Source organism: Meleagris gallopavo, chromosome 22 (genome assembly GCF_905368555.1).
Source record: "Meleagris gallopavo chromosome 22, MGAL_WU_HG_1.1, whole genome shotgun sequence".
Lineage (NCBI taxonomy): Eukaryota > Metazoa > Chordata > Aves > Galliformes > Phasianidae > Meleagris > Meleagris gallopavo.
Genome location: NC_139425.1, coordinates 9,283,655 through 9,354,303, shown reverse-complemented (window position 1 = coordinate 9,354,303; position 70,649 = coordinate 9,283,655). Strand labels below are relative to the sequence as shown.

At 47.5% G+C, this 70,649-nt stretch overlaps 1 protein-coding gene across 1 annotated transcript; it reads left to right on the top strand.

Moving 5' to 3' along the window:
* The first annotated feature begins 33,078 nt into the window (after positions 1–33,078).
* Positions 33,079–64,373, top strand: MYT1 (myelin transcription factor 1). Its single transcript, XM_085241789.1, has 21 exons — positions 33,079–33,133; positions 34,918–34,948; positions 37,768–37,830; positions 38,361–38,608; positions 39,364–40,236; positions 40,830–40,967; positions 42,314–42,449; positions 43,250–43,363; positions 44,737–44,951; positions 47,452–47,657; positions 48,277–48,546; positions 48,951–49,105; positions 50,721–50,783; positions 51,003–51,071; positions 54,067–54,129; positions 54,705–54,788; positions 57,926–58,147; positions 58,919–59,010; positions 59,782–59,885; positions 59,966–60,109; positions 61,715–64,373. The coding sequence occupies exons 1-21, from the start codon at positions 33,079–33,081 to the stop codon at positions 61,853–61,855; spliced, it is 3,486 nt and encodes a 1,161-aa protein (XP_085097915.1). The 3' UTR covers positions 61,856–64,373.
* The last annotated feature ends 6,276 nt before the right edge of the window (positions 64,374–70,649 follow it).

The window sequence follows — 70,649 nt, the reverse complement described above, 5'->3', positions numbered from 1 at the left end:
TGATGGGCAAGGCAAGGTCACACCTGGGACAGTGGTGGGCACCAGGAATCCAGCTTGGTTCTGAGGCCCATCAGCTCACAATTTTGATGAAGAGTCAGAAAGAAGCAGGGCATTTGTCATTTTCAGACAAAATATGATAACGTACTGCTTGTGCTATGGGAGAGTCGGTTGTAAAGTGCAGGGAAATTTGGGGGAGATTATAGTTATAAACTCATATATGGTGTCTATTTCACACACGGCTTCACTTCCTCGCAAATTTCCTATTTTAATTTTCTTTAGTGGGTTTCTGCAGGGATATTTTTATGCCCGCTTCTCCTCAAATGCTCCATGTGTAGCAGCTGCTATGGCCACACTGTCAGCCCAGATCTCATGGGATGTGCACAGGGCTCGTGCCAGGACCCTGCTGGCCAACAAGGGGCTTTCAGCACGGCAGGGCATCACCAGGTGACATGATGCTGAGTCCAAAGGACTCCAATACACAATCTGGAGTCTTTAATCATAAAATCTTAACATCATAGATTCACAGAATCATAGCATCGTGGAATCACACAGTCACAGAGTGGTTGGGTTGGAAGGGACACCAGAGGCAGCTCGCTTGTGCTAATCAAAAGGGAGCCATCAGTTTGGAAATGTCCCTTCCTAATTTAATTCAGGGACTTCAAAATAAATTCCTTCAGATGCAGGTGCCTTGAGAACAGCCGTTTTTAACTCATTTGAAGTAGTGAATTCCTCTCACTGGACTTAATTAGGGACAGGTATTAAAACAAATCGAGGAAGATCTTAGAAGAAAAGTGGTTTTATTAGGAAAGAACCGTAGGGCTTTTTAATTAACACCAGAACAGCCATCCTTAAACTGTTTCTCTCTTATGAGCAGATTATCCCAGTGAAGGCTCAGAGGCCATGTGCAGCATGGAACAAGTTCTGCTCAGTGCTCCTTGTGCCTGCCTGCTGCCCTCAGCCAGCACTGAGCGTTCACATGGTGCTCCCTCAGATTGCAGCATCTTTCTGTTTTCCTACAATGTAGACTCATCCTGCTTGTTTCTGAGCGAATTGCTTTTTTGTTCGTGTTGCATATTCCCTAAACAGTCATATTAGTGGTGACAGCATGTCATCTTGATGGTGTTATGACAGTATGACGCCAAACTGGTATTAACATAACATTTCCTTCTAAATCTTGTCTGAAAACATATTGTTCTCCCTTGCCAGCACTTCTCTGTTTCTCTCACCCTTTACCATGGGTATGCTGGTTTGTTGTCTTTTTTGTTTCATCTCCCTTGTTGGATGGGGCTGATAAGCAGCCTCTGCAGAAGCATTTTGCTGATTGTTGAGGGGAGGAGGCTGAGGCAGAGAAGCACAAACCCAATCCCCCAACACCATCCAAAGCTTTGTGGAGAGGAAGCCCCAAGCCCACATTTCCTTGGCTGTCATCCTCCTTCCTCTTCTGCTTTGCCTTGCTCAGATTAATGAAGTTCAGATTTATGGAGCTTAGGTTGAAAGACGCACGTTGCTACCATGGAGTTATTTGTGTTTCTCCTACATTTTCTTTTACAACTTCAGTTTAAAGGTGGATGCTGATGTCCCCCAAATCACAGAACCATAGAATGATTAAGGTTGGAAAAGACCTCCAAGTACAACCATCAACACATTACCACTGCGTCCACTAAACCACGTCCTCCAAAATGGTGAAGCCAGTCCTGAATTCAGCAAGCTGTGAAGTGGGGAGAGCTGTAACTGGGGTCGAGGGGTTTCTGTGCAGGAAGGAGATGAGCACACGCTCCAGCTTGTTTGGCTGCACTGTCTGCCTGATGTCGTGCAGAGTTTGAGCAGGTTTGACATGCAGGTCAGAATTGTTTGCTAAATAAGGGACTTTTTTTTTTTTTTTAATGAAAAATAGATCTGGTTTGCCTAGGAAGAGATTTTTCAGCTAAAAGTGAGCAACAGGAGAGAAGGAATCACACAGCAAGATGGGAAAAGCCTTTCACCTCCCCAGTGGGACAAACACACTCCTGCCCAGGTTGGCTTAGGCTGTGCCTGGCTGCAGCATTTTCCTGCCAAATTCTTGCTCAGGTTTAAATTTTGCCTGTTTGTTTTCCCCTCCCTTCCTCCTCTCCCTGACCTGACAAGCGCATCTTTTAGCAGAGTATTAATTACCATCGCAGTGCTGGGACTTGTAATTATCCCTCCCTGGTGCTTTACAGACTTCCCAGCACAGCTCGCAATGAGGGCAGGGTGAAACGACTCAGCTGGGAAAGGGCTCCTGGTGGTAGTCCAGGGCTGTGGTAATTGTCCTGTGCCAGGGAGTGTGGAGAGGGGGGAAGAGGAAGGAGGAGACTGTCTCTTTGGAGTAGATGAGGGCTTGGAGAATATGGCTTGTGGCCTCTAAGCAAGGTGCTTTCTTCCCAGAGTTTATAAGGGAAATAGAAGTAACCTTAGGACATTGCCAGGAGATGGGGAAGCTCAGGGGGTCCATGAAGATGATGATGATGATGTTTGCTAGTGTTAGAAAACTCCTCTGTGTCATCTATATACATGAGAAGAATCCCAACGGAGGCACACAGAGGGAGATTTCGAGGCTGTGGCTGCACTGTATGTTCCTTTGTGCTGTATGGGGCAACACAGTGGGTTTGCTGCTGTAAGGGGGTCACCAACATTTCCTATCAGGGGTTGACCAGCTGTGGTTGAAGCAGCTTTCCTTTACTTATCTCACTGTGATTTGCTGCCTTATTTGGTCCTGAGTTCCAGGGTCTGTAAAAGTGATTCATACTCATTTAAAGCACTGCGTCTCGCCAAGCATTTTAAATGCAATACTCTGCATTTAGCCCTGCAGCCTCACAGCAGCAGGCACCTCCTGGTGTTGTAGCAAAACCTTGCTCTGCTTCTATGCCAGAAATGCACCGTGACTGCACAGCCAGGGCTGCTTCTTTGGGACCCTCATCCCACCTGTGCTGCCCATCTGATGTCACTTGGAGATCCAGCAATTCCCAGGGCCAACCCAGGGCAGAGGAACCGCAGGACACAGAGCCAAAGTGCAGCACTGCCAGCACTGCCAGAAACCCACAGCTTTTGGCCATGCTAAGGGAAAAGCAAAAAAAAAAAAAAAAAAAAAAAAAAAAAAACCAACCACAAAATACTCAAAATACTTGCAAAGAGGGGCAAGGGAGATAAAAATGAAATAGGCCGTGCTTTTCTTCCATTTATGTCCTCTTTGCAAACCTTTATGTTTTTTTTTGTTGTTATTTGTTTGCTTTGTTTTTTCCCTTTAGATCCCTCCAGCAATGAGAAATCTTATTACAATTTATTGTGCATTTGACTAGGAATTTAGGGATCTCAAATCACAGCCCAGTCTGGCAAGAAATGCTGATAGGTGTAGTAAGAGGCAGGGAATGCTCTGAGCAGATTTTACTCTAAATAGAATAGCCAAGTGACAGAAGGAAAGTGGGTGAGGAGACTTTCCCATGGTCACCCTCAGAAATCAGTGGCAAAAGTGGGAATCAAATCCAGATCTTTGCCTCCTAGGCCGTTGGACAACTGTCCTCCTGGGAAGGACAAGGAAGGACAAGGAGTAAATGTAGCAATGTGACTGTGATATTGAATTCCCAAACTGGAAGCCAGCACCCTGCCCTTCCTGTTGCTCTGCCTCGTGCCTGGAGCTCTGACAAACTGCATGTGGAGTTAGGCAGGGCTCATTTGGCCAGCACTAATGGGAGCAGTTCATAATATGCCCACCATGTTGGCCATCATCCCTGCCCTGAGAAACCTCATCCTCATGAACAGCAATGCATCTCTGCCTCTGCAACAAGGGAACTCAAGCATCCTCTTTGCTACAGTGGAGCCATCTGGGTTTTTGGGACTCTGGACTAAGGAACAGGATGACAGCTGTCAGCTCTGCCAGCAGCTGTGTGCAACATTGGCCAAATCATTTGGCACTTTGAGGAGGGTAGAAGAAGACCCTGTTTGGTAGTTTCCAAGTGTGAGTAACTCCAGCTCGCTCTGCTTGCAGGTGTAGAACAGCCACAGCACCAAAGCAACATGCTGGGAGCACCAGCTTTGGGGCAACCCTGGCTAACAGGCACTCTGCACTACATGATGCAGATACAGCCCCAAACCACCACGTGCCTCAGTTTCCCCATCTGTTCAATGAGGCTTATCATCCCATTTGTTCTGTGTGGTTGGCGTTGCACTGCCATGCAGAACTTGACAGAAAGTGGCTCAGCAGTTGGGTGAGCATCATTCCAGAGGTCAAGCAGTCCAATCCCAGTGGCTCTGCTTCTTTCAGGCACACACCTGCCCACCTCTGCACGCTGCAGCTGGGTTACAGACTGGCTCACCCACCCACCCACCATCTCATCCACAGGCAGATTGTTCACGGGTGCAGGAAATCTCCTGGAAAGAGTGAACCTTGTCAGCAAAAATGCAAATATTTGGAGACAAAGTGTTCATTACGGCAGAACTTGATTTCAGGGTCAACCCTTTTTGCAGCAAATTGTTAGCCAGCTAAAACGTTTATTGTCACCACACTCTGGCAGTTTTGACAGTAGCTATCAAGTTGAGCTTGACAATATCTGCATACCACAGCCATCAGTGAGGCAGTGGAGGCAGTGACTGCAGGCAGAAGGAAACAGTCACCAAACAACTGGAACAGTCCCCATCTTTGTGACAGTTTGGGGTTTTGTGGACTAGGGGAACAGTGCCCAGTGATGGAGGTGTGCAGCTCATGCTGTTGGTGATATGGGGATGGGGTGAATTGGCACTTTTTTTTTTTTCCAGATGCAAAACGACATACACAGAGCAATTAAATCCCCCCAGTCTGGCAGTGCATCAGCAGGAATCAGACCACAAAAGGACAGAATTTCTTTTGGTCTTTTTCCATGGGAGACACATGGCTTCCCTGGACGCACAGCAGGGAAACATTCAGGCGTTGGTAGAGTTTCTGTGATTTCTCCCTATTCCCATTTGTACTCTATATCTCCAGGGTTTAATTCTCCTCCTATTGAGGAGCACACCACTGGCAAGCCCAGAGGCAAATGGCTGAGCTCCTATTGCTTGGTGCTGGCTCAGAGGTCAGGGGATGGAGGGAGCTGGGGCCAGGCCTGCCTCTCTGGGAAGGGGAAGCAGAAAGGAGGCAGCAGATGGAGTTTGGGGGAATAAGGATGAGGATGAAGTGTCTGAAAACAAACAAACAAACAAACAAACAAAACCAACAGCAACCAAAACAACTAAAACAACAACAAAAGTGAGTCAAAAAGGCAGCTACAATCACAAGACCTGTGTATAATATTGTAGGGTTCCTCTGCTAGACAGAAGAGAGCATCTTCCAGCTCAGGGATGAACTAATGCTGCTGTGCTTTTCTGTCCTCTGAATCTCCACCTTTTCCCCCAGCTAATGCGTGGGGAAGGTGGGCTATTCTGGATTCACTGTGAATTGGTTTCATTTCCTTGCTTGCTGGAGCTGAGTAAGGGCTATTTCATCTCAACAGGCTTCTCCCAGCACACCTTCATTTGAGATCTCCTGCATGCAGGAAGCAATGGAGTTAAGTGATCTCGCTGAATCCCGACTGCTGCAGCTGCAGGAGAACAAGGAAGGAAAAGAAGAGAGGGGAGGAGGAAGAGGCACTTTGCAGTCTCCCATTAAAGCCCCAAGAGGCTGAAGATGAGAGAGTGAAAGTTTCAAATTGCCAGAATGTAATTCTGAAAGGCATTTTCCAAGCGCAGAGCTCTCTGCAATGTCACCTCTCATCTTCCAAGGTGGGGATAGAAGAAACAAAAAAGCACAGAATATTCTGCAAAGACAGAGCTGCTAATACAAAGACAGAAGAGGTGTCAGTCCCCACACAGGCTGTCTGGCACTGCCTTCTTCTGGGAGATCTGTGCAGCTCGGGTGCACCTGTACTGGGGAACCATCAACTCCTTTCCCAAGCTGTATCCAACCTGGGTAAGCGCTCTGGCTGAGCTGACTATGGCTTTTTCCAGCCCTTCTAAGAGTAAGAATATCAAAGAAGTCTGCATATTCAACAGTTACAGTTTACATTTGAATGAAACTCCTGACCTTCAATTCAATACAGTGATTATGTTAATGATTAATACTATTATTAATTTCTTAGCCTTCTCTAGCAAAAGACCATGATGGATGTGCAGGAGAAAAGGTGCACTTAGATATTCACCCCCCTCCGCCAAACCCAACAAAGCCATCCCTCCCCACTCCCCCTTCCAGCTCTTTGCCTTCAAAGAAATCTGAATTAAGGAGTGAGATGCATTCAACAAATTGTTCAGCCCAGGATTTCGTACCAAAGAGCGAATTAGCCTCTTGTTCTACATTCTTTGCTGACCTTTATTCCAGCTGCACCCCCTCTTATGTTTATAAAATAAAAAATTACCCAAATATACAGGCGTGCCCCGCTGAGATAGATTGCATTCAACACTCCTTCAGCTAATATCAGCTTTGTCCAGGGCTCCTTATTACTCGTGCCACCTGTCTCTCCAAGCACAGGCTTTTCCTCTTTCCCTTCCCCAAATTACTGGAGCTGAGGCTTGGGTGGGCTTGCCCTCTCCCTGCAAATGCACTTATTTACCCACACATGTCTGAGTGCTGAGTTTTCTTCCTGACAATCAGGCTTTTTGCCAGGCAATCCCTCCCCTCTCCCACTTTCAGAAATGGCACTTTCTCCTCTTAGCACACCAGGGCTGACCCACAGAAGGAGCTGGCCATGTTCTTATTGAGGGTGATGAGCAGAGTGCAGCAGGCCACTCCACCTACAGAAGGCACTTTGCCCTCTGAGGCAGCAGAGTAACAAAGTTCATTGCTGTCATCCATTGTAATCACAATCCCGGTTAATTTTCCTTTTATTATATTATTATTATTGGATAACTATATTTATGGTTGGGTTTTTTTTTTTTTTTTTTGGTTGTTTTGTGTGTGTGTGTGTTTTGTTTTTTTTTTTTTCCCATCAGGGATGTCAGTAAACGTTCCTGGCTGGCCTGTAGCCAATTTTCTCCAGCTGGGATCAGTTCAGTCCAATGTTGCCATCTGTCCTTGGAGGCAGAGGGGTGTCCTTTTCCATTTCGGATCTCTCCCAGAAGCGATTCCATTCTCCCTCCCTCCAGCTTTGACCAAAGCATCCAGAAAGCTGTGTGTAGCCATCATGGGACTCATGCACTCCCAAACAGACTCAGGCATACAAGAGGTTCAACTGCCCGGGGCATGGCTGTAGGCACCGTCAATCTGCTCACCTCTAGGGTGACCTGGAGGAGATTTCACTCTCCAAACACAGATGAGATCTCTTGGGGTCTCTATGTCATAAACATAGAGAAGTGGATGAGATCCTTTGGGAACGGCCTGAAGGGGTGGAGGGGATGGGGCTGACACCCCCTCGCTGAGATACGCATATTATCACATTGTCTTCTCCTAATTAAAAGCACGAACAAGGAGCGGCTCCCCTTCCCCAGCTTCTCCCCCTTTACCCTTTGCACAGCCGGGAGGGGTGGGCGGGGATGTGGGGGGGGAGGCAGATCCATTGTACGGGGCTCCGAGGCGCCCGCCCCCGCGGATTGGCCGCCGAGTGCGCTGCAGTGATTTTGCGGCGAGGTCCCATTGGCCGCCGGCACGGATAAGTTTTTGCTCCGGACGGCAACTTTTCTCAGGGATGGAGTAAATCCGGACCCCGCCGCTCCCCTTTCTCGCTTTCCCGGCGAAGTCAGACGTCGCTCCACGGCAACGATGAAGCTCTGCGGGACTTTCCTCGGTTCGTAACCGTCCGCCGGTGGATGCGGGGAGGGGGGGTTGGGAGAAGTGAGCCTGGGGGGGTGTTTGCTGGGTTTCTCCTGGTTCCTCTCCGAGACACTCGAGCGGCCTCATTCTGCCCAAGCCACGCCTCGGCAAAGGGGTTCGGTGAGCTGGGGGGTGGCGGCCTCACAAACTACCCTGCTGCCCTTGTTCTGGGGGGCTTTTTCCCCCCTCTATTGACACAGTGGAAAGCTTGTTTCAGAGCCGGGTTTCTTGTCCTCGAGTTTAGCGGGCGAAGCCTTGAGCTCCTTCCCCGTTCGTTTTGCATCGGGCTCAACCCCGAAGGGCTGCGGGTGCGTGGGTTCGTGTGCGGCCCCGAGGCTTTGTCCCGCTACCGCGTATTTCGGCTAATTACAAAGGATGAGGAGGGAAGGGTGGGAGGGTGAGGGGAAAAAATCCTGTTGTCTGCCACTTCGGTTCAGATATTGTTTTTTTTTTTTGTTTTGTTTTGTTGGCTTTCTGTTTTGTTTGTTTGTTTTATGCTCTGCAATGAAGGAGTGAGGGTGGGGTGTTACCAAATATAAAGTTGGTTGGATGTGTTTCAGCGCCCGCATTAACCGAGGTACAAAGAGAAAGTTCTGGGATAACGCAGGTGCTCTCCACAAACGGCGGTGATTGCTCCAATTGTTGCTCGTTAGGGAAGTAAAAGGCTCTAGATGTGGGTCAAACAAAGGCATTGCCTCTTTGGGAAGGAACCGACCAAAGGTTCTCGGGGAGAAGGGGCGCGCCCGAGAGCGAGCAAAGGGTTATTAAAAGTTTTTTTTTTTTTTTTTTTGTGCCTGTGCATGTTGTTCCATCTGCCAGGGGCCTGTAGTGGGCAGGTTTCTTCGCAACCCTTCAGCTGTTCCATATACAATATTAATGCTGGCCATTTCTATTCGGCATACAACAGCACTAATTGTAGTCTGAGGCATTAAGGCAGCCAGCCCATCTGCATAGAAGCTTTCAGAAAGAAACAAGGAAAAAATCTTCCACCCCCAGCTGGTAACCGGAGAAGTTGGTGCCAATTACAAATGCATAAAGTTTGAGATCTAAATTACTTTGAAACAGTCTCAACGAAGCGAGCAAAATGCAGCGCAGTGTTTTTATGTGCGTATTTACACAAGCAATTACAGTTTTATTTTAAATAATCTGAAAGTTGAAACGCTCGATCTGAATACATGAGCATAGGAGAACAATAATAAAAAAAAATAAAAAATAAAAAAACCCTTTTGGCGTTCATTTCTGTAGGCTACGTGCAGTCGGTTTCTCAGCACGCTCATCTCAAACAACGCTCTGGAGGCGAAAATATTTGAATATTTCATTTTATACCTTCCTGCTGCACGGCTCCCTTCAGGGATGCGGCGGCCGAGGAAAGCACAGTAATTATCTGCTGCCTTCAAACGACTGCAAAGTGACTCCGGAGAACCGGGAAAGGCGCGCTGGGGTCGGCGAGGCTTTAAGAGCCGGAACGGGCGGGGCGGGGGCGCGGGCGCCGGAGCTGTCCGCAGCCGTGGTGCTGATCCGACGCCCGGTGCGGCTCGGCCCGGCTGCAGCCCCCCGGACACCTCGCCTTCTCTCTGGTGGAAGGATGCTGGCAGGCTTGACCCCGAGGTGTTGGGTGATGGGGAGGATTTGGGGGACTGAGTGGGTTTTTGTTTGTTGTTGGTGGTTGGAAACTCTGGATAAGGTGGTGGTTGTTTATGCTGCTTGGGTAGGTTTTGAGAGGAGGGGAAGGCGAAGTCTGGCAAGTTTGGCTCCTCTTTGTTTCCAAACACCCTCTAGTAACCCAGAGCTTAGTAAAATGGTACCAAGTCTGAGAGCTTGATCTACCTTAGGACTCTTGTGTGTATCCTGTCAATAAACGCAACTATAGCAGTAATAAAGTGTCTATGTATTAATACACAGGTATGTTTGCACATATGTTCATTTGTATACATGTGGTGTGTGTACAGATTTATGTGGAAACACACAGAAGAAAACTCACTCTCCCCCTTCTGCCTACCACCCTATTTATTATGCTTTTGTTTCTCAAGTTTTAGAATTGCATCTCTAAATGAAATAGTAGTGGAGAGTACCAAACAGCACTGTAGGGAGAGGAGCTGAGCCCTCCCGTCCCTCCCTTTGATTCTATCATGGGTGCAGAACAATGGAGATGCAGTGTAGCACCAGGCCTGCTGCTTGCAGATAAGAGTTTAATAGAATTTCTGAATGCCAAAGGTTTAGGATGTAAAATATCTCCGTCTTCGTGGTGTGTCCAAAGGAGATAGAAAACAGCTTTTCAGGAGTACTCTCTGCTGAATACCTCCTTTATATTTGTGCTTTTAGGAGCACATCAGGCTTGCACGTCATGGAAATGGGCATCATAAGAATTTCCAAAGCATCCTCTACAGTTTAAAATCATCAATATTTTTGTCACCCTCTTCTCAACAAAACCCCCAAAATGGGGAATTCAGTCACTATCCTCATCCCACTCTGTGATCCTTTAAGTCCTGAGTGCCAGGTAGGAATCTGGTAGAGTTTGTAATGTGTGGGGCCAGGTGCTGCAGTTCTGCCCAGTGTCCGGGCTCAGGCTGCCTGCAAGGAAGGGCAGGACTGGCTCCCAGCAGCACACTGCTCCCCCTGCCAGCCTCTGCCTCTGCTCTGTCTCATCTCTTTGTAGGCTCCTGGGGTTTTCGTCCATTTGTGAGTTCTCTCATGTTTTCGAAAATCTTCATTAAGTTGACAGTCAAGACTTAATCATCTCGGTGGTGCTGGGGATAGATGGGGGAAGGGGGGGGTGGGAGGGGGAAAGGGAGGAAAAAGCGCTGGGCAGGAAGGCGAGCCTCCTACTTCCTTCTACCTCAGGCGGGTGCAGCGTGCCTCTGTTTCTCCCTCTATTTCTGAAAAGTTGTGATCACAGCACTAATGCTCCCTGTAGTGTGCTGATGCCTTTTGGCTTGAGGTGGCAGTGGGGTGGGGGGAGGGAAGGGGGATGTCTGGTGCTGCTGGCATCCAGATCCCCACCAAACAGAGGTATATGTGAAGGAAAATGGCTCGTAGAAAAATACACTTGGAAACAATTCCTGAACTGTTCGAAACAATTCTTGAACTGTTCTAGTTGCTGTTTTCTTTTAAGAGTTTTTTTTTTTTGTGTGCCATTCTTCTTCCTGTCACAAAGTCCGAAGTGTAACTCCACTCGAGATGTGATCTGTCCTTCCTGGGGCGAGGTGATGTCTGCTGGGAATACGTTGTATCATTTATGTATTTATTTAAGAGGAGAAGAAAAAAATATTTATATACCTTTTAAGCACTCACTTTTGAATATGTATATCAGCTAATAAGCAATACTTCCAGGTTCATAGAGGCGATAAATTTCCCAGTCTGTTCTTTATGGTGATAGGTCATCTTCCTAACCACCAATAAATATTGTAAAGTACTTTCGCTGGAGCTGTGCTAACCCAGGGCATCTGTCACTCGCTGCTTGCTGCTATTAGGAATTATTGGGCCGTACCATGCGTCAGGATGCGCGGGGGGGCTGGGGGGGGAATGGCACGGCGCTTGTCGCGCTCGCCGTCCTTTTGTGTGGCTGCCATCAAAGGAGCCCCGAGCCTCGTGCATATTAATTATGAATCAGTTCAGGCAAAATTACTCACCTTCTGCTGGGTCTCGGGGAGGGGAGCGTGAGTCGAAAGGGGCTGGTGAGGCGAGGAGAGCCCCAACTCTCCGTGCACTCAAGTCAGCAGCTCCATCTCTCTCTCTCTTTTTGATGCTATACTGTAAATTTATTTCACCTCAGAGAGTAAACAGATATATTGCAACCCCAAGGGTTCATGGGTAGTGTATTTACAAAGGGAAGGCGCAGCAAGCCCCCTCTGTGCCATTTCCATTAATGAGAGCGGTCATTAAGTAAATGAGACATTGCCTTTAGCAGGCTTAAGAGTTCACACACTAAGGAGTATCAGATATTTAATTGAAACCAACAACCCGTCTTACACGCGTGTTACTGGTGTAGGGAAGTGGGCTGCCCTCCAAGAACTCTCCCCCCACAACCTCCCCCATGCAAATTTCATGATTGGTTTCCGTGATGTCATTTTGCAAAGGGGCAGACAATAGCTGTGGGGAAAGGTAAGTCAATATTATGTTCTTTTGCTGACAAAGGCAGATAATGCTGTCTTTTTTTCTTTTCCTCTTCTTTTTTTCTTTTTCTTTTTTTTCTTTTTCTTTTTCTTTTTTTTTTTTTTCCTCCCTTGGATTGAAGGAGAGAGGAAAGGCTTTTGGAGCACACAGTTGATGTAAACAGACGCAGGCGTTTCGCCTTTAGAGCACGAAGGCTGGGTTGTTGTTTTGAAAACTGCACTGGAGAACCGAGGGGATTTTATGATGATCATCATGCTCCTAGGTCCATCTTTGCTTGTTCGCTCTCTCGCCGGCTGCGAGATGCTAGTGGACATGTTCTGCTTCTGACTGAAAAGAGGTTGAATAAGACGAGAAAGGAGGAGATATTTAAAAAAAAAAAAAAAAAAAAAAAAAGGGCATAACATCGCCTTCAGCCGGGAAACTTTCTGAATATTTCTGGAAGAGGATAAGAGGATGCTTGCCGGGTTTACAGACCGACAGCTCGGCGGATGTTTATCCGGAGGGAAGCGTGCTCGGTGTTAGCAGAAGACGCTCCGGGCGCCGGGACGGGCTCGCTCAGCCGCCGCGCTCCGCGGAGCTCTCTGAGGTGCTGATCGCGGCTCCGCGCTGCCCCGGGGGGCTCCCCGACCCCCTGCCGGCCTCCTCCAGCCCCGCTCCGGGGAGGCAGCGGGTTGCTCGCCGCCGGTACCGAGGGGTGCATGTGCGTGTGCGTGTGTGTATATGTGTGTGCCGTGGGGGGTTGCGCTTGCATGCTCGAGGCTCCTGCCCTGCGCTCGCTCTTGCCGTGAGCAGACTTTCTTTCTTTCTTTTTTTTTTTTTTTTAACATCCCCTCCTTTTCCTCTCCCCCGATATTGACTACTTGAGACTTCTCTATTTATAGCAGCGAGGAACAAGGGAAGTGTGCCATGTTTGTGGATTTCTCCCTGTATGTTGACCATGGCAGAAATCTGTGGGTTCTTATTTTTAGCTGTCTTGGAAGAGGCTTTGCTTGGCTAATCTCTTTATCAATTTCAGCAAAGTTGTGGGGTTGGTTTTTCTTTGTTTGTTTGTTCCTTTTTTTAGTTGTTTCGAGGGTAATTTGCTTGGAGGGCGAAGGGAAGGGGTTGGTGCCTGAGGAAGCGCTGCTGCTGCAATCAACCCCGGCGAGTTTGCTTGAGTTCAGGACACAGTTTGCCAGCGGGTAGAGCCGACCCTCCCCAGGGAGGCGTCCCCCAGGGGTGCTCAGTACCCCCGCAGGTGATTTGCCCATGCAAAAGGAGCAGCTTGTAGGGATCAACCCCCCCCGGGGCAGGAGGCCTGGAGCATGCAGATCCCCCCCCAGAATCGGGCTGCTGAGACAGGTTGGGTTGATTGCTTGCCCTTTGCTCCCCAGACCTTGGGGAACTGCGACCTGCCCAGCGGTGTGGGGCAGCTGTAAGTGGCCCCCGTTGCTCTGCTCTCCTGTCGCTATTGTTGAGCCCCTTCGCTCCGAGCAGCCGCTAAAAACAAGTGCAAAAAGCCCAGGCTAAATCCAATTGCTCCAACGTTACTTTTAGTTATTTCTTTTTTTCTTTCCTTCTCCATCTCGTTGGCTCATCTGCTGTTATTATCAGCCTTTTCCATATGGCCACTTTAATTAATGGCAGACAAAAGGGGGTTGCGGAGGGGGGGGGGTGGAATCCAGGAATTAGAGTTTATAGTTGGTTTGTCTCTGATGCTGTCATAGAAACCAGAAGCAAAGATGCCGCCTTTCCACTTCTTTGTATGATCCTGTTTATTGTTCCCGAGTGGCGCAGATTGGAGCAGGCGCGTGTTGCAAGGCACAGAGCAGCGCTTGCTGCGGCCCGAGGGCTCCCACCGCACAACTTGTTCCCTTCAGCTCCCGCTCTCTCAAAGCTGTCTGCCCTCTCCCTGTCCTTCCCGTCCTCTTTCTGCTGCGAAAAGGCCGAGGAAAACTCATTATTAATTATGATTAAAGCGGTTTAGCGATCTGTGGGATCCTCAGCACACAATGGTGAAAAAGAGTAGGAAAACTCCCCCGAAGTTGGGTTTATTCCTTTCCTGACAGTATGTGGGAGTTGTTCTTCGTGTCTCGGCAGAGCTGGGGTCCGGGTGCTGTGGGTCCGGCTCCGTTCGGGGGCACCGTGCTTCTCGATGGGGGGTAGGGGCAGGCTGCCGCTTGTGCGGGGGTCCCGTCGGGGTGTGCTGTGTGTGCGCTCCGTATCTGCTCGGCCCCGAGAGTCCTCCCCGCTGCTGCCGGTGCACGGCAGCCCTCGGAGAGGAGAGAGAGTGTATCGGAGTGTGGGAAAGGCAGAAGTGCTGGATCCTTAAACGTGAGCTCCTGCAAGGTCCTCGCAACCTGGCTCTGCCCCTAGACCTGTTTCGGGGGGAGAAAAGATCAGGCAGTGCTCAGTGTCAATGCGAAGTGTGGCGTTGGGATTAGTGGTGCCCACTACTCTTTGGCTCTTTATCTCTGTGCTGGAGATGGGGACACCTCTCTCTTGTCCCTATGGCTGAATGGCGTGGGAGGGGGCTGCGGAGCCGCGCGCACTTTGCCATCCTCATCCCCAGAGCGTCCCACGGAGCCGGGAACCCCTCCACCTCCACCGGCTTTTGTTTCCTGTGCTGGTTAATCGCCCCGGGCTGGGGCTGGGAAAGGAGGGGGGAGAAGGGGGGGGGGGCACGACGAGCCCGGGTGCCTTCCAGCCCGGAGGGGGCGGCGGGGGAAGTCATTAGGATGGCGACTAATGCAGCTGAGCCGGGACTTCTGCAACGAGCCCAAGTGGCGAAGTGCGGGCCGTGGCTGGCCGAGCTCCGCTTCTGGGGTTCGGGAACAGCGCGAAGGGGGGTTTGGGGGGGGAGGCGGTGCCGAGAGCGGGCCGGCCCCGGTTCCTGGTAGTCAGATGATGAGGGCAGGGCTGAATGCAAGACGTAGATCGGCGTCAGAGCAGCTGCCATTTTAGCAGACATTGCTAAAGTTCCTCCCCCTCCCCCCGCTCTGTGATTTGGCTTAGGGGTGCTGCCTTCGAAGTTGGCTTCTTGCTGGGGATGGAGCGTGTTCCTCTTCTTTCTTTCTTTCTTTCTTTTTTTTTTTTTTTTTTTTTCCTTTATGTGTTAGAATAGCGCACCCTAAGGCAGCAACGCACCCTAAACAAGCTTTAGGGTTCAGGAACATGTTTCTTCTCCTAAGTCCCATGTTTTCTCCGTTGAGATTTGAAAGGGGGAGAAGTGGGGAGGGGCAGGTGAGTTGATACTCCTGAGCCCCAAAGCCCGTCAGTGTGAAGCAGAGAGGTTCCTTATCTCCCTTTCTGGCAGATCCTCTCCTCTTGCACCCTGTGGGTGCCAGTTTGGTGAGAGGTGCTTGCATCTGCCCTGCTTGGGAGTTTGGGGAGGGACCCTCTGCCCCCCCCAAGAGCAGAGCGATGAAGGGGAAGTGGCAGCTTTACAGTAAGGGCCTGAGCATGTGGGGGAAATCGCTGTGCTGGGGCCGGGCTTCCCAGAAGCTGTGGGAAGGGGAGGGAGAGGGGGAACATCACTTAGCCTCTGGGAAGGCAGATGCCAGAGTTTGATGGCAAAGTGGAAAGCAAGAGCTGGTCTTCCCCTTCGCTTTGTGTGTGTGTGTGTGTGCGTGTGCGCGTACACGTGGTGGTTGGTGAAGAGCAGGGACTTATTTTTAGAGCCATAAACTGTATGGCTTAGCTGCTAGGGCTCTTTCCTTAATGACAAGGGACATCTCTTGTCACTTTGTAGCTGTTGCCTTTTCGTCCTCGTACCTGAGAAGAGCTGAGTGTGGAAGATCTGTGCCGCACAGTTACAGGAATACCCCAATACCCCACTGCGTGCTGCTCTCCTTCCCATCTTGAGTTCTACCCGTGGCTGCTCACATGGGGATACAGACACCCAGGAGAGTGGCAAGGCAGCCCCACACCCCAGATTTACCTGTTTTGTTGGGAAGCAGTTCTACAGCTGTGCTTTGAAAGAGCCTGGCAGGGATTTGCTCCCACTCATCCTTTCAGTTCCTGGGTATTTCTGGAGTTCTGATAGGATGGAAGTTGCTGTCAGGAAACTTCACTTTTCCTCATTTTCTTTCTTCCTTTCTCCCACGTTTTGCTGGTTTCTGGGTGCTGGTCTCCCTGGGTACATGCTGCACAGTCCCCTGGTGCACGCTGGTTGGCATTGCTGATGGCTGTCTTGTGAGAAACCTCCTATCCTAAATCATTCTGTATGGCTCCTGAGGCTGTTTACCTTTGCAAAATAGAAACCTGATCCAGCAGCAAGTCCTTAGGAGTTGGTGCTGTGATGGCATGGTGAGAAGTAAGTGAAAAAGTAAGCAGTGGAAAAACTTGGGGGTAGGTGAGATGCCCCAGTGCACCTTGCTGCTGGTGAAATGAATTCATATGAGGTTTTAGATGGGTAACGAGTAATGCAAGAGAGCAGGGCTGCCCTTCAGAGATGGGAAGGAAATCTATTCCTCCACCCCCCCATCTTACTCTCCTCTGCAATTTTTGCTAAGGAGAAAGGAGCTGCTCCCAGTGGTGGTTTGGCCCTTTGGGACAGGGCTGAGACACTGAAGGTAAAGGACAAAGTCAAGGGTGCCCTGCGTGCAGAGCTGCTGTGCTTTCCCTGCGTGTGCTGTAGGATCTCTGAGCTGCTCCAACACAAGGCGTTGTGCTGAGGGAGGCTGTCCCTGCCCTGCAAAGAGGGCACTGTGGGGAGGGCACCTTGGAGCAAATTGGGCAACTCTTTGGGAACTTGAAACAGCTTGTGGGATTTTTTTGAGGGTAGAATGAGCTGGAGTTTGAAGGAAAAAGTCTGCGTGCTCAACACAGCTGTAATGTGGAGGCAGGTGGGCCAGCCAGAGGGATTGCTGTAGTTTTGCAGTGGAGATGCTGGGCCAGAGAAGGATTCAGGCTGTTAGAAGCAGCTCTGAGCACACAGTAACGCAGTGACGCACTCAGCAGTATCTGCTTTTCATTTTGGTTTCTTTTTTTTTTTTTTTTTAATACAATTTTCACCTGATTTAAAATACTTTTGATCCATCTTTCATTGAACTCTTTCTTCAGAGAGAATAGATTAATAAACACTTTCAAATGGAAAAAAAAAAAAACCACGTAGTTTGGAGAGATCCCTCTTTTATCTCCATTGCAGAGCTCTAACACTAACCTGGGTATGGGCTGTCTGTCCCTCTGTTCCTTTTGTCTTGCTTTTTTTTTTCTTTTCTTTTTTTTTTTTTTTTTTCATCTTAACAACAATAAACTGCTTCTGTTGTGATCTGGCCTTTACTGGTCACTCTCTATTCTTTTTTTATTCTTTCTTTTTCTTTTTTAATTTCTTATTTTGAAGTCAGCACATAAAAAATGCGATGTTATTTTAATCAGACCAAATGAAAGAGCAAATCAGAGCGAGAACTTTAATCTGCCCCAAGCAAAACTGCCTTGTACATCTGTCATGTCGGGATTAGCGGAACTCTTTAAAGAAGCTGAAGACTTTTTAAACGAAGTATTAAACATTTGTGACCTGATTTCCATTCTTACAATATTCTCATTAATAAGAGTGCAGGCTGAAAGACATCTGTTAGGTCCTGTTTGTTTTAAGAATATTAAAGAATAATAAGAATATTGGGGGGAGGTGGAGGAAATCTAAATGCAGTGTTTTGAGCCAAATGTCTAAGCTGAAGCTTTCTGAAGTGGTGCTGTGCCCGACTTGGGGCAGGGTGGGGGAAGAGCAAGGTTTGGTGAAGGCTTTCAGCTGGGATGTGCTGGTGTGGTTGATGGAGGAGGTCAGCTTGGATGTGCTGGTGTGGTTTGATGGTTGATGGAGAAGGGACAACTCTGCTGTCCTGAGGTAAAATCCAGTTAGGACTGGCAAACAGAGCTGCAGCCTTACGGGTCATGTTTGTACAGCACTTGTGTGCAGCACTGTGGGCATCCAGTGCTGCCTTGGGCCAGCAGGAAGCCTGAGTAGGAAGAAAGGAGCGAGAACGTCCTCCTTGGGTTTGCTGCTTGTTTTGTTTGATGCTAATGCAGTTAAAGTAAATGGCCCAGCTTGGACCCCTAAGGAGGGGGAAAAATGCCAGACATGTGTTTGGTAAATGACTTGCTGAAAGAGCCCTTCACCGTTAGCACAGGGATACGGTGTAAGAGAAGGTTGCTGTCGACTGCAATCTTTGCATCTTGTTTATGCTTGCTGGGTAAAATATTAACTAAAGCATCTGAACATAAAGTTCTGGTGTGAAAGAATATCAGCAGGGGAGAGCCATATGGTGCCAGCATGTGAACAAAATACCAAACGTTGGAGATTCCTTTTTGCAGAAGACTGAAAACTCTCGTTCCCATACATAATACATGAGTTCACGCCTTTGATTACTCTAAACATTAGTCCAAGTGGTACAGGAGTCTCTTTGGAGCTAACACAACTTAGGGCATGCAGTTCTCTTCCCTCTCTTCCTTCACATAAAAGAAATCGATGTTGAGCTGTTAAGATACAAATATCCAATATGCTGTAAGACAATACGTTTCCGAAACTGCTGCATAAGCTGCCTTTGCTCTAATTAAATATAAAATGCAGCAGAGATTCGGGTTTCTTCTCTTTCGTTCCTTCGCTTGAAACCATTTGGCAGAAGATGTGGCTTTGCGTGGGACAGCATCTGCAAGTCGGGATCGTTTTGAGCTGTTCCCTCCTTGAGGTCACACTCTGACCTTTCTGCTCAAGATGGAGAGCAAAACGGAGCGCTGCGATCATCTCTTTGAGCCTCAGCCTCACCAGTGCTGTTAGCTGATTGTGCTCTGAGAGCAGAGGGGTGAGGTGTACTGAACAGGAATGAATTCAAACCCCGCATTAGGAGGATCCCCTGGTGACTGTTATTATAAGGTACGAGGATGTCTCTGGGTGAGCTTTCATGCACGTAGTATTTAAAAACAAGGTGTTGCCAGCAAACTCTGTAGGTGATGCTCTGAATACTTCTGAATTTCTTTTTTTCTTTCTTTTTTTTTTCTGAAGCAAATCCTCAAAACTGACAGTTTGGTGCTAAGTAACTCTGCTTTGTGCTTGTCCCCGGGATCCCTGAATGTAGCTGGTTAAGTTTTGTGACGAGCACCAAATCACCTGCACACAGAGTGCCGAGGTACCTCCCCAGAAGGAGAAATTAAAACACAAATCCAGGCCTGGCACGCTGGAGTGTGGTTCCAAAGGAGTGTTCGGGGCTGATGTTTCTTTGGGGCCAGGGCTGTTGTGAACAGATGTCTGAAAATACACCTCCAGGAAAGCTGTGCCAAGGGGTTTCCTTTATGCAGTGTTTCTCAGTGTGCTGTTACCTGTCTGTGTTTTGCATGCTGTAGGAAACACACAAATGCACTGAGAACTTGGAAAAGAGCAGCGGAAATGCTGGGGTTTGGAAGAAAGAGAAGTGTGTTTAGCTGAGCTAAGTAGTGGTGAAGATGGTGTGGGCTGTGTGGTCAAAGCAGTGTGATGGGAGGAAATGGAAGCCTGGCGCCTGCTGGCTGTGTCAGGTGGAATCATGGAATTGTGAGGTTGGAAAAGACCTTTAAGATCCCCAAGTCCAACCCCAGCCCACCCCACTGTGCCCACTGACCACATCCTGTTAATTGCATTGCCTGAGAAGTGCAAAAAATATTTGTGTATGAACTCAAAGCCTTGTGTGGGAGCTGTTCTTGGGCAAAGTTAGCCCAACTCCAGCAAAGAGGATGGAAAGTTTGTGCTTGTGCCATGGCTGTGAGCTCCAGCTTCTACTGCTGATGCACAACTTTCTCCTCCAAAGCTTGAAGCTTTGCACTAAGCAAGCTTCCATCGAGTGGAGTTAAATGTTTGTTTGTTGCCCTCAATATTTTTTTATGTAATTAGTCAGCGAGCAAGTAGCTGTGTTTGCCCAGAGAGATGCTCTCTCCAAGAATACGGGTGACAGGAGAGGATTAATGGCCTTTGGAGGGAGATGCTCCGGTTAAAAGAAGAAATAAAGGTGCCTGGGAGCCATGCTGTTGCTTTGAAAAACAAAAGGACAGTCAGAACAGTTAACTTTGCCTGCAGCATCTTAGCAAAGCAGAGTTGTCATCTCCTCTTGTGCGTGCCCAGGAAACTTCTGGCTTCCTCCAGTGGCACCATCAGGTGCTGCCTCTGGGCAACGAGGGGGAGGGCTGGGGGAGGTGGGAACTCACCAAGGGTTGGGCTGACCTCTGGCTGTGGCTGGAGTCTGGCAGTGGCTCTGCATGTCCCTCCCAGGGAAGTTTTCTTGGGGCAATTGTGGATGGGCTCAGCTGAGATGCTTGGAGAGCAACCACTGCTGCCCTGTCCCCTCCCAAGGTGTGCCATTCTCCCTGCTTTATATTCACCAAGCGCTGAAAGGCTGACTCCTATAGGAAGGACAGCGAGATATCACTCTGCCTCTATTTAATTTCAATTACATGGGGTCTGTAGGAGCGCTAAGAGCGGTGCCAGCAGGGCTATAAACTTTGCATATTTGATGACTTTGCTTAATCTCAAGCAAGTGATCATCCTGGCAGGCCGTGGCGTTCCAGCAGCAGAGGCTCTCAGGTCGATAAGATGCTGCTGGTGCAAGGTGGGCAGCGTGGGGATGGCTGTGGGCTGAGCTTTCTGGGGGGGGGGCTGTGAGCAGGGCTGCTGCTCCCCCAGGGAGCTGTGAGTAGAATGAGCTCACCTCCACTCCTGCCTTATTGCTGCTGTCTGTTGGGCTCTGTGTGACACACGCTTACGTGTCAGGTTTTCACTTCTGATATGACAGCGGAGAGGAAAGGCTTAATATCATAAAGACAAGCTGGCAGCTGGGAAGTAGCCCACTTAGTCATCGAACTGTGCGTCAGAGGCACTGCCAGCATCTTCCTTGGCTCCTCGAGGCAGCTTTTCCCTCTGGTACCTGACCTCGTGCTGAAATCCCTATGCAGCAAACACAGCCCTGTGCTGGGGACAGGAGGCTCCTCCAGACACCTCTGTGCTGTCAGTGATGAGCCACGTTTGGACAGTAGCAGTTTTGTTCTTTTCATTTTGGTTTTGCTTAGAAATGTCGAGGTAAAGTCCCAGGGCAAATTAAGTCCACCTGGTGACAAGCTCACTGGGGTATTTCTGGAAGCTTGGAACTCAGCATACTAGAAAGTCTTTGGCACCTCAGTCTGGCAGAGAGGCGATGAAGAAGAGATCGGTTCAGAGCTCACCAGTTCCTTCAATGCTTTCCCTAATAAGAGATATATATTTGCTACTCCAAAAAAGGCATGATGATGTGACCTGTCCCAGGAAGTCTGTCTGTTGCTAGCTTTTCTTCACTTGATACTTTTGTAGGCGGATAACCCCTTTTGGTACCTTTACTTCAAGCATTTGGTTTCCCCCAACATGCTGCCAGTATCCCCTCCAGCAGATATGATGCTCAGGCTCACCTGTCCACTTCTCTTGATATCCCAACTGATGACGGAGTGGCTTGAGCACAAGGTATTGAACACCCAAATTGGCTCTGCACCCAACTCAATCTGCTTGCCATTCACCTATGCTGGCTGGCTGCCTGCTTTCACCCCTTGGGAGGTGGATGAGCGGCTCTCAGAGCTCAGCTTGGAGCTGCTTCCTTCCCCCTGGCCCAAGACACGGCGATCCAAAGCCATCTCTACAAACCCATCTGCGATGAATTCTCCCGCTGCTGTTTCGACACATTGGCTCCAAGGAGGCTTTCGATTTGGTATGAAAAGTAATTATTACCGGGGTGCAGTTTAGCAGTTGTTTTTTGCAGCACTGGTGAGGTTAAAAGAAATAATAATAATAATATGAGAAAGACTCAGCTAGAGTAACTGCTTGCAACATGCTATTTGCATTTTTAAGGAAATACTTCTTTGAGACAGCTTGGGTGAAAGGTCGGCATTTGCATATAAATGGAAAAGAAAGTGTGTGATGCTGGAAGTTACATCTATATTATTTTCTCAGCAGTGAGCGGCTGTTTGGGCGATTAACGGACGCAGTTTGCATTTGGCTTTTATTGAATAGGGAAAGTACTGGGAAAGCCAAATGAGAACAAAATAACAAGGAAAATGTGCAAGAAGAAAGCAGCGTCCTGTGCTTTGCTTCTCTGAGGTGCTCTCTGCATGCTTGATGTGTTACACGCCTGTTTGCACGCACGTTGGGCACGAGTGCATGAATGTGTCTGTGCAGGGCTCCCTCTGTGCTCAAAAGGAGGAGAGGAAGGCACTAGAAGGAGCAATCCTGTTGTGGAGGGGATGCCAGCACCCACTGTGAGGAAGGAACAAGTCAAGGAACGAGCCAAGGAGTTTGGGGAAGGTGGGGTGCTGAAGAACATTCACTCTTTTTTATTCTTTTTGAGCAATACGTTTAAGGAGCAATGCATGAATAGCAGTGTTAGTGGGGGTGTGCAGCATTTCTTCCCCTTTTGAAGAGTATGGAAGGGATATGGGGATGGAAGGTGAAAAATACCATCTATGTCTTTGGCAGCACTGTGCGTTGTACTTCTGCCTGTTGAGAGAAAAGGAAAGTGGGGGGGGAGGAAAAAAAAGAACAAAAAGCTTTATGAACTGACCGTGCACGCTGGAGCATGAATATTGCTCTTAATGAGGAGAGACTGTAGTTTTCTTTGCTTTCTTTGCATTGCAGGTGTGGTTTGGTAGCACACAGCATGCTAAGCCAATGCTGAGTGGGATGGCAACCTCAGGTGCTCAGTGAGGGGTTGAGTCTCTGCATAGGGTGCAGTGAGGCATTGCCCAGCCCTGTGTGGCTGAGACATGGTGACGAGGGACAGTGAGTGTTGTGCTGTGAGAGGTGTTGGGCCAATGTGGTGATGGAACTGGGGATGGGAGCAGCGGGGTCTGTAAAATGTCCAATGCTCCACACGTTCATGGGTAATGAACTCTTTGGGTTCGTCCAGGAGAGCTCCCAAGGTGACAGTGCCCAGGCTCAACATCGTGTTTGGCAACTGCCAAGTTCCCTTCCCAACCTGCTAAGGAAAAGCATCTCGAGGTCAACCAGCAAACAAGAGATCAGCCTGCAATCTGCCTGGCCTTGCTTCACCTCCCATCCATACGTTCTTCTAATTGATTATTAAATCATATTTGCTGATAAGCGTGAGATGTAGTATCTATTATGCAGCTGTTAAACCTCAATTAATATGTTTTAATGATCAGTCATTTACGATGCAGTATACAATTAACACCCGGTATTAAGTCTTAAATTAAAAGCATGTTTGGGAGGCTAAATTTGAAGCACTGAACATAGCTGTGCTACAGTAACAGTGACAATTGCATTGAGTGGATGGTATTTCTGTGCTGTGGGAGGGCATTCAAGACTTCTTAGAAATATTGGGAAGGGCAATTAAGAACTCAAGGGTTTTCATGAGGAAAATGCAGCCCTGCACCAGGCTGCTTGGTGCTGCTGAGAGCTCTGAGAGCTTTTATGCCATGCTGTCGGTGTGTGTAATGGCAGCAGAAGTGTGTGTTCAGCTGCCTCCACATGGCAGGGTGGAGGCAGCTGAGGGAGGGATGCGGGTGTTATTTCACCCCGTGCCATCGCTGTTCCTTGCTGCAGCTGCAGAGTAACCTGCAGAGACTTTCAAGTGCCCTGTGATTAAATAGAAAACTCCCTTATTTCTTTGTAAACCTGGTGAGAGAGCCAATATTTCTCAGCATCTGGCTGAGACCACGCATTCCTTCAGCAGCAGCACGTGTAAACTGCAACTTCAGTACAGATCTGTGTGCAGCGCAGTGGGCAGGCGTGATGTGCTGCAAACAGTGCAGGGTGTTGGGAATGGTAGAGGCACCCACTGGTGACTTTCACGGCTCAGACATGATGAAAAGTTTGGATTTGAGACTTGGTTTTTGGTGGTTTTTTTTTTTATATTTTCAATTCATGTGAAAGAAGGGGCTCAAAAGGGACCGCTGCTGTGTTGGCCCTGAGCTGTGAGCCCACGTCAGCTGGTAGGGTGCTGAGCACCCCAACTGAAAGATGCAGTGTGCTGCTGCCTTGTCAACTCAGGGTTCACTTTCCTCATGAAAAATGTGCTTGAATGACGATAAAGAAAAATTCCTACTCTCTTCATTTCTCTCTTCTTGCACTCAAGGGAGCAAACGAAGACTGAGATGTTTTTCTTCTGGCCTTTCAGTTTAAATATGCAGCGATGCAGATAGGAGGCAGTGAAGCCCTTTTCCCCATCTGTTCCCCAGTACCCAGTCTCTCACCCCATTGCTCTGCTGCAGCAGCCGTGCCCTTGGCACAGCCCTGGGGGCAGGCGTGCTGCCCGCAATGCTGGGGATGGGGCCACCCAGCAGCCTCCTCCCACAGCCCCATCCTCTGCTCCTCTTCTTCACTCCAGAGTTTCATATGGGTTTATTTTTGAGGGGGATTTCTGCTGTTCTTTGTGGGGCTTTGTTATTTTTGTGGCGCATCAACACTTGCTCTCCTTGGAAAGTGAAATACACTCTACTCTGATCAATGCTGAACTGCATGTGTTCTCCCTTCAAAGTATCCAGCTCTCATTGATGGCACTGACCCAAAGGTTTTACAGATTTTGCCCAACTCATGATGCGTTGGTTCACAACTGACCTTCCCTAGTGGCTGTCTCTGAAGGAGAGGAGGGGACAAACAGGCCCAGGGATTGGGAAAGAACCTGTTTCAGAATATGATGCGGTGATGTCTTGGGGTGGACTGTTGTAAACGTTTGTGGGAAAATGACCTTTTTAATGAGGGAACCAGTAAGACAGCCAGTCTTGGACAGAGGATGGAGAGAACAGGGGAAGGCTGGATGTGAACATCAGGCAGGGATCTGTCAGACAGTGGAGCACCTAGGGCTGTTTCTCAAGGGGAACTGGATGCAAGTGCTCCTTGCCGGGAACATTGGCTGTCCCAGCTCCCAGGAGGGGACTGGAGGATGTGTGGATCCCTCAGGGATCTGCTTCCCACGGGCAAAATAGAGTTCTGAAGGTGATGTCCTGTATCTCCTTCTGGGTGGTCCAGGCAGGGGTTAACAGAAGCATCCTTCGTGTAAGTGAGCTGTGTTTCTGCTGAATCCACGTCCGGAGGCGAGGGGAAAGGGCACAGTGCGTGCAAGCTGATCCCCTCTGGAGACCAGATGCATGTAAGCAGCATAGAGCAGGGGAAATCTGATTCGTGTGTGATGGAGCTGCCGCAGCCACCTGAGCCGGGCTGGGATGAGGGACAGGAGTGAGGCTGGAGGATGCTGAGCAGGCTGGGAGCCAGCGTGCCATCAGTCTGGCTCATTCTTAGCCTACAACTTGCGGAAACGTCTCCCTTCAGATAAGCAGACAGGCTGTAATGTTCCATCTATGTGTTACAGAAACCTTTTTTTTTTTTTTTTTTTACTGAAATATACATTTTTTTTTTTCCTCCTCTGCTCTCCTTCCCTCTGTCCTTTCCTTGCTTCTTTCCCATGTCTTCCTTCATTTGTCATCTTCTGCCTGGCCATCTGTGCCTCCCTGCTTCCTTTCCTCAGAGCTTCTCTAAAGCAGAACATTCTTTCAGCAGCTCTTGCATTTAGCTTCCAAGCCCTGTGCCCTTTGTGGAGGCCCAGTGCTTCAGACAGGGTTTGGAACAGGGTTTCCAACACAGGTGTTTCTCCCTAGAAACCTAGAAAAGTCCTCTCAACTTCTCTTCTGGCTTCAGAAGGGTTTTACAATTAATGCAGAAAGGTGGCTTTCACTGTCATCTCTCTCGGGTGCTACCTTGGGCTGGATGTCACTGTGGGATTGAGTTATCCCAGTCCTTCAGCATGTTCACCCTAAAAAGCACTGTGGGATATGGTTGTTCCTCAGTGTCCTGTAGATAAAGAACAGACCCAGGTGGGGTTGGGTGTTTTCCTCAGTGTTTGCTGCGTGTTCTCCTACAAACTTCTTGGTGAAAGGGCAGCTCTGAAGATGCGGATGCCCCATCCCTGGAGGTGCTCAAGGCCAGGTTGGAAGGGAGCCTGGGCATCCTGATGTTGTGGTTGGCAACCCTGTCCATGGCAGAGGATTGGAGCTGGATCAACCCAAACCATTCTGTGACTCTATGAAGCTGCTCAGAGGGTGTCTTTACACACACAGCAACTTATCCATGATACTTATCCACTGCTGGAAACATTTTTCAGATTTCCTTTGGTGCATGTTGGCCTTCTCCCTGCTTTTGCTTTGAGATCACCCAAATAATAGAAACATTGAGGAAGCACGGGAACCTGTTGAGGCAGCAGACACAGAGCCCTGAGCTGTCCTGGGCTCTTCTGCAGCCTGCAATGTGTGACTACTGCTGGGGATGCACTCTTCTTTGCTTTACCAGCGGAAGATGAATGGAGCGGGGCTTGGAGAGCAGGCAGCACATTATTCACTACTCAATGCCACGGAGAGCTGCGATTACAGATTGAAGGGAAAGGCTGGGGGTGGTGGCACCCAAAGTGACCCTTGTTTCCCCAGGTGAGCTGTGATGCTGGGAACTTGCAGTCCTGGGGCAAATGCTTTCCATCTTGTTACTGCAAGCAGGAGGGGAAGCCTCGCATTTGTGGGCCACCTGTGTGCTGCAGGACTGGCACCTACCCTTTGGGTGTGTTTGAGGAAGGGAAGGTGCCAAGAGTCTGCTTATAAAGTATGTGCTTCCCATAGTGTTTCCCTGCTGTGCCTCTGGGAGCTGTAAATTGGGTACCTCCATTTTTGCATCCTCCTGACCCCATATTCTTCTTCCCTTCCCCAGAAAATGAGTTTCGGGGTGAGCTGCTGAACCAGAGGTGGACCTGTGGGGAGAAGATCAGCAGCTGCGAGGGAGCCGCCAGCCTGCACGGCACGTGCATCAAGGTGAGCCCCATGAGCATCCTTTTTTGGGATGGTGGCAGCAGGATGAGGGCCAAGTGCTGCTGCAGCCCTCCTGGACCAGCTGGGCTGGGGGAGGAATGCAGCTTCGCTCCCAGGAAGGGAAGGATCTGGAAGTCCTTGTTTGAGTTGAACCTCCTGCATGGGATGTGCAGACAGAGAGGCTTCCAGCTGTCAAGATTTGGCGTCGAGGCCAGATATTTTGCATTTTCCCTTCCTCCCTGGTCTCATCCTTCCAGGACAGCTCAGAGCAGGATATTGAGGTTGGTCCCAGAGCTATAAAAATGAGCTCTTTCTGCAGTTTGGTTGGAAGAAGCCTCGCGCAGGCCAGGTGAAGCCACAGGGACAAGTGGGGCATTCATCCCACCGCCCACTGCCAGCTGCAGCTGTGGCTGATGAAAGAGGTCCAGGCAACTCTGTCAAACCTCGCACAGAACTGCTGCCAGCAGATGAGGAAGCTTTAATTAAGCACAGAACGGGGCTGCTCGTTACGCAAATGGCGCTTCCTGCCCCATTTAGTTCCTGGGTAGCAAGGCACAGCATTCAGAACAGACAGACCCATCTGGGTGGTGGAGGATGCCCTCCTTGGGTGACTGATGTTTGGGGGTGTAGGAAGAAGAGGGATAACAAACCAAGCCATGGGGAAAACCCCAAAGCAGCAGAAATCAGCAGAAAGTGCACACATCCTTCATGGCTAACAAGCTGTCAGCTGCATGCAGGTGTCGCCAGGAATGCTTGCACCTTCTTAGAAAGCAGCGTAAGCAGTTGTTGCTATATTTAAAACCGGCTCAATTAAGGCTTTTCTATTGAACCTGCCAAATAAGCACTTAGATGAGATTTAATAAGATTGTTGTATGTTAATAAAGTGATGATTACAAAAGGTAATGTGCCCAGTACCTGGTGCTCATCTAGCGCGCTGCCTTTGCCAAGCACGTTGCTAATGTTAACCATTTCTTGCAGCCCTGTGCTCTGCTCAGCTGTACTTCAACACCGTGTAAATGGGAGTGGGCATCAGAAATGGGAGCAGCATCTGGGAATGCTGGGGACCAGGCGCCTGCAGGTGTTGGTCTTGGCACAAGTTGGCTTTTGTAGGACCGCCAGAGAAATAGATATTTATTTGTAGCTTTCTATGCCAGCTATGGCTCATAACCTACAGGATGCGCAGGACAAGGACAGCGGGATACAGGGTGCATTTACTTATTTCTGCTTCTCAAGAATTCCGGGCACAGGAGAGCATTTCTCTTGCCAGGTCTGAAATAGGATCTCTAAGGGTGTTAGAGAGGGGTGCTCCATGCACGTACTCAACTGCACCTGGCATGCTCGCACTCATCCTGGCCCCAGTGGCTGGCAGGGAAATGAGTCTTTTCCTCCCAGATCCCAGTTTTCCTGAACCCTGGTGCAGTTAAGGCTGGTGATGCTAGGACAGGGGCTGCCAGAGTCCTCTTTGGAGATGTGCTCATCATCTCACTTTAGCAACTGCCTCTTGGGGATAATTTTATGAAAACAGCAACTTACTCTGAAGACAATGGGGTTGAGGAGTTGTGATTTTTTTTTTTAAATTTTTTTTTTTTTCCCTTTCTTTTTCCTCCCCTGTCCCTCCTCTTTTGGCATAAGAGCAGTTTGCACGTACTGAGCCACTTAGGTCCCTCCGCACGTGAAATGGCGTTTGGATTGCCTGTCATAGCACTTTCAAACAGTCAAGAGGAAAGTGTATATCGACTTAAACTGCTGCATATGAAATCAGCTTGAATGCCAGCGCTCTGCAGCACATGGTGCAGCTGGGGCTGTGTCAAGTGTGATGCTCAGAAGCATCTCTTCTGCTCCGCTTCACTCATGCAAAGGATGCTGCTGCTACAGCGACAGAGCATTAGCACTCTGTAAATGTTTAATTTGCAGAGGTTTTTTGGTGTTATTTTTTTTTTCTGTGTGTATGGGATCGAACCCTTTTTGTGACTGAAAAATGACAGCACAACTTCAGGAGGATGTTTGCAATGTGGCTGTGATCTTTTCATTTGAGGGGGGTGCGAGCTGTGTGTGTTTTTTTTTTGGTTTTTTTTTTCATTTGAAGATGTCAAGGCAACATCCTCTCCTGGCTGAGAGCAATGAGCAGGGCATCCTTTCTCAGGCAGACAGCATTTTGTTCGGCTGAGAATGGGGATTACAATAGGTGGGACGTCAGGAGGATTTAAATCAAGCAGCAGAGGGAAAAACTCTGCCTCAGAGTATGGTTATAAAATAGCAGCTGGGAGCTCCTGGGCTGGTGTGGAAGCTTTCAGCAACATTCAGCCTCTTGTGAAAGCAGAGGGAGGCTTTTGAAACAGGAGTGTTTCTTCCTCTGTCCCTTCTTAATTTTTGGGTTTTTTTTTAAAAGATTAAAAGCTGGGGAAAGTGCAGCAGGATGGTCTCTGCATTTCCTGCGGTGAGTGCTGATGCTGTGGCCCTTTGCAGGGAGTGAGGGGACATTTGGTCACCCAGGTCCAAGTGTCTCCATCCATGTGCAGCCTCCAGTAGCCCTTTCTGAAAACTAAAAGGCAAAAGGAAGAGAAATCAGACCAAGCCATTCAAATCCATCCTTACTGTTGGGTGGGTGCTGAGGGGTAGTTTTGGTGCCCCAGATTTCCTCCGTAGTCCTCTGTGCAGTCATCCAGCCAGACCTTGGTGTCACACCCTTTTATTCTTGGGGTTTGTTCAGGCTCATGATCCAATCCACGGTGGGGAAGAGAGTTCAAATCAGCAAACTGATCTTCCCTGTTGAGAGCCTGAAGGAGCTTGACTGTTGGGACAAGTCTGGAGATGGTGGAGGTTTCCTATGCACCGTCCTTCTCCCTTCCCTTAGCTCACCCTGGCTTTGAACCCAGCTGTGAAATAGGGCTGTGAGAGCTGGACTGTTCTCCTGCAGTGAAGGAGAGGTCCCTTTGGGTTGGGTGGTCAGCACTGCCTGTTCTCCTGAACTGGAGAAGGGGCTCTCTGGAGCTGAAAGAGAGGGAAGACCAAGTAGAAAACCACTTCTTGACCTTCCTGTAAGAGAAACATCATTTCTTCTGTCATTTTCCTCCTCCTGCTCTACCTGCTGCTGAGAAAATCTAGCTTTGGTGGTTTTTTTTAAAACTTAAAATAGAAGCTCCCTCTGTCTGTCCCTCAGACACAGCTTCTTGCAAATGGCATTTTGCGATATCTACAAATAAGCACCGATGGCAGCTCTGCTGCTTTCAGAGTAAAATAAATATTCCTGCTGAATCCTCACCTCCCTTTGTCCAGCTGAGGGCTTTTTCAGCGTGTTTATTTTCTCTGAGCTCCGTGCTGCTCTTGAATACATATAAAGTATTACTGCTGACCTTGGGGAATTTCAGCATGGCCCTTAATGGGGTATTTGCATAGAGCTACCAGAGCGCAGTGCACCTGGGCGGCCGAGCTCAGGAGGCTCCAGAGGTTTTAAGACCACAGCAGTAGCATCCTTCTGAAAATAAACGTGTATTACGATAAGGGAAGATGGAAATATCAACTTTGTAGATAGTCTGTAAAAATTAAACGTCAGCTCTGTTGTGCTGCTCCCACACTGTATTGCTGTGATCCTGGGAGCAGAGCAGGACTGCAACTGTGTGAGGAGGCTCTTAAAATTCACACAGCGCGTGGGTTAAACTGGCTTTTGAATTTCTCTCTCTGAGCCCTATTGATAAGCGGCATCAGGATGCCATCAGTATTGCCTGTGTTATGCCAGGAAGATCTTCTGTGCAGGGCACAGTGAGTAACAGTTCCTGCACCAAAGGACCTTCAGAGAGAATAGGGCAGGGGGAAAGGCACCAGGGATGGAGGGGTGCCCACAGTGACATGGCTGAGCCACAGTGTGAGCATCCCGATCCCATGTAGGGTCTGTTGTCTGCTTGGTCCCGTGGAAGAGGGTTGGGAGACTTGCTGGAGGCTTCTAAAGTGAGAAGGGGCTGTACAGACCTGCCTCGTTCTAGCTGAACTCATGTACTCAGGGGCCAGCATCTGGTAGCAATCATTTGTTTCCAGATTTCCTTTCTGATTGCTTGTTTTCCATTAAGAGATAAAAATAATGAAATCCAGAGAATTTCTCAACCCGGCTGTTAGGAGAGCAAGAGGGAGAACAAATGTAACTGCCCCTGTGGTCTCCAAGTCTGCAAACATGCTGTGTGAGCTGAAGTTTCACCCCAAAGTGCTCTGTCCACAGGGCTTCTCAATGAGAACACCACAGGGCAGTGGCTTCCTGCAACCTCCTGCACCTGATCCTGAGAACCTGAGCTTCAATGCTTTCCCTTTGGTCCCTTCCTCTGGGCTGTTTTCATGATGTGTGAACCAGCTCGGTTGCCCTCAGCCTGCCCTGTACTGATTCTAAATAATTTATCATCGGGAAACCCGTATTGCCAAGGCACGAGCTGAAGGCATGCCAGTCCCTGGGAATGCTGTCAAAAAAGGAAATACAACCACCAAAAAACCATTCCTCTCTGAAATTCGTTTTGGTATAGCATGAGCTCCCAGCAGTCACGTGTAGCATTGTCTGTGCGTGGCATTAGCGCGATGCTGAGTATTGGGTGGCTCTGAAAGGCTCATAAATGTAATGAAGTCCCTTTGACACCTGCTCCTCTCCTCACTTTAAGCATGAGCCACTGGTCTTTGGGGAGTTGGGGCTTTAAAAATAGAAATTATGGTAATTGGCTGCTGTGTTATTGGGAAGATTGTAATAAATGTGGAGCATTACACCGCGGTGCCAGGAGCTGAATGCTGACAGGATGCATAAATTGCTTTAGGTTTTTATTTTTTTTTTTTTTTTTTTCTTCTTTCTTTTCTTAGGATTTTTTTTCTCTCTCCAATCTTCCTATCCGGTAAATCACATCAATTGCTGTGTTGGTGCATGTTGCTGGAGGGCTCTGGCAGAGGGGTTCTTACAATGAGGGGCTTCCAGCCATGCTGCCCCATTGGCTGGGACTTCTGTCACCTCCCCCTGCTTGCCCAGCAACCAGCGAGGAAAGTTTTGAGTTGCATATGGGAGACTTGCGGGGCAGCACATACTCTCTACATGTGTCCCTTCCTTTCATGTCTCTCCTTCACTTGAGTTTGTTTTCAAACTTTCTCATTTGGAGATGGCATAGGAGCTGGTTGGCTCCTGCTTGGACTTGTAGAGGATGCTCCAAAGAGCACGTGCTGAAGAGCATTTGTTACTGTTATGTCAAATCTCCCTTGGAAGCAGTCCTCTTCCCTCTTTCTCTCTCTCTTTCCCAGGAGAAAATGTCCCAGAGTGTCATGTTCTGCATTAAAGCCAGAATCGCCTCCTTCCCAACCTGTTAGGTTTCCGTTCACTGCCCTTCATATTGCCATTCTGCCTACCCTGTTGGTGTTTGACTCAGATGTAGTGTCTGTGAGACCTTGATTGTAGAACGTAGAATCATAGAATGGCTGGGTTGGAAGGGACCTTAAAGATCACCCAGTTCCAGCCTCCCAGCTGTGGGCTGGTTGCTACCCAGCAGATAAGGCTGCTCAGAGCCCTATCCCTGCTGGATGGCTGCACAAGGAGATTTGGGCAACCTTCATCCAAGCAACCACAATCCCCCTGGGCAGGATAGAAGTGATGCATTAAATCAGTCCCTAATCCCTTTGGCAACTTCACAAGTGAAACGCATCCCATTTCTGCTATCCTGGCTGCATCGTGTCCCCTTGCCTGGACACCCTCTGCCTTTGCTACCAGCTCTGGTTATGACTAATTTCAGCTCTCCTACCCACACCGTGGCATGGGGACCGTGCTGCAGCCCAGTGCTGGCTGCATTTCAGCCTTCCTCATGGCACGCTGTGATGTTTAATTAATAGCAAATGCTTTGAAGTCCGCAGATTTACTTATTCATGCCCATGTTCCCTGCAGACCCTCCTGTTTGATGTCCACATTGCGCAGAGGTTATTTTGATGCACCCTCTGTGTCAAATCTGAGCACAGAGGAGAGGTTGCTCTTTAGTACGTTACATGAAGGGTCACCCTACCCAGGCACAGGATCAGCTCCACCAAAAATACAGAGAATTCTGAATGCTGAAATTTGCTGGCTGCTTGCAGAGGTTTTGGGTCACTCGTTTTGGTGTGAATCCTGAGAAATCTGTTCTAATCTTAGCAAGAGGCTCTTGGACCCCATGGCTGTCGTTGATGGGGCTGTTCCAACTGTGTGCTCTCTACCAGCAGAGAGTCCTTCCTGTGTCCTAGGATGTGGAAATTAGCATCAAGTTGCTAATATTGGGAGTTCAATTCATTCCTTCCACCTTTAAAATGAATAACTTTGGCTTCAACACTACAAGCAACACCAGAAAGGGCTGTTTCAGCTATTTACACAGAGCTACAACTACACGGGGTAATTCCTTCTGGTGATAATTTTCATGTTATCTTTACACAATTACCTTCTCTTTCTATTCCAGATGAGTTTAGAAAATGATGATAAGAGAGCACGCACGCGATCGAAGTCCGTCAGAGGTGAGCAACTGGCTATCCCTGAGCTCCCTGCACTTTGCTTGTCCCCAGAGGGCTTTGCTTTGCCAAATCCATGCCGGGTGGGTCTTTTTAAATCACCATCTATGCCTCCTCTCTGCCTCTGATGAGCTTTGTCTACGAGCCTTGAAAAACTCTCAGCCACAAATGTGTATGACTCCTCGTAATATTTAACCCTCCTTCCCTGTTTCCATCATCTCCTGCACCTAAGGGGGAAAAAAAAAAAAAGAGAAAAAGAAAAAAAGGCAAAAAGCAAAAACCCCTTTGCATGCGTTGCTTTATGGGATGGCAATTGCTGTAGCTTCAGATCAGCTCCCAGGGCTTTCATCACGCACACTCTGCCAGCAGCTTTGAAGTTGCACATCTGAGCGTGCCTGGCAGAAGTAGTGCATGCTGCAGAAGCAAACAGGGCTGTCTGCCGGCAGGGACGTGAGGACAGAGAACTTGTTAATGCAAAGCTTGATTGCTTGTTATTCTCCAGCATTAAAATATGTGCAGCTCTCTCATCCTGTGCTTTCTCTCGGGGAGGAGGTGAGGTGCTGTGATGCAGAGCGTGGCGCATTGCCTGGGTGGCCCCACGGCCTCACACGGTGGCTGCACAGCACCTTTGCAGCTTTTATTCCTTTTTATGGATGTGGATTCGATTAATTGCAAAGGTGGTCAGAGAGGAAGGATGAATGGGGCTGCCTATGTGAATGTGGAGGCTGTAGCTTCACCCCTGTGGCTGTGCCGGACCACCCCACTTTATTTTGGCCCATATTTCTCCCTGCATTCTTCAGCATCTTTTAAAAATCAAAGCAAAACCCACTTGTGCTGAATCAGACTGAATTATGTGGGTCTCATTGTTTTGTTGCACCTCCATAAAAGCTCTCGCTCACTTTGCTAATGAGAGTGGCCTGATTCTATTTATTTTCTCACAACCTGCTATCACCGTACTCCAATCTGGGTTTCTAGATGTGAAAAGGTAATTTACTGAATGCACCGTGGGACTTGCCCATGCCTCCAGTTTGTTGAAGCTTGTGAGTCATCCCACTGGGAGCTGGATCCCAGGAAACTCAATTAGCTCAAACAAATTGAGCAAGTGTGTGATAGTTTTTTAGCCTGGGCAAATTTAGCTCATATTGTGGGTTTGTTTTTTTTTTTCCCCTCCTGATTGTTTGGATTCTCGGCTGGATGGGAGGTTTACAGCAACAATGTGATGTTGTGTGTTGTTGCTGTAAGCAGTGGGATGTCCTCCTATTGACGACAAGGGATAATCCCCAACACCCCTACAAGGTATTGTCTGCCTTTTAAGCCACGTCTGTGTGATAAGGGAGAAAAATGTGCCTAGTGATTTGACAGAAGTAAAAGTGGTCACCGCAGCAAATTATCAGTGAACTGTGCAAAAAGTAATTAAGGAGCATATTCTGTAGGCAAACAAGCTGTGAGAAAACAGTCCTTGCTTGCAGGTATTTGAGTCCTGTGCATGTAAATCACTATAGCACAACTGATTTTAAAGTTGTCATTTAAAGAGAGAGGTAACCCCTGATGCTGCAAACACGTGTTCATGTGCTTAAAAGCAGGCATGAGCATTTCCAAGGAAACTTAATGATTTCCAGCAGGCTGGCATGCAGGAAATGATGGCAGAGATTTGTCCTTTCTTTCCCAAATGGGAAAGTAGATGTAGGAGAGCATCCCCTGCCAAGGGAGGTGCCCTGCAGGGACTCGAGTACCATGCGGGTTTGTGACTGTGTCTTTGTTTCCCTTGCTGTCTCCTGCCCTACACCCAGTGCCCACGGAGCTCATCAGCCAGGAGGTGAGGTAAGAACCCTGCTCCTCCTCCTTGGTGCTGGTGGGAGGGATGGAGAACCCTGTGCTGGGCTCCCACTGCTGCTGACCAGGCTGGGACCTGGTGTGGGGAGTGAACCCATGGGGCTGGTGGGTGGAGGTCTTGCTGCATGGGTGGGCACGTCGCTGCAGCCCAACTTTTTGGGGGCATCACTTGGTCAACACATGCTGGAGGAACCACAGGGGCTAAAGGAGTGAAAAGGGTTGTTAAAATTAGGGTAGTATGGTTAGGTTGTGGTTGGACTCCATGATCTTTAAGGTCTTTTCCAACCTGAGTGATTCTATGATTCTAAACACAAGCTCTGGGTGTGTTGCATTAGACTGAAGAACCTCCATCTACCTCAGCAAGGCCTGATGTCCTGCTGAGTGTTACAGGATCAGTAGGGACAGAGCAGAATCTTTTTGTGTATTTTGCCCCCAAACAACTCTATGCAACATCACTTCTCAGGCCAGATGCTCATCCTTTGGCCCCGTGTCCCTTTTTGAGCCACTGAGGTCCCATTGTCACTCATTTAGCAGCACTGGCATGCATACAGCACCAGCCAAAAGAGCTGGAGCCTTTGTGGCCCTACAGAGCTTCTCATTATAAAAAACAGCCTCCCTGGCCCCTCTGCTGCCTTTAAACCTTGCACAGGGGCTATGTGAGAAGTAGGAGTCTTTAACCTGAGCAGGCACTAATAGCAGGGGCTGCCTTGCTTAGCAGCTCCGTTAGAAAGCCGTGCGTGTCAAAGAGCAATTGGACCTTAACCAACCTAATTTCAGAGCATTTCTGCTCCTCCACTCCCCGATGACTCTGGAGAGCTACGGAGGGAGCGGCGGGCACACCACTTCTCCAACTTTTATTGCTGAACACTTGAGTGGAGGTGGTAATTGGAGCAGGTGACATATATAAGGGGCAGGACAGAGTGCTCCACAAAGCCATCTCTGCAGCTGTCACCTAATTGCCTGATTAACTGGACGATTAATCGACTAATTGGAAGCAGGGCACGGTCTGCATAACAATAAGCGGCCCCTTTGTCAAACACATGAAGGCTTCAGGAGGGGGAGAGCAGGTCGGGCAGTGGCTGTGGCAGGGAAGGAGAGTGGCTTCAATAGACCCTGAAGCCCCTTTCTGGTTTTGGGATTCTGCCAAGATGCACGAAACCCCACAGGGGACAGAGGTGTGGGGATGGGGAAGCCCTGGCCCAGAGCATCACCTCTGTGCTGCAGCTTTTTAAGGGATTAAATGAACACACTGGAGACATCCCAAATTGCCACCTGCTACGGAAAACCCCGATCTGAGCCGCCCGACTTGTTCTTTTTTATTATTTACTACAGGCTTCATTTCACCACATTAAAAATGAGGTGGGGGAAATCAGCTTTAATTGATTCAGGAATGCTTCTAAGAGCCTGTAACATCTTCATCAGAGCTGTCCTTGTTTCCTGCTGAATGAAGCCTTTTTTGGGCACATCGCTGGTGCCATAAACACTGCTCTGTCTTCTGCCTGCTCTCACTTCGACGTGTGTCTGGGGCACAGAGCAGCCTCAGTTGGGCCTGAGGGTAATTAAAATGAAATAGACTTGGAGATCATCAGCAGAAAGGAAAGCTGCCAGTTGTGCATGTCCCGGTTTTGGGGTGAATTATCTTCAAATGCGACTATTTGGGCTGTGCATGGTGTTGTATAGGGCCAACCGTTAACAACCCAACCTCCTGGTGCATGGAGCACTACTGCTTCATCAGTGAACTCCCATCCACCTGATGCCAAACTTTTTGTAAGGGCTGGGCTTTGCTGAGAGCAGAGATTCTGCATCCCCAAAGTCTGACCTCGTGCTATTCAGTGTCATCCCATGTCTTTTACTCCTAGCCTAACAGGCTGGCCGGATCCCTCTGGGCTGGCAGTGCCTTCTCTCCTTGTGCTGTCACAAGAGATTTCATTAGTGCTTCCAGCTTCCTGAGCCAAGGGTGATATGGTGCTAAATGAAGTTATTAATCCTACACGTCTCCAGAATCCCTCAGACATCAGGCAAGTCACTTGGGCATCCTATAATCAATGCCGTAATCTGGTTTTGCCAGAAAATATTTGCTTTAATGCTTCTTATCTGAGGCCCTTCTTGCTTCTGGAGCTGGGATTAATTACCTCTGCAGGGCAAGCATGTGGCCCCGTGCCGAGGGATGCTACCCAGAGAACCAGGGAAGTCTTTAACAAGTCCTTTTCTGCTGAGCAGTAGGAACAAGTGCAGTGACTTGGGAGATCTGGGCACCTCCATCCCATCCGTTCCCCCAGAAGTGAGGCTGTGGGTGCTCTGGAGCAATGCCTCCTGGTGGCAACATGGCTAAAAGCTGAGCATCCTCAACCTATTCCAGCCTGTACTTTTCAACAGGACCCCGATGTCTTTGTGCCAGGACCCCCATTCTCCATCAAGTGAGAGCACCATGGTTGGCGTAAAAGGCCGCGGGGTGCAGGTGGGGAAGCAGAGAGCAGTAGTTGTCTGCTTTTTAAAGGCTTGCTCTTACACATGCAAATCCTTAATTAAACATACTCATAAAACTATAATGAACCATTCATCTAATTAAATGGGGTGAGTCATTTCATTAATTTTTAGCAAACTGCAAAGCTGCTCTCCTGCCCTCTTAACTTGGATTTCAAAGGAACAAGCTGCAGCATTTGAGGGAAATTATCTCCCCTTTTGTGGCTATTTTGTTTCTTGTGCACAGAACCTGATTAACTGACCATAGTTTATACACTTCTGATTGAAAGTGAATTCTCCCAGCCCTATTGCTGTTCTTGATGGTTTCTTGCTTCCTTCTCAAGCTGTCCAACCCCAGGCTGTAACGGCTCAGGACACATCCGTGGAAAGTACGCAAGACACAGAAGGTAAGGCTGGGTCGGAGGAAATGGGGGTGGAAAAATGCCAGCAAGCAACCCAAAGACACATGTAACCTGGTCTAGATGGTGCTTGGTGTTGGTTCATCAGTCCGGGTGGGTGTTGGGGCATCTCCTTCACCAGGCTATCAGCAGCCTTCATGCAGACCCCAGGGCAGCAGCACTTGGCTCAGGGGTTGGTTCTGTGTCCTCCGCCACGTTTTGTGGTAGCTGTTACCAGCAGTGGTGCTGTGCTGTTGGTCCTCCTGACCCCTGGACAACAGCTGTCCACAGACCGGGCTGGTGGTGTGAGTCTGGCAAGTTTGCACTGCCTTCTGCAAAGCCAGTATCGGGTGTTGCACGAAGTCAATGTCTGATAGCAGATTTTCTGGCTATGAAAGATTAAAAATACTAAAAAACTATATATTTTTTAATATTCCGATATTTACCCTCCTTGCCTCTTCCTATCTGGTTGAGATGCTCTAGACATGCCTTTCTCACCAGGGCAATGCCCCCTCTCTGCTTCTTAATCCCACTGGCAGTCTGCAAAGCTGCCCTCTAGCAAAGAAGAGGAAACTTCAAGATGCGGAGGCTGAACACCTGGTGTCGAAGCGCAAATCCCACCCGCTCAAGCTGGCCTTGGATGAAGGCTACAACGTCGACAGTGACGGCAGCGAGGAGGCCGAGGTGAAGGAGGAGTCTGGCTCTGAGGAGTCAGAGGGAACACTGGAGGAGGATGAGGCGGAGGCGGTGGAGCAGGAGGAGACCCACAGCCCCGAGCCGGCAGAAGGTGCTTTGTCATTATTGATTGCAGAGCTGTGTTCTGTAGATGAATAAAGGGCAGTGAGTGTTAATAACCAAGAGTTATAGCTCCTCTGAATCATGTACGATGATGGGTCCTGCAGTTATTATGTTTGGTGGAAGCACAGCAGCAGAGCTCTGGTTAAGCTGTGATGGCTTACGCACTGATTGTCTTGGGGTCTTCAAAGTGAAAGTTCTTCCATCAGGAATGCTCTCTGGGGAGCTCCTGGAAAGCACAAAGGAGCTCTCTGCATGATGAGGATGGCAGCCTGCAGTCCTCGTTTGGTGCCAGTGGGCTTGGCTGGGCTCCCTGGAGCAGGAGCTGTACATCCATCCACTCTCTAGAGGCAGGAGCAACACGCAAACAAGCCAGATGTCCGCCAGGGTCCTGGCGTGGCATCACCCCACTGTGCAGATCCCCTGTTTGGGGAGCACTGAGAATGAAGGACAGGCAGCTGATGTTGGTTGGGTTCTGGGAAACAGCTTGTATCTGAGCACCACAAAAGCTCTCATGAGGAAATCTGCTTTTTATCTGCCATACCCCAATTCAATAAATTAGACTGCACCAGGTGTACAACAGCGAGGCTGTAGTTTCAATTAAGCTTAAAAGAGGACAAAGAGATGTTTATAAGTGTATATCATTACTTTCCTTTCCTTTTTTTTTTTTTTTTTTTTTCCTCCTTTTGCTTTTCTTTCTTCCCTCCCTTCTTTCTTCCTTCTGTCTTCTTCCCTCAACCTTCTCAGAGAGAAGCCCAACAAAATCAGCCCATTACGGACAAAAACCAGCAACAAGTACGTCTGGGCCCAGCAAGGCCAACTATAGCAACTACCAAGAAATAATCGCCAACTCTCTCCTAAACCTAGGCCAAATAGCAGAGGAAACCCTCGCCATCGAAGGGCAGCTGCCCGAAGCTGAGCTGCAGGTGTCCAAGCCGCCATCCAACGTTGTGCACCTGGTCCATGAGGATGCAGGAGAGGAGATCGTGGAGGAGGAATGTGACAAGGAGATTATCATCCAGACTGAGGATGCAGAGGAAGTCATCGAGGTCACTAGCGAACGCAGCAGCGAGTTGTGTCCGGAGCACCAGGACGACATGAACTGTGAAGAGTCCTGCAAGCTGCAGAAGGCCATGCAAGCTGAAGCAGAGGAAGAGGATGAGGAGGATGAAGATGAGGATGAAGATGAAGATGAGGAAGAGGAAGAAGAAGAAGAGGAGGAGGAGGAGGAAGAAGAGGAGGAAGAGGAGGAAGAAATGACTCCCGAAGTGGTCTGTGAAGAAGCTCCTCACACTTCTCAGGACACACAGAAAAGTCACTGTGAAGGGCAGTTCAGCCCTAAGCCCGAGTACTCTGTCATCGTGGAGGTCCGGTCGGATGACGACAAAGATGATGATGCCCACTCCCAGAAGTCAGCGGTGACCGACGAGTCAGAAATGTATGACATGATGACGAGGGGGAACCTGGGGCTTCTGGAACAGGCCATTGCGCTGAAAGCTGAGCAGGTGAAAATTGTGAGGGAGCCCAGCCGGCTGCCAGGAGAACACGTAAAGCACTTCCAGGTCGACGAGAAGCAGAGCAAACCATTGGACAGCATCCGAAAGAGCTACTATGGCAAAGGTGGGGTATGGGGATGAGTCTCCATGACTGTTCTTCTTCCTATTCCCAGGGACAGACCTGCTCACCTTCAGGATAAGTAGGCTGCTCACAACACACGCAGGGAATTTAGCCACAAATTCTCTATGCCCAGAGAAATTAGGACATAGATAGAGGGCAACAGTGAACGTGCAAAATGATGGAGGACTCCAAGTCTCAGCAGGGGAATCATGTGGTTAAATTGCCTATTGGCCTTGAAAATCTTAGTCTGAACCATAGAGTTGGTATAAAACCCAGATGGAGCAAGAGCAGGAGTCCAGCCACAGCCAGTGAGGGGTTGGCATGTGCTTGATGTGCAGCTGCGTACAGGCTTGGTAGGTTGAGTGACTCCATATCCCAGCTCAGTAGATGCTCAAATTGCTTTTCCAATTTGTCTCCAGTGTTACAGTTGCACTTTCAAAAAAAGTCTCCAAACCCAAAGGTATTTCCCTCAGAGACTGGAAGAGTGGTGGGAAGCACCCATGACCATTTTTCAAATACGCTTTCCCAACCTTCCCACCTTTTCCCTTCCAAAACTGCTAACTTGCTTACCACCATGCTTTCTCTGAAACCTTTAGATCCCTCAAGACCTGAGAAGCGAGAAATCAAATGTCCAACGCCTGGCTGTGATGGGACCGGCCATGTCACAGGGCTCTACCCTCACCACCGCAGCCTCTCTGGCTGTCCGCACAAAGACAGGATCCCCCCTGAGAGTAAGTACATGGTTGGGTGCCCAGTGGGATAACAGCTTGCTGGAATTAGATTGGAACCTTATTTCTAAGGGGAGAATTTCACATCTGGTGGGTAGAGCCAACTGTAGGGCAGTAGGTGGCTGAGACCCTAGCAGAGGTCTGACGTTAATTCTTGGGGTGTAACTGAGTCTCTGGCATGGCATAATGCTTTTTCAAACCATTCTGGTATGCTTTTCCCCATCAAAGTGATAATAATCTTAACAGGAAATGCTGTGGTGATTATAGGAAAGTCAGACCCTTCTTGAAGATTTTAGCACCATCCTGTGGAGAATGAGGTCCCTTCTCTGAAAATCAAAGGTGCTCTAAAATCGACTGCTGCCCACCTCCAGAGGTGTGCTGAACAGTTCCCATCTTTACACTGAATTTCTTGTGTTTTTCTCTATTTGGGTTATCACACTGGGGAGAAGGAGAGAGCACTCCTTCCTGGCGTCCAAGGATGGTGGTGTTGCCATATGGCAAAGGAGGGGAAATGCTCAGGATGTGGAGGACAGCTGAGTTTTCTCTGCTCTCATTGCTGTAGAATTCACAAAGCACTGTACTGAGATTCTTCTCTTCTGCAGAAAATATTTATCAGCAACATAACAGATTTTTATATACAGATACGTAGGGAGAGTTTATTTCAACCTCTCTACCAGTGTCCTAAATAGTTTTTCCTTGTGCATAGACATAAAAATAAATGTTTTATGTTTATGATAATGGTATAATAGGCCAAAAAATAGAAAAAAAAAGAAAAAAAAAGCGCCCTTCTTTATCAGTAATTTCGAATGTTGCAGACCTGCCATAAACAGAGAGCTGCAGGAAACAAGGAGGAAGCACAGCTATCTTCACACAGGCTCATATGCAAGAAAAAATATTAATAAATAAATAACACAAGATGCGTGCTTCAGAAAGGCTTGCAAATCAAATTATTTTCTTTACTTTTAAGGTCAGCACTGCAGGAAGCAATAATCCTGAAGATTAAAACGTTCAAAAATCAAACAGAGGCTAGTCCTCAGGATAAAAGCGGAGATACAGCTTCAATCACTTTAAAACTACCTGAAACTGGGAGACTTAGCTCCAAAACAGCAGCGGGCAGTGGGGGCTGGGTGGGGGAACTGCACTGCAATCAGCAAACAGGGAGGCAGCCCCGGCTGTGTGCCCAGATGCTAATCTAGTGCTGACCTGAGCAATGCTGCCTTGTAAATCTACTTTTCTCCACGCAGATATTCTAGTTGCAGGGTTTCACGCTTCCTGATTTCTAGGAAGCGAAGACTTGATGACTTGGGTTGGTTTTTGTGTTTTGTTTTTTCTCTCTCTCTGATTTTTATCGTTTTTTGCCTCCCACTCCTCCTTCCCTTCCCTTGCTTGCTCCGAAGTCTTGGCGATGCACGAGAACGTGTTGAAATGCCCCACGCCAGGCTGCACAGGACAGGGTCACGTCAACAGCAACCGCAACACGCACAGGAGGTACCACCTTCCATTGCTGCGTAGTGGCCGGGCCAGCAGGGCACAGCCCCAGGGTCACTGGGTTTATTCCTACATTACAGCTCTCACTTTTGAAGGTGCTGTAAGCACAGTGAGTGAAGAAGGGATGATCCTAATGGACTAGATAGCCAGAACGGTCTTGTCTAACCTTAATGGTTCTGTGATAAGGCAAAGAATAATACAGGGCAGCAGGATGGAGCAGTGATTTCAGGTTGGGTGTCAGGAAAAAAACTGTTCTTAGAAAAAATAGCCAGGCATTGACACAGGTTGCCCAGGGAAGTGGTGGAGTTGCTGTTCCTGTGGGTGTTCATAACGAGAGTAGATGTTGCATTGAGTTTTATTGGTATGGTGGTGATGAGTTGATGGTTGGGCTAGAGCAATGCTGTGGGTGCAGGTGGAGGCTCAAGGAGGAGATGTGGAACAGAGGGTGCCCATGCCCAGTGATGTTTGTGTTTGGTGGTGTGGCACTTTGAAGGCTTTCTGAGGATTTCCACAATATTTAGGCTGCCGTTAGTCTGCAGTGCAGGTGATGTGGGAGTTTAGGTGCTGCTGCTGTGGGACTTCAGCTCAGATGGGGTCAGGAGAGGACAGGTTGGGCACTTGATGTTTGGCTGCTTTGCTGCTGGCCAACACTGATGGTAAAATAGGATAATACTAACAAGGAAAACCTTGAAGGCAAACGTTTTTCTCAGGGGTTCAGTGTAGCTCTGAGACTCGGGAGCAAGTGAAGATTTCCACGTACATTCCTCACATTCTACTTTTTCTTCTCTTTTAACTCACAGTTTATCTGGGTGCCCCATTGCTGCTGCTGAAAAATTAGCCAAATCACATGAAAAGCAACAAACCCAGTCTGGTGATCCTTCAAAGCCCAGCTCCAACTCTGACCGGATCCTCAGGTATGTGGGGTGGGAAGCAGAACTGCAGCAGCAGCCAGCTTGCTCCTGCTGTATCCTGATACTGCTGAGTCCTGTTATTATGATCATAGGTCTCGCCAAGGTGGGGAGATATTTAATTGATGATCCCAGGGAGGGCACTGAGGACAATGAATTGCTTCTGTAGCATCAATTAATGCTGAGGCTACAGGCCAAAGGGTTTTAGCAGTGCAGCAGAAGGCATTTGTGCCGATAGCACCGTAATGCAAACTGCTGGAGAATTATGGCTATTATATTAGCATTATAAGTAGGGTGGGCTCGAGGAGGGGGAGGAGGAGATTTAGGCTACATATAAATCACTCAATTGTCGTTTTGTGCAAGTCCATCCGCTTTCCTTCCTTAGCCTACGCTCATTGCCAAAGCGCTCACATCTATTTTGTTATTTCGCCCATCTTTCTCTTCCTGGGAGAAAGGGCTGTCTTGCAGTAAGGATGTCCCTGATTGATTCCTGCTTTCGTAGCCAATGTGATTCATGAGGCTACAGATGGATTGTAATATGGTTAGTTATTTTGCAATGAGAGCAGGAGGAGAGGAACGGCAGCACTCCCACCGAGGCACTGAGGTGTGATTAATTTATTTATTTGCTCCCCAGGACTGCTGAACACCCCGGTGCACAGAGCTTGGTGCTTTGCAAAGGAAGGCCATTTAGGGTGATTACTTATTTATTTGCAGCAGAGCCCGCGATGGGCACAGCGTGCTCTGAGCGCGTCACGAGGATGCTCCATGCTCCAAGGAGCTCCCGCTCCGGGGACTCACTGGTGGAAAGAGGTCACGGGAAGGAGAATAACAATGGGCCATTTATATACAATTTATATGCAAGACAAATTGATTCATGATAGGCAACCCGGAGAAGCAGGGCTTGAAGAGGGACTCCGCAGGCAAGGAGAGGTTTGCTCGATGTGGCCATGCATTGAGCTCACCACTGCTGCAGATCTGCAGGGTTATCAGAGTAAAACTGAATCCCTGCACCTCTGTGTGCTGTCCTTTGTCATGGCACCCATAGGAGAGTGGCACCTGAGTGTGATGCCATTGGAAAAGCACTGCCATACTGCAGCAACCTGCAAGAATATTTTGCATGAGATGGACACCTTGGCTTTTGGTTTAAAAAGAAGTTTGAAAGGCTGGGGGGAGGGGGGAAAAATGAAAAAGGAATCCAAGAGACCCAGAGCAGGTGCAGACTTGCTGAGGGAGAGCAAAAGTCATCATCACCTCTTCTTTAAGCCCTTGGGGACAAGGTGCAGCTGCATGTCCCCATCACATCAGTTCCCTCCCAGCAGCCCCTGCTATGGGCTCCCAAGAAAAAGAAAAATCATTGGTGCTCGTTCTTTTGTCCTCAGGCCTATGTGCTTTGTGAAGCAGCTGGAGATCCCTCAGTACGGAAGTTACCGGCCCAACATGGTCCCAGCCACCCCCCGGGCCAACCTGGCCAAGGAGCTGGAGAAGTACTCCAAGGTCACCTTCGATTATGCAAGTTTTGATGCTCAGGTTTTTGGCAAACGCATGCTTGCCCCAAAGATTCAGACTAGCGAAACCTCACCTAAAGCCTTTAAATGTAAGTTGGGCACAGGGAAGGGCTGGGTTTTGTGTTCTCTGTCTTTCTTGGCATGCCACATCATTTGGGAAGGAAGGGCTGAGCCTGAACGGGAGGAGAAATGGGCCCCCATGACATATCCCTTTGGTGGGGAGAGGGGTACATACAGAGCTTGGCCTTGGGGAGAGCTTGGGGGTTGGATTTGGTGATTTCTTGAGGTCCTTTCCAGCCCCTGCAATTCTGAGATTGAGCTTTGTTAAGAATCATGTTGAGCAGTGGGAACATTAATCTGAGCCACGTCTGTAGGTGGGATAAGTTACACAGTTGTCTTCAGTCTGTCCCCACTGCTTTGCAGTTCATATCTATTGATCTGTCTTTTCTCATCTCGCTAAATGGATTATAGTTTTCCTCTCTTCCATCTTCTGTATGACCCATTCCACCCATTTGTCTTCCTGGCCGTGTTCTGCTCCCCGATCGATCACCTGCTCCTCATTGAGCTCTTCGTGCTGCTCACAGTGCTGGGCAATGGGAGGGCAGGAGAAAATGCAATGGTCAGATGAACCCTCTGAGCCTGGGGTTCCCAGGAGTGGGAGAGAAGCACCAGGAGCCAGACTGCCCCAGCCCGGTTCTGTCAGACCCATGTTTAATTTCCCCCTCCCTCTGACTCCAAATGTGCTCCTGAAGGCATCTTCCAGGGGAAGAAAAAAAAAAAAAAAGATTTAGGAGCTCGGTTTGCAGAAGTCAGCAGCCTCCAGAGGGCTTTCTGTCTGGCTAATCCCACTTCCACAATCCTGTTTAATCCTGATGCAGCTGCTCTCTAAAAAGTGCTCATACTTGAAAGCATCCCGGTTGTTGCACTACAATGGAAGCTGCCTTTATTACAGTACTAAATCTGTAAAGGATCAGACAATGAAATTGGATGGAGGCCAGAGAGCACAACTGCCACTGTCATCCTGGGTTAGGTCTGATGGAAAAGTAATTTGTTTCCCAGAGCAAGTGATTCTCTTGCTGAATAGATTGTGTTATTTGCAATATTAGCGAAGAATTTTCAGGGTAATTGTACTGACAAAAATAATTCCAGCAGACCCACTAGGATAATCCTTCCTATTTTTTCTCATCACTTATTTTACTAATTTGCTGATTGCGAGTCTATTAGCGGTAGAAATACTTATGAAATGGAAAAGCATCACTGAGTCTATGGTGTGAAATTGAAATTGGCATCTCCCAATCCTGGATATTGTGGGGTCGGGCTGGCAAACACCCGCACCCCACCGTAAAGACATGGATTAAACAGGACTGAAAAACAAGCAGCCCTACACAAGAATAACCATTCGGGCAAGTTTCCAATGAGTTAATCAAAGCAACAAGATGAATATGATTGCCAATCATAGCGGGGAAGTCTGTTCCTTTCACTAAGAACTTATTTTAAAGAGATCTTCATCCAGAGGGATTTATACTCCCCTGCATGTGTGTGCATAACTCCCATTAATGTCAATACGCATTATGTACGCACACAATGAGGAAGGGAGCCGTCCTTGGCAGATTAGCATTTTATCATGCCTTAAATTCTGGTTTTGTGGTGACAATCATGAAGTTGCTCTGCTCTGCCAAGCTTTTCCTGCAGCTTCGTCCCTGCTGGGATGAACCATACAAGTCTTGTTGAAGGGGCTGTGTGTTTTCCCCTCAAAACATGCCCAGTGAAATTAATTAAGAATTTTAAAATGCTGCTGATTGAGTCAGAATATGGCCCTGTGATGGGTCAAAATCAGACAATCCCATTTGCACCCACTGAAGCTGCTGACTTCTGAGGGACTCCAGCTGGCTTACAGCCCTTCCAAATGGGCCCAGTTTCAAGATGAGGGCAAGTTTTAGTGTGGATTAACCTTAGGCGAGTTTTATTGTGGATTAGCCATCGAGCATGAAGAGAGCGTAGCACCTCCTGGATCACACTGCTGTGTGCTGTGATATACAGCACTGGTGTGGTGTAGTGACCGTGTGCAGAGGAGCAATAAATCCTGTTATTCAGACATATTTAAATGACAAATCAGCTGTCAGAAAATCCGTATTTCACTGCTGTCATCATCAGAAGCTCATATTTCATGGCCACGGTTTTGCTATAAATGTAATTTTTTATCCTAAAGTGTTCAAATGTGCTACAAGAAATCTGCTGCAAGTCATCTCTGTGGATAAGTTATGAACAGACAGAGCCAGGAAGCTTCTCTGAGTTTTCTCCTTTGACACTTCCACCGAGAGGTAGCTTTAATGAAGAAAAGTGCTGAGTTCTGTGGGACTTGATGGCAGATCTACTTAATGAATTGACTTTTCCCACTGAGAACCTTCACACAAGATCCTGGCCACAGCCAGCACCTCCCTAGCAATTAAATAGCCCATGGATTGGTAATAAATGCAGTTTGCCACTGGAACTGCTGACATCTTCGCTTCTTCAGCCTGACTTAACACCTCGCTCTGCCTGTGCCAGACCTACATTAGCTTTCTGTTGTTCCTTCTCTTTTTATTCCAGCCAAACCTTTTCCAAAGGCCTCTTCCCCCAGCCACAGCCCCTCCAGCAGTTACGTGAAGAGCACTTCATCTTCCTCCACAGGCTTTGACTACTCCCACGATGCTGAGGCTGCTCACATGGCTGCCACCGCCATCCTCAACCTCTCCACACGCTGTTGGGAAATGCCAGAGAATCTCAGCACCAAGCAGCAAGAGGCAGCCGGCAAGGTGAGCAGGGTTGGAACTGGAAGCTTTAGATGGGAGAAATACCTTTTTTTTTTTTTTTTTTTTTTTTTAATCCCCTCTTTCATTTTGACCTTTAAATAGAGAGGAAAAGAGGACATTATCCCATATTGCCCTTTCCCTTCTGATGTGCTTTGGGTGATGTACCATTTGGAGGAGGTAGTCGTGGCTCTTAGGATGTTCAGAAGATGCATCGTGGTTCAAATTACCCATCTAAGATGGGTTTCAATTGCTCACTGCTCAGTGTCTGATGTCATTTTAGATTTCCCAGTTGCATCAGGGTTTTCCTGAGGTCCTGTGTCCCATGCCCAGCTTTGGGCAGATGTCTTGGCTGCCATGGGACATCTTAGATGGCTCTAGATGCCTGTGTTCAGGCAACTGAGACAAAATGCTTCATTGCTTTTAGGAGAGGGGTGTGTCTGCATGGCACGTTTCTGAAAATCTTTATGAAAGAGCATCCCTTCCCATTCAGTTCCTTTTAAGTGACTGCAGAAGACAGGACATGAATAACTTGCTCCCTAGCTCCCCCGTGACAAATGGGGGCAAGATCCCCTTAGAGAATTTCTGGCAGCTGCTAACGCTGGGCACATTTCCAACTTTTCAGTCCATGGACATTGAGGTGGATGAAAATGGGACTCTGGACTTGAGTATGAACAAGAACCGCAAGCGGGAGAGCACATTTCCCAGCAGCAGCAGCTGCAGCAGTAGTCCCAGTGTGAAGTCCCCAGATGTGTCCCAGCGCCAAAACAGCACCAGTACCACGAGCAGCACCATGACCTCCCCCCAGTCCAGCCAGACCTCCCGCCAGGATGAATGGGATGGACCCATTGACTACACTAAACCAAACCGTCAGCGGGAAGAAGAGCCAGAAGAGGTGAGAGGTGGCTCTGGATGTTTTAGTTACAAATCTCAGTGGAGGGATGAATTACATATTTGCTTGTACTGTTGTCCTGTTTCTCCCAGCACCACTACTTTGTCATTTAGTCTCTTGGCTGGGGTGCAGATGGAGGCAGGTCCTGCTGGGGATAAGTCTGAGTCCATCTGCAAGACCTTGGTAAACCAAGTGTAAGCCCGTACAGATACGCTGTGAACATTTCTCCCACAAAAAGGGGAAATCACTATCTGTTTGCTCTCCAGATGATGACCAAGGTGCCTGCAGGCCACAGGAGTGCTGGCAGTGCTGCCTTAACTCTGAGCTGGGATGAACTTGGGGTCCTTTCCCACTGCAGCTCACAGCAATGGGCACCACTGCAACCACTTCTGGCTGTTCTCTTGCAGTCAGAGCCTGCAGCCCACTCTTTTGCCTCCTCGGAAGCTGATGAGCAAGAAGTATCGGAGGAAAACTTTGAAGAACGAAAATATCCAGGGGAAGTTACCTTAACTAACTTCAAGCTTAAATTCCTCTCCAAGGACATCAAGAAAGAGCTGCTCACGTAAGCCCTGCCTTCTTGTCTCTTTTTTCTATATGTATGAAAACATATCCTCAGCGACAGCCAGGCTGGTAGCAGACAAAATTTGTCAACAAATACATTGTAAGAATTAGAAGTGTAGCCAACTTTCTTGCTGTGATTGTTCTGATTTCATCTTAGGGCTTCAAATGAAAGCTTAAAGGGAAACCCTACTTTCATACAACTTCTGATCCTTGAGATAAAATCCATTTGACTGTGGTCCTGAGACACTGCAGTGCTGAAGGGCAGTTCCTACGGAGTTCTGTGCTCTCAGGATTCACAGCTACAGCTGTGCAAATTGCTTTGCAGGGTTGTTCTCCATGGTATTTTCCTCTAGGAGTGCTTCTGGCACAGTGGTGGAGCCCTTCCAAGGTCCCAACCTCTTGTTGTGGGACACCGAGTGATGCTGTGAAGCTAAAAGCATCCAAAGGAGCTCAGCACCTTCCCACTGTCCTTCCAGGTGCCTCGTTGGGAAGGCAGCACTTGTTGGGTAATTAGTGTAGAGCAGTGGGTCACATCACCGTGATACTGCAGGGCCACGAAATGTGAACTCTGGCTACAGCAGGATTGCTGTCATGCTGCATTATATGTTGGAGAGGTCTTATCTGAACTACTGTGTGTGTGTGTATTCATGGCTTTGGATGGGGAGAAAATAGACCCAGGTCTTTATTAGATGACACGATGCTCTGCATCCCTGCTGATCCCCCACAGTCATGGGTCCGTGTTTAGAGCTGCAGTGTGGATGTGTCCCTGCTCTCATGGCTGTTGGGATCAGTCTGGAGGCTGTGGAGCTGAGTTCTCCCCTCCCAGTGGATCTGCTATGCCTGGGCCTCTTTCCTGCAGCCTGACCTTCCTATATGCTAAACAGGGGAAAGATGGTGAGCCTCATTTTGCTGACCTTATACAATGCTGCTCATTACTTGGCTATGCAAGCAGGAGGCTGATGGAAGAGTGTGGCCAGGCAAGGAAGAGGTCCACAGGGGCAAAGCAGTCGCTTCCCTAAATTAGCAAAGCACAAACCAGCTGTCCTATGCAAAACTCTCAAGGCTTTTTGGAAACTCAGCAGTGATGTGAATAGCAATTCTTGAGGTAGAACCTTGAAGACCTGCAGTGCTTTAGTTGCATTATGAAGGGCAAGAAATTTCTTCCCTGGAATAAATAAATGGTATCATGGCCAACCCCGAGCTGTCTCTCCTCATTTAGTACCATTGCTCCTCTCTGACCTGAGAGCTATAATGGATGATCTGTAGTTAAGGCAGGAGCTACCTGTGTCTGATTGATGCTCAGTGTCTTATGCTGTCCCTGGTGGGGTTGTGAAGGTGCCATCTCTCAGCCCTCCTGTTGGCAAAGAGTGGGTACCAACAGCACTGAGAACCCAAGTATTTCAAACACTTTCTTCACATTTACCACATTTTTTTTCCTGTTAAAATTGTGAAGAATCGTGAACTTCTGGGAACAAAAAGGGGAAAGAGCTGGTGTATTTGCCTGTGAACAGGACCAGAGGCAAGGACATTCCAATGCAGATACCAAGGAGGGCTCGCATTCTGGGGTGAATTAATCCCTTTCCAGCACTTACATCTGTGTTGTTGTTGTTGCCCAGTTGCCCTACCCCAGGCTGTGATGGCAGCGGACACATCACGGGAAACTATGCCTCTCACCGCAGGTGGGTTCACCTTTTTTTCCACAGTTCAAACTCTAAATACAACTTTAGTTTTTAGTATATTGTTTGACCATGTGGACAGTTTGGTTCTGTTTCCTCCCCACATTCTGTTACCCTTCTCCATCCCCACGCCCCTGCCCTTTTTCTGTTTCTTTTTTTCTTTTCTTTTCTTTTTTTTTTTTTTTTTTGGCTTATCCAGATATTCCATCTCTTCTCTTTCAGCCTTTCTGGTTGTCCTCTTGCTGACAAGAGCCTCAGAAACCTCATGGCTGCCCACTCTGCTGACCTCAAGTATGTTTGCGCTCAACTTGGAACTCCTTTTTTTGCTTTCCTCCCCCTCCCCCTTATTTTATTTTTTTTCTCTCTCTACCTTCCCTGTTCCCCCTTTGTGCTCTGCTTTTGCTTTTTTATCCCCTCCTTTCTCCTTTCAAAACTGATCAGAGTTTGCCTGTGAGGAGCTCTGGTGGAGCCCGGCTGTCGTGTTGGGTAGATGGTGGCACGTGGGAAGGGGTATTTTGGGGAGAGGGTATCACAGGGCAACTCAGAAATAACCCAGACCCCTGACAGGCTCCAGTGGATAAAAATAAGCTAATTTATTTTTCATTTGGTGTCTTTTGCCCAGCTCTTGTTCCCTAAATTTGTGCCATCATCCTTCCTATTCATCGCTTTTGTATGACTCTCAAATAATCCAAAGCCAGGGTAAAGGCACATGCTTTAGTACTGGGTACAGACACAGGTGGGAAAATACTGCCAGATCATAGCAAAAAGAACCCTTTCAAAGAACCAGAGATTTCCATTCACTGCCATGGGAGTATGATTGGCGGGGCAGTGGAACACGCACACGGTGCTTGATGAGGCAGGATCCGGAGCAGATGTAAATGGGAAGAGCTGTGTGCACGTCTGTTAATGGGTAGCAAAAGGCTCATGGCCACCTGAATGTCTTTGTTGCCACTTCTGCTCTGGAAGGGAGCAATCCAGGCTTGGTGTTGACATTCAGATATGTTTTTCCTAATCCTGTTTTCAGCTTTATTTCCAATGCTCCTCGTTTTCAGGAGCTTCCCTGCTACCCAGGGGAGTTTCCCAACTGCTCCCTTAGTTTGCCTTCCCTTAAGAATGCTTTAATAGGAATTGTATTAAAAATCAATGGGGGGACCCAAGCCTTCTCCACCCAACCCATATCTCTGGGGGAAAAGTGAGTGTTTTTCCAGCATCCCTGCCACACACACAGCCTGTCTTTGTAGGCTAATTTTCCTCTTAGCTTCCTGCTTTGCTGAATCCAAATTTAGGATTATTTCAATGGTGAGATATTCATAACCATAATTGAGTAGAACTCTACTGAGAGCAGAAGCTCACGAGGGGCTTCACGTGGCACAGGCTTAGCATAGACAAAGTAAGTCCTGTGTCCTGCATTCAGTGGGTGACACTAAAATTAAATGATGTCCAGAATGACGCATCCCCCTGTGCCCTTGGGCACGTGATAGTAGTGTTTTGCTACCAAAATACTGTATAAATCAGGCAACTCTTGGCCAAAACAAAGCTTTTCAGTGTTATTTTCCAATATTGTTCTCTTTCTTTATCCTGGTGAGGACGGAGGCACAGAGAAAGAGAAAGGGAATGGGATTTGGAGATATTGCAGATATCACACTCAGAGCTTTTCCACAATTTCAGATAAGGCCATGTTCAGCATTTTTATTGTAAGTTGTATTCCAGGGGTTAATATCCCTGATTTAAAAACAAACAAACAAACAAACAAAAACACCCAAAAAAGCTCCAGGCTGAAACATGCAATAAAAGGTCTCTATCGGAATGAATGTCTCCAGATAATTAAAAATAAAAATCAAATCACTTCTTTTTTTTTTTTTTTTTCTTCCACATTTTTAAAAAGTCCTTAAAGGCAAAAGGAGTTTGGTGTTGGCGTTTTCATCATTTCATCCCACCCCGAAGCTAGAACAGCAAAGAATCGTTTTTGATTCTTTCTCTACTTGTATACAACAGGGAAACGCTCTCCTCTGTGATTTTCAGATGAGTTAGAGGACTTTCACCCTCATCCTGCTGCTTCTGCACCAGACCTGGGACTGAGCAGTCTCTCACAGCCCCTCGTGCTGTTGCCTGGATCAAGCATTGAGCACGTTGCCTTTCCCACATGCACTGGCCTTGCAGGCTGCTGTGCTGCCACCCCACTGCCCATCAGGTCTCCGATGCCCAGCGGCACCGAACATCTTCCAACCAGTGCTGCCAAACCAGGCAGAGGCAGCCTTATATTTGAGGATCAAGAAAGAGGGCACAAAAATCCCCCCGAGAACAAGGGGCCTTTGCAAGCTCGAGGCAGCAGCTCAGCCTCCCCTGCCCCTCCAGCTCCATGCGCTTGACTCGAGCAGCGCTGGCTAATTGGCAGCCTGGCACTGTGGCCCCAGCGAGGGCTCCTTGCTTCTCTTGCTGGTCCCCATGACAACTTTTATGCCTCACCTACAGCGTTTGGAGCGGGTCTTTGTGCTTGTGGCACTTCAGAGCCCCTCACCTTCCTCGCTTCCGTGGCTGTAATGATGCAGTGCTCAGCTCACACTATTATCTTCACTCCTGCTCTGTGGTGTGCGAGCTTTTGTGCTGGGCTGTGTGATCACAGAAGCGTTCTTCCAGGCTTGGCCTTCATTCGTGTGAGCGCTGGATGCTTACTTCCAAACCCATGATTGTGGATGCAGTGGATGGGAAGGGACCTGAGGTCCCCTTCAGAGCCCCCATCCCTAGCCCACAATGTCACAGTGAGGTGATGGTCACCTTTTTTTTTCTTTTTCCTTTGTTGCTTTCCAGCATTGGTGAGTCTGGGGCTCTGAGGTCCCTCCTGGGGTGCCTTCAGTGAACTTTGCCTTCTCACATCACCCAAACCCAAAGTAACGCTGGGGAAGGCACCTCTGTGGCCAGGCTATCCATGGTCGTAGGTTATTTGGGGGGTATTTTCCTTATGCTCATACCCAGCCCAATGGCACAGGATGGCATCGATCATCTCCCTTCATCTTTCTCGAGAAGATGGGCATTGCCCTGGAGGCCTTTTCTTGCCTCACTTATTATCATTGCTCTTCAAGGCGGGGACACATCCTGGATTCGCATCCCTCCCCACGTCCTCATTCCTCCCCACTCTTCACCTCTGATGCCCACACCCGTCAGCACAGGGACAGCAGTGCTGTGGCCATTGCAGCACAGCTGCTGTTCCTGTGGAAGGAGAAGGGGCAGGGAGGAACCCTGCTTTGGTGCAGCCCCCCAGCTCACGGCAGCCTCCTTTCATCCACAGGTGCCCTACTCCTGGCTGTGACGGCTCTGGTCACATAACAGGAAATTATGCATCACACAGAAGGTAAGATCTTCTCTTAAATTATTTTCTCTTTATTTTCTTCCTTTATTTTTTTCCCCCTTTTTAATTTATTTCTGTCTTTTTCTTTTTCCTCCCCCTGCAATGGGCAGAGTTGTAAAGTTCTGAATAAAACATTAATGTTACTGACAACTGAAGCCTATTTTCATCTCTTTAATCTGACTTTTTTCCTTTTTTTGATGTTTCCAGCCTCTGATTAGAAGCTCCCTTCAATAGAATAAAAGACAAAGGGTCAGATTTTAGCTGATGCAATGTTCCTGTTAATAACGCTACCTATTTATGACTTCTATTATCACTTTATAGCATTAATAGCAGAGATCTGAGCCTTCTGTTTCAACAATTCCATTAAACAGTGCAGGCTGTTAGCAGATATCTTCTTATCTAGGCACCGTTAATTACTGTCCATCTCCTCAAATACACATATTTTTTTCTCCTGACTTCTCCTCGTGATGTGAAGCTGCAAAACGAGAGAGATCAAAACCGCGTGCGAAATTCGGGGGAAGCTGACGAGGTGGGGGCCCTGCCAGTCAGACAGCCCTTTCTTCTCTTTTCAAACACAGTCTGTCAGGCTGCCCTCGTGCCAAGAAAAGTGGGATCAAGATAACCCCGACCAAGGATGATAAAGAAGACCCGGAGCTGATGAAGTAAGTGTGGACGAAGAGAAAATCCCCGGCGTTGTAAATGAGGGTAAAAACCCACAGTTGGGTGAAATGCTGGAGGCTTTCAGGGTGGCAGTGGGCACACGAGGGGTGCTGGCATGGGTGGAGTCAGGGCTTGGTTGCCCCACATAAAACGTGCTTTGTACAGCCTTGGCTACTGCTGAATATTCCGAGCTGGAGAAAGGAGCTTTGAGAAGCGGATGATATTTGAGCCATCTGCTCTGTTCTCACTCCTCTGTCTCCAGGAAGGAAAGCTTCCGAGCTAAATGAACTGTGTGATAATTAGCAGGAGTTAGCAGAGTTTATTAAAAATTAAGCAACCTACTTGAGAATCTGCACAAAAAAAAAACCAACCCTTTTGGATTCAGATAGTCCTGAATTGCTGGTGGTGTTGCGATGCCATTTTCTGACACAGTAAAGGAAAGAAAAAGCAGTGAGTGCAGCTGTGCAACCATTGGCTGTTGGGTTTTTGCACTGATGGTTGAAAGTGCACCAAGCAGCTCCTCCTGCTTGCCAAGTGGTCACTTCCCAGTGCAAAGGAGCTCTTACAGGATTTGCTTGCTACAGCGCAGCTGGTGCTTGCACAAGAATGCTTCCCACAAAACCGATGTTCTTCCCAGTGCTCGATGCTTGAAAGCTAACAACAGGAAGGAATGTGCTGGAGCATCACTAGGGATGGGATTTTTGGATCTCAGAATGACCCGAATGGCCTCACTGTGGTTCTGCTCCTCTGCTTGCAGAGGGATGCACGAGGACTGAAAGCAACCCCTGATGTGCTGCAGAACAAGAAGCAGCCCATGGTCCTCTGCTAGTCCCAGAATGAGCAGCAGCTCCTCTGAGATGTGCAAAACAACTCAGATTCCTTTGCTGACCATCAGTTTATAGCAAGCTGGTGCTTTGTCTCCAGCAGCAAGGTGAGCACCGTGCACATCCCTTCAAGGATGCATGGAGGAGCTTTGCCTCCAAATCCATTCCTCTGCTCCAAATGGCACTTGAAACCCATCTGAGTTTTACACATTGCCACTAAGGAGAATGTCATTCAGTCCCCATTGTTTCGCTGCTCATCCTTCCAGTAATTTGCCACAGATGTGGTAGAACAGAGCACCTCAACCTTCAGCCCAGCCCTGGCACCAAGTGGAGGCATCTGCACTTCCCTAATTGATCAAGTGCTGCTGCTGCTTCTGTTAAATAATAATAATAAAAATAAAAAAATTAAAAAATGTCCGAGCCAGCTGTTTTGCACAATAAGGCTCTGGTTTATTTTTTAACAATGAAAGTGTAATGAAAGTTAAATTAACAGTGTAAAATATGGAACGGTCGGGCCATAATGGCTACATGCTAAATGCTGGGGTTTGTTTCTCTCTCTCTCTCTCTTTTATTTTTTCCTCTCCTTTTCCTCCTGAGGATTCAGTAATTTGCTTGTGATCATATAAAAGCAATGATGTTATGAATTTACTGAGGATCCTGCTGGCAGGGATATTATAAGTGAATTGTGCTGCATTTGCAGCTGATTAAAATCAAGATCAGCATTTTTCAAATTATCTTGGGAAAATAATGGGTGTGCGGCTCCCCCTTCTGCTGTCAGCTCCTTTTTGCACGAAATATAAACAGCAAAGGGAATCATTGCTGTGGTGAAACAGAGTTTGCGATTTCCAGGTTAGGCTCAGTGGATATTTTGCTGGGGTAACTCAAAGTCCCTAATTGCTTTCAAGCTGAGGACAAGGGGTTATTTTTTCCATTTCTTACCTTTTTATAGGGTAACCTCCCTCGAGTAATAAACTTTTAAGTGTATTTATAATTGACTAGCATCTTTAAACAAGTGCAAGACACAGCAGAAACCGTAATAGACAGTCAAGACTCTGCTGAATGGCCGAATTCACTCAGCGTGCCATTAAGTGGGGAGTTAGCAAGTGAGCTGTGCCAATTAACACTGCTCGTGTCAGCGCTGCCCCAACACCTCCAGCACCATTTTCCTGCCCACAGCTGGCACTGGATGCTCGGGACGGGCAGCAATTCCTGCTGCTGCCCAACCATGAGCACACGGTTTGCTGCCAATGTGTTTGGTGTGAGTGGATCATCCTCGGAGTGCTGCCAGGATCCCCAAAACCACAGTTATTTACCGTCTGTCTTAAGGCGTGGGGACATCATGGCAGCTGCTTTTTGGGTGTTTTGCTGTGAGTGTGGCAGTGGTGTGACGCCCGCTGGTTGTCTTTGGTTCTTTTTAAGGGAATGGCATAGCTCTTAATTTCCCATCTGCTTCCCATATCCATTGCTGCAAAAACAGCACTTGTATTCCCTGAGGGGCTTTTTCCATTACATATTTGTTAGAAGTAACTGAATATCTCTGTCCCTGCCTGCTGGTTTTTGACTTGAAAGCACCTCTCCTTGGTCACCATACAGCTTCCTCCCCCATAGCACCAGTGGGTGTGGGATGGCACTGAGCAGCTCAGCCCAGAGTGCTGAGCCCCAGCTGTGACAGAGCTCATTGTCACTGTTTCATTGCCATTCATAATCTCTAGCCACAAGAATAACAAAGAGACCAGTGGGTCCCACAGACTCTTAAAACCTGTGCGAGGAGATGTCCCAGCTGATGCAAAGTGGCGTGACCTCCATCAGTGAAACATCCACCAAACAAAGTCATAGAACCATTAAGGATGGAAGATATCTAAGATTCCCAAGTCCAACCTCAGCCCACCCCACCGTGCCCACTGACCACATCCCTCAGTGCCTCATCTCCACAATTCTTGAATACCTTTGGGGACAGTGACCCCACCACCTCCCTGGGCAGTTTGCGCCAAAGTTTGTGCCATCACTGTTCTTCCAGAGAAAAAGTGTTTCCTAATACACAATCTGAACCTCCTCTGGTGCGACATGAGGCCATCACCTCTCATCCTATTGCTGTTACCTGGTCACAGAGGCTGACCCCCACCTCACCGCAATCTGCATTCAGGGAGCTGTAGAGAGCAATATAATCTCCCCTGAGCATCCTGTTTTCCAGACTGAAGTCCGGATGGCATCCCCAAGTATGAACACTTGCTTTCCTGCCTTCCTCCTTCCTGCTCATCCCTAATATCCTTTCATCCCTTTTCACTCCTATAATTTCTTGTATTCCTTGTGCTCAGGTGTCCGGTTCCTGGCTGCGTTGGTCTTGGGCACATCAGTGGTAAATACGCCTCCCACCGCAGTGCATCGGGCTGTCCCCTGGCTGCTCGAAGGCAGAAGGAAGGATCCCTCAATGGCTCCACGTTTTCCTGGAAATCGCTGAAAAACGAAGGCCCAACCTGCCCTACCCCAGGCTGTGATGGATCCGGCCATGCCAATGGGAGCTTCCTCACTCATAGGAGGTAAATAATTACAGAATCATTAAGCTTTGAAAAGACCTTCAAGATGACCAAGCCCAACCATTGACCCATCACCAACATACCCTCTAACCATGTCCCTCAGTGCCACTTCTTCACTGTGCTTGAGCACCTCCAGGGATGAGCACCCCACCAGGTCCCTGGGCAGCCTGTGCCAACGCATCACTGCTCTTTCAGAGAAGTTTTTCCTAATATTCAACCTTGGGATCACCCTAAGTGTGGCGGTTTTGGAGCGAATGTACTCTGAGCATCGTTCCACTCTCGATGAAAGCTGGGTAACTGGTGCTTTTAATGCTGCCCTCAGTCAGGTTGCTCTAAGGGCTGTGTTTTCTGCATGGGATAAAAACACTTAGATGTTTTAACTTTGCAGTAGTGAAATGTGAATTGGACAAAATCATGAAAAGCAGTAATGTAGTGTCCTTCCATTAGCACGCCAGAGCAGTTCCTCAGCAGCCAAAATGGGAGTTTGATGCCCAATCCATCCAGACTCATTTCACCTTCCTCGCCTGTCATGCCCTCTCTTTTAGAAAATAACACTTTTTCTTTTTTAATCTTTGCTCAGAGAAAATTGCTCTTGCTTTATAAATGAGGACCTTTGTGGCATTATTCATAAAGCAATTTCCTCTGCACCATAAAAAGCTTTTAGAAGAACTATCTCACAGCATGAACTCTACCAAATGGTACACGCTCTTGTTTGGAACATAAGCACCTATAAATACAGAGAGTTTATGAAACCCATTTTTACTTGTTTTTCAGTTTGTCAGGGTGCCCAAGAGCTACTTTTGCTGGGAAGAAAGGAAAACTCTCAGGGGATGAAATTCTCAACACAAAGTTCAAGACCAGTGATGGTAAGGATTTTCATTCTTTTTATTTGGCACATGTGTTGGGATATTGAGTCCACTGGCATCTCTTCATAGACTGAAATCTTTGGATCTACTAGCAAATCCTGTGCTACAAGCACCCATTTTTTTTGATTGCCTGAGTATTGAAATAGCGAAATAGTGTTGAAATTTGAGTGTTGGTCTTATTATTATTTTTTTTCCCCCTCAAATATTCTCTGGCATTTTCACAAATCCCTTTCAGACATTCAGTTATTTTCATCTATTCAAGACTTCTAATCCCAAAGATATTTCTGGATCTGGAGCTGTGTTAGTGATGGCACTTTGCATTTCTAGTGCTATCATTGAAAGATTTTGATATTTGACAAGGTTCACGCATTTTACCCGAATACTTACATAGTTTGTGCTTTTCTAGAAACGTTCCCTTATTTTATTAGCACTGTAGCTTCTAATGGAGATATGCTTTTATTTTTTTATTACCAACTTGAGACCAAAGAGAGCAAACTTGAATTATTAGGGTGGCCAACTTTGCAGGGCACATGAATGCTCTGGGCTCCAACTGCTGGGCTCTTGTTCACTTTTGCATTTATAAATTGACCTACAAAGTATAATTATAGTTAAATTTTAAAACAACAACAACAACAACAGTAACAAAACATTAAAAAGAGAGCAAGATGTGCATTCTGTATTGAGGATGTGAAAGCAAAAGGTGAGGACTTGGTGAGCTGCCATGCTTACCCAAAAGCAGAGGCTGACCTCCTGCCACTTTCCCTCCTGCAGTTCTAGAGAACGATGAGGAGATCAAGCAGCTGAACAAGGAGATCAGCGAGCTGAACGAGTCCAACTCGGAGATGGAAGCAGCCATGGTGAAGCTCCAGTCGCAGGTTTGTGCCTTTGGACACGTGCCCAAGCTCCCAGCAGAGTGCTGATGGGTTTGTAACCCCACATGTTCTTTGCTCTGCAGATCTCCAGCATGGAGAAGAACCTGAAGAACATTGAGGAGGAAAACAAGATCATAGAGGAGCAAAACGAAGCCCTGTTCCTGGAGCTCTCAGGGTTGAGCCAGGCTCTAATCCAAAGTCTTGCCAATATCCGCCTTCCGCACATGGTAAGAAACTTGGGCAGTACTCAGCCCCAGTTGGTGCCATCAGGGGAGCCATGCAAGATCTGGCTCATGATAAGGCTCACATACAATTAAAGAGCTGCAGAATTTTTCTATACACACCTACCTGTCCTTTATAAAGTCAGTGCTTTTGCCTTATCTCAAAGCTTGCATTGTTATCACCCTTTTGTTGTCGTTTTCTGCTGATCTCCCTTTGTATCTATGATTCTGTCTCATTACATCTGGGAGTATTATCACAAAATAGGAAACTTTATCAAGGGCACCCAGTGCCTTTTAGGCTAAGACGGCACAAGCAGAGATCAGGAGGGATTGGATTTCAACGTCAGAAAGATCTTACAGCTCCCATTATTATGCAGGTAGTTTCAATTCAGTTTTGAATAGCTGGCAGCCAAAGAATAGCATTCTTAAAGAGAGTGTATTTTGTTTAATTTAACAAGGTCTAACAGCCCACAGCATGTTACCATAGAGTTACTGCAAAATGAAAAGGCTGCATTAAAATAGTAAAACCACAAAAGGCTATTAATTACCTTCTCTCTATTCCCAGGAATGTAATTACTGTTGTCAAAAACAGGTGTGTGCAGGGGGGCTGCGTGCTGGTTTGGAAGCTGTCCTCTTACAAGTAATAGCGACCGTCACGATGATCAAGAGGAACAAGCTTTTGATTTCTTTTTTTCTGCTGTCATTTTTTTTTGGGAATCCTTTTCATCGGGGTTGGTATTTAAATTCAGGCTGGTTGGAGGTATGCCATGCTCCAGCAGAGCAGTTTTGGACACTATTCACCCAGCTGCTTGACTGGCACAAAACAGCTCACTGAGTGCTTTTTTTTTGTAAAGTATTTGACGCATAAAGGTCAAATAAATTGTTCAGCAAATATTTTTTCAAGGTTTCAGGCAGCTCCGATTAAATAAGGCCCATGAGACTTGCATGCTCATTTTATCCTGGTCTTTTTCTTCTTCCTCCTTGTTTCCTTTTTCCCTGCTAACTCTGAGATAGGTGTTTGCTAGGTTTCAATGATGCCCCTCCAAAGCAGAGCGCAGACCTGAGCCTGAGGTGCTGGCTCCTGCCCTATCCTTGCCTTTCATTTCCTCCATGATGCTCCAGCACTCCCTGCCTCCTCTTGTCCTCCAACCTTTCATTTCCACACCTCAGTCCACCCTCCATTCCAACTGCCCGCACACGCTTAACCTGATGCTGTTGATAGTTCCATGTGGCCAACGCATAAAATCAAGCAACCAGCGAAGATTCCGCAGGATGAAGGTTGCACACTGAAATTCTTTATGTAGAACACCATGTACAAAGAACCTCTGATGTTGAGCCCTTTGGCTGTTGGCACAATTAATTGCAAAGAAACATCTCCGAGAGCGGTGAGGCACTGGCACAGGCTGCACAGAAAAGCTGTGGACGCCCCATCCCTGGAGGCATTCAAGGCCAGGTTGGATGGAGACCTGGGCAGCCTGATCTGGTGGGAGGCTACCTGCCCATGGCCAGGTTGGAAATAGATGATCTTTAAGGTCCCTTCCAACCAAAGCCATCCTATGATTCTCTCCCTGTTCTACTACTAACTCTTCTGTTTGGCTTTTCTGACTGCAGGAGCCCATTAGTGAGCAGAACTTCGATGCGTACGTGAACACGCTGACTGACATGTACACCAACCAGGAGTGCTACCAGAACCCAGAGAACAAGGACCTGCTGGAGAGCATCAAGCAAGCCGTCAAGGGCATCCAAGTTTAGCGCCCTGCAATGGGGATGGGTGGGCGAGCTGACTGTAAGATGGAACTTTCCCTCCAAGTATTCAGGTTTACAAGTTATAAAACTTGTTTAATGAATGAAAAACAAAAAGCAAAGCAAAACAAAAACAAACAAACAAACACACAAGGACCAAAATGTAACCAAGAGGCCATTTCTGAGACATGGAACTGATCGAACTCAGTGTTCTCGTTTACTTAACTTTGGACCTTCTTGAGAAAAGTGGGATTTTTCTACCTGGACCATGAGGTAGACCAGGATGGAAGGTCAAATTCTCCATGGGCTGTGGGGCTTGGCAGCTGGTGAAGAGCAGGCGTCTCTTCTGAGTTGCCATGCTTTTGCAGACTTGATCCAAGGGTTAAAATCTTACAAGAACAGGGTTTTGTCTGATCCAAGACTAGCGTATGACTGGCTTAAACCCTCATGTTGTCTATGGTCGTATGTCCAGATTACCTACTCACCCATGAGTTATGTTATATGTTGCTATAAGTGCTGGAGCTGCAAGCTACCTGTAAATCTGAACCTGTGCTGGGCCTCCCAACCCCAGGTTTTCAGATATCCACTGGGCATGGGAACTCTTTAAGTATTATAAAGTAGCTTATTTTTATTTTCTGAAAGAAATCTGAAGAGCAGTTCTGGATCTCCAGTGGAAAGCGCAATGGAAAAAAGGTTCTCAGGGAAGCTTTTGGAGTTTGCAACTACAGTATTCCTTTGTCTGTCTTAAATATGAGAATAGCTATTATGAATAGGCCAATACCAGATATTTCATACAGAAGAATTCTTAATGTGTCATGGTCCGGTGTTTATGATTTTTTGGAAGTCTGTTTGATGACAGTTCTGGTTCTTTTCATTATTGTGATCATCCTTACAGTGGCGCAGTACTGCCAGTCCAGAGATCATACATCAATGCCAGAGAACGTTTGAGATTACGATGAACTAAAAAAAAAAAAAAAGAAAGAAACAAACAAAAAAACAACAAAAAGAGATGCTAATTGATGGCCAGCAAAGTGCTTACCTAACATGAATCAGTGGTTGATTTCTTGCAGATATCCACAGGGTGATGGGTTTTTCTTGGTTTGGTGTTCTACGTTTTGTGCAAAATCACAGCACAAGCACCATTCTGGAGGAAAAAAAAAAAAAAAAAAAAAAAGTGTTCAGGTATTGGATATTCTTCCAAAGAAGCATTCTGTAAGCTTGGTACACGCAAACCTCCTGGTGGAGTGAAGGTGACCCAAGGAAATGAAGGGGAGAAACCCCTTTGGGGTCCCAACATAGGTGTGTTCGCTTCCTGCATGGCTCCTGGCAGCAGTGGGGAGGATTTGGGTGGCCGATGCTAAAGGCAAAGATGTTGTGTCATTTTGAGCCCAATTCTGCAGATATTTAGGGTGTAATCCATGATTTGGAGAGGTCAGTGGGGAGGTTCCCATTGACTACAGCAGGCATTACACCAGGAGCAGTGTGGAGTGGGTTGGTTCCTGTTGGGAAGTGCCATGCTGAGCCATTTGCTCCATGAGTTCACCCATTTTAGAACCCATTCCAAGTGCAAAAATGCAAAAGAAAGGGAAAAAAAAAAAAAAAAGATAATTTGAGGTGTTAAAAACACAATGTTCTTAAGATGTAAATAGAGTCCAAATTGATTGTGACTGCAATTCACTTAGTATTTAAAAGTAGAGAAATTGCACTTCCTGGAAGAAAGAGAGGAAAAAAAAAAAAGTAGTTAGTTTAATTATCCTGTAAATTATTTAATTTTGGCAAGATGTATGTAATTTATATTTACAACACCTTATGTTAACTTTTTCTATTTATTTAACTTTTTTATTTATTAATTTTATACTTACTTTAAACTGGACACCGCACCATTGAAAAAAAAAAAAAGCCACGAAGATAAAAGAAGCAAAAATTAAAACCTTTGACCATAAAAAAGGACATTCCCCCAAAAAATTAAAAAAAAAAGAAGAAAAAAAAGAAGAGAGAGAAACCTCTATCTACAACTCCTACTTGTAATTTTGATGCAACCAAGTTATTTTTTATATATTTTGTTATTTATTCTTTTAACGATGGGAATTTTTTTAAAGATATTTTATAACTGAGACATTTTGATAATTTTTTGGTTTGTTTTTTTGCCGGGGATGGGGCAGCAGGGGAAGAGAGACTTTGTCAGTTTTTCTTTTCTTTTTCGTTCGTATTGTTTCAGGCACTGATAACAGGAAATGAGAATTCTGTATTTATTATTTATTTAATATTTAAGTCGGGGGGTGGGGTGGGAAAAATGAACTGTGCTCTTGTTGTATATTTATTTTGTTGTTTGTGTGTCGGTTACGTGATGACTGAGTACTTGTTTATGTGAAGGAATACTGTTAATATTTAAATAATAAAGAGTCAATTGAAAGTTATAGCAGGCTACATGTTATTCTGTGAAAACGAATACTGTGATCTACTTTCCTCAGGAAATGTACTTTGCAGACAGAACTTCCTTATGTACTGGCAGGGTTGTTTCATAATAAAACCCAGTTCTGTTTGTGACTTTAGTTCCTATGGTCTTTCTTCGAGCTGCTGCCAATGTCCCCAACATGTCCCCCCATGGTGCTAAGCAAGGAGCTGCCATTGGCAGGGCAGCACACACGCTTTCACCTTCTGGATTTACTAAACAATTCACAAATGTTGTTCTTGGAGATTTAGCTGGGAAAGATGCTGGGAATTGGTTCTTTCTCTGACTGGGCTTAGCGGGCATGGTGGGGATGGGTTGGCGATTGGACTTGGTGGTCTTAGAGGTCTTTTCCAACCTTAATGATTCTATGATTCGCTCACATCTGTTTTCCTGGCTGCAACGCTCTCAGGTCGTCCTGCTCAAATTGCAGAGCTTCTTCACTGCAGGAAGTTTTCTTCTGAAGCTGTAGCAATGGAGGGAATTCATCACCGCTCGCTTTGCTGGAGATGGCATTCTGAAGCCACCACAATTTTGGTTTAGCTTTGCTAGAACTGGAGCTTCCAAGGTGAAATAAGGTAGCTCACACGAAGGCCGTTTGGAGCTGAGGAAGATGGGTTAAATGGGAATTTTACGTAGATCTATCACTGAGAAATTCATTTCTCTTATTAATGGGGGTGAAACTTCTTGGTGTCCCTGGGGGAGGCACAAGTGCTGCAGGTCATGGGGGAAGAGGTGGCCTTGCTGCCATGGCACAGAGATGAAAAGGTGGAGTAAAATGGGGGCAGAAGGGTGAGAACTGCAGCCAGAAACCCTCAGAGCGAACTTCTGGGATCAAAGAGGATTCTTGAAAGTCTTTCCTTCAACACGTACACAGCCACGGGTGTTCACTGGCAGTTTTTTTTCTCTCTGTTGAGTGTCTGTAAGCTGCAGGCTCCGGAGGGCCCTTTCTAGGGCTGAATGACTGGCAGAGCTTAGGACAGGCTCATGGGGATGGTGGAAGAGAGGACGTGCCCTCTGGAGCTGCAGGGATGCTTCTGCTTCACGCGAGTGGATTTATAGGGTGGTGGAGGAGAGGATGTCCTTCCCGAACTTTGCAGGGCATGGGACAGAGCTCGTGGGTTAATAGCAATTAACTCTGGAAGGTGCAATAGAGCATGCTTCCCAAGGGCAAGGTCTTTTGAGGTTTTGCTGGACACCTCATGTAGCTTATGGGATCCTATCCCCTTCACAAATGGCTGCATATCTTAAATGGGGGAAGCACGCAGACTCGTGAGATGGTTCATCCAAACTGACTGGCATGGTTTATTTCTGAAGGGCACATCACTGGGTGGGGAGGAGGGGGGGCTGATAAACTTTGCACCACCAAACAGTTCATTGTGCCAATATTTGATTATGATGATAGAGCTAACAGCCACGCTCACTTGTCCTTTCCTAACGAATTGGCTGTGCTGCATAATAGAGCGGTTAGATTCATGTTAAATTGCAGCTTTGGGAGCCATCACTGTGAGATGTTATCTTCTCTGAACTGGCGTCCTTTATTGCAGGGAAGGGAATTGAATGGGTTTAAGATGGTACACTGTAAGTTTATAGGTGTGCTTAGGAGCTCTTCAGCCTCCTCCAGCAAGTGGAGAGTGAGAGCTGGGTGGCAGAGGAGAGCATGGACTTTCACTTCAAGGATGCAAGAGGAAAGATACTTGTGTTTGGTTATTTCTGTAAATCATTGGTTGTTGTATAAATCATTCACCAACGTGCGTGTCATTTGGCCTTGCTGGATACCACTGTTAATTGTTAAAAGCTGCTAATGACCTATCCCTCCATTCTTCTGCTCAAGTGGTGCCTTCCATTTGCCAGCATTCACTCAGCTGCTCCTGGAGAGCCACACGCTGCGATCTGGGAGCTGAGAGGGGTTTCTTAGCCAGCCTTATTCTTTCTTCCTGATTGTCTTCCTCCTTCTCATAGAGCTCCTCTGGGTGATGTCTCAGGGCTGGGTCACTCTTGCTGTGGGGATACCACCTTCTCCATTTGGTTCTATACTGGGGGCAGAAAGCAACCATGGTCTACAGAGTTGCCATTTGGCACTGAATTCACTTCTCGGGCCCTAGAAGATGGAGATGAGATCAGGGAGAAACTCAGTGTGCTGGGGAGGCAATAGGAAGGGCTCTGCCCTGCACTTGTTAATGTACTTCCTTCTCTTACACTTTTATGAGAAGATATATCCTGAAACGACCTCCCACTTTGTGCAGAAGGGCTCGTGGGACCAGGGCTGCATTCTTCAGACAAATAGCTCTCGTTATTCCAGATGCCTTCATCCCCTTCTTTCAATGGCATGAATAAATCACCAATTGTTGTAAAAATGGTAGTATCAGATTTAAAGACGTTTTCATCCCTGTCAACCAGGAAGTATAACAACCATTAAAGTCTGCATTCATTTATATAACTGCAACACTCTTTTGTTTGAATGTCAGTGGTAATCTGGGATGCTCTGCAGAACAGTGAGTCATAAAGGGACAGAGGAAGGACACGCGATCTGCTTGAGCTCCAAGGCCAGCACCAAGGCTCAGAGCACACCAGGAGGAGCCTGGCCACACTGACGTTTGATGTCTGACCCCACAGCCCATATGGAAGCCAGGATGTGCCAAAGCTTTTCTCTTCGTCTTTCTACTCGCAGTGAGTCCTGGGATCCATCCCAATTAACATAAGTAATGACCAATCGTAGACTTAAACAGGGGCTAACCTGACTTTTCTCCAGTTCAGTGGCACTGGCCTCAGGGATTTTGGCCTGAGACTCATCTAGCACAAGCCCAAGGATCAGCTCCTTAGAATTTGCCATTTGCCAGAGGACTCCTTCTTGGGCTTTAGCATTTAATAATCCAGTCCAACCATGCTGAGAGTGTTTAGCAATTAAATAACATAAATCCAGAAGCTAGATTAATAAACAATCTAGGCTGTCTAGAGCAGTCTGCAATGTGGAGAGAGAAAACTGTAAAACATTTATTACTTGGAGATGAAGTCATTAATTTAATAACTACATGTTGCTTTCTTCTTACAGTTGTTAGCAGTCTGGAGGTTACAGAAGATTAGGTGAGAAACTCACTGCCTCCTGCTGAGAGGAGGCTTTCCCATGAAAGCCAGAGCCCAGCTCCCATCTGCCACCCCATTACATTTGGAGGTGGTGAATATATTACCGTGCCACTCAGAGAACTAAAACAAAACCAAATTTCTGCTGGCCACATGGCAACCCTCCACGAAATTTAATGAGGACGCTGCCTTTTGTGTGCTGGGCCAATTCCAACAGCTGTAGAGATGAAGGCAGGAAGATCTTGGCTGTCGCTAACAGTAGTGATGCCTTCGAGCACCAAAGCTTTGCTGCCTGAGATCCTGTGACACCAACAGCAATGTCAGTGCCTCCCTTCCCTCTGATTTCTCAGTGAGTCTTCGCTTTTTTAGGAGAGGGAACAAGAGCATTATTTTGGTCCCTGCTGTGATCTGACATTGGGGAGCTTCCAGAACTTGAACATCAGCATCCTCTTTAGAGTGATTATGGATGGAGCCCTCTGATGAACTTGCTCCCCCACTGACAACTGCAATTCATGGTGATGCTGCAGCGAAAGTCAGGCGAGGGGTGAGGGAGGGCACCTATTGGTACATTCCTGGCAGAATTTGTCATCGTTTTACTGGGGAAAAAGCAAAGAGCTTTCATTTCCACGCAGTGCCTGGGGGAACACAGGGTGCGATGCTGCTGCCAGCTGCTAATGCTCCTTTGCTGGCTGCGGAGGTAACCAAATCGCCTACATAACTTAATCGAATCATTAGCCTACTTTGGACAACAAATAAAATACAAACAGGCATGTTCCATGAGCATGGGATGCAGAACAGAGGCTGTGTGCACACAGAGATATGGGGGCAGGCACCCAGTCCGCTTGCAGCCTCCCTGGGAAGACCAGCTCCAGCAGGACTGGGTATCCATCCAAGTCCTTGTCACTGTGGGAGGCAGAAGACACAACAGGGTGCTGCAGGGCTCCTGGTCAGCTCAGTCCCAGGCACAGCATTGCCAAATCAGAAACAAGTGGGAGCCCTGAGTGAACATCTCAAAGAAGAATGAGAGGTCAACAGGAAGAGGTGGGAGCCAGTGCTAAATGGTAATGATAGTGAAAGGCATCCACGTGCTCCAGAGCAATGACAAGCATCTGCAGACCAGCAGGGACGGACGCTTACTTTCAGCATGCACCATTTGGTGTGACCATTTTTCTGCTAGGAGTGCAGTGAGGACCAAGTCACCTTGTTTTCAGGTCATTTGCAGGTAATCTGGTTGACTCAAATTATCCTTGATGATCATCCAGAGGAGAAAAAAAAATGACATCCCTGAAATAAATGTTTTGGTTTCTCCACAGAGGAGGTGCTCACTCGAGGTTTGTGGGCAGCTTGGGTCCAAAACTCAGTCTCAAGGCACTGCAGATGGGAAGCTCTGGATGGATGTTATGCCATGGCTTAGTGACATCAGACTGTGCTTTAGCACTGAGCGTGTTTTTAGTAGCACCTGAAGCAGGAGGGGATAGGGACAGAGAGAAGGAAAAGGCTTGTGCATCAGACAGGCTGCCGTAGTGCTGAACAGCAGGACAGATCCGTAAGATATTCCCAATATCACCAAAAAAAGTAACAGGAACACTTCTGCAGAGTGCTAATCTCAGTTTTCTCTCCACAACAGACTAATTTGAAGCTGTCAGCACAAGCACCTTTGTCCTGACCATCCTGTACTGTGGTCCACATCCTACACAGGCTGGGCAAATGCAGACACCCTACCCCAGGATCATATCATCCCATTTCCCTTTCATTTCTCTTATCAATGCCACCATTCAGTTCCGCTCCTTATTGTCAGCCGTTATCACAGTGAGCCAAGAAAGAGCACAGCTTCAGTCAGGAGGAAAAAAGAACAGGTGAAATTCTGATGTTGTCAGCTAAAATAGTTTTCATATGAGCTCTGCCCACAAAAAAGCTGCATTGGAGTGAGTTAGTTGCTAAATTTTGCATTTGCTCCTTACCCTTCTTCTCAGCTTCCAGCTCGAAGTGGAGTCCTGACATTGCAAAGCACTGATAGAATTAGTCTCCTACAAACAGCTCGCTGGGGCTTGTTAGCTCAATTGTTAATGCTAAATTCTTATCAGAGCCACCTAAAAGAACATTAATCAAGAAAGGCTGAACTCCCTGCCTGGGTCACAGAAATTTAATTAAACCCCAAATAAAACTGGAAAATCATTTTGAAAAGAGATGAATGCAAAATGGTTTTCATCATTTAACTCTGCGTCTTCGTAGTTCAAACCCTCACCCGTGATTTCAAAGGGAGTTTTGCTGGTCCAAAGGCAGGGAAAAAGAAGCTGAGACTGATGCTTATCCAGTGGAAATGGAAAACACAAAACCCTTGATAGCTGCCTGCTTAGCACCAGGACCCACAGGTGTAGAGGAGCACAATGCCCTTCCAAGTTAAATCTTCTAGAGTAAGATTGTGTTATGGTTACGGGTTCATGGATTTGTATCTGCCTTCCCTTTGCTGTGCAAAAGGACTCGTGCAACTTTCAAGCCATTTGTTCTGAAGACACATGTATTGGTGTCAGTGCACCTGGTGCCCGTAAGACTTTGTGTGGGATACTGGAGGCAGTTCTGGGACCTGTCTTTGGAAAAACAAACAATGTATTTATCCTTGAACAGGTGCAGGGAAAGACTGGCAGGGTGATTAGTAAAACAGAGAACCTGTATTAGGAGAGAAGATTAAAAGAGCTTGGCTTGTTTAGCCTAGAAAAACAAAGGTTAAGAGGGGATATGATTACTCTTCATAAATGTATTCAGGGTGGGAAGAAGGGGAATGATTTAAGTAAGAGGATAATGCTAATGGGAGATCAAATAAGGTGCACCTTGGCTGTGAATAAATTCCCATCAGAAATTTGAAGATGTGTTCCTATCGCTGGAGGAGGGAGGAAGGTGTGGGGAAGGTCACACGGCTGGGCAACCCCCGAGGTTTGTAAGGGACCAAGCAATTCTCTGCTCTATGTCCCCAGTTGCAGGCAATTTAGTGATGCATTTTTACCACCAAAGACGGTGCAGCCAGGAGGCTGCTGGCTGCTCTCTTTTCTTTGACCGTGCAGGACTACATAGCAGCTCTCCTGCTTCCAATTCTGACATTTCAGCTAAGTGAGATGAATCCTGGTCTTTATGAGTCCTTTTTCCAAGAGGCAGCGGTTATGCACAAGGCAATACAGTGGAAATCAAGACATACGTTCTTCCTCTTGGTTCAGCAATTACTCACAGAGCCCTTTGATGAAGTGAGGATAGAGGGAAGCTTCAGGACACACACACATA

Excerpts from the sequence above, each read along its gene's own strand:
- MYT1 (XM_085241789.1), top strand. The coding sequence starts at position 33,079 with ATGAGTTTAGAAAATGATGATAAGAGAGCACGCACGCGATCGAAGTCC. Across the intron at positions 38,609-39,363 it reads CAGCCCCGAGCCGGCAGAAG|AGAGAAGCCCAACAAAATCA; the intron begins GTGCTTTGTCAT and ends CAACCTTCTCAG. Across the intron at positions 50,784-51,002 it reads AACTATGCCTCTCACCGCAG|CCTTTCTGGTTGTCCTCTTG; the intron begins GTGGGTTCACCT and ends CTTCTCTTTCAG.